The sequence below is a fragment of the Polistes fuscatus genome, unplaced genomic scaffold, assembly GCF_010416935.1.
Source record: "Polistes fuscatus isolate 324 unplaced genomic scaffold, CU_Pfus_HIC Scaffold1, whole genome shotgun sequence".
Taxonomy (NCBI): Eukaryota; Metazoa; Arthropoda; class Insecta; order Hymenoptera; family Vespidae; genus Polistes; species Polistes fuscatus.
The window spans coordinates 13,699,732-13,771,820 of record NW_025112997.1 but is presented as its reverse complement, the minus strand read 5'-3'; the positions used below and the strand labels follow the sequence as shown (position 1 = coordinate 13,771,820).

General features: G+C 32.1%; 5 protein-coding genes and 1 long non-coding RNA gene across 8 annotated transcripts; 4 read left to right on the top strand and 2 right to left on the bottom strand.

The window, feature by feature from the left end:
• Positions 1-4,456: 4,456 nt before the first annotated feature.
• LOC122516026 lies at positions 4,457-5,977 on the bottom strand. Its single transcript, XR_006303480.1, has 2 exons — positions 5,795-5,977; positions 4,457-4,779 (listed from the first exon to the last, which is right to left on the bottom strand). It is a non-coding gene; the product is annotated as an uncharacterized LOC122516026 (long non-coding RNA).
• A 16,802-nt stretch (positions 5,978-22,779) lies between these two features.
• On the top strand, positions 22,780-43,843 carry LOC122516043 (dexamethasone-induced Ras-related protein 1-like; the record flags this gene model as incomplete). Its single annotated transcript, XM_043633614.1, has 7 exons — positions 22,780-22,924; positions 31,197-31,315; positions 32,426-32,712; positions 34,215-34,372; positions 41,462-41,651; positions 42,164-42,374; positions 42,993-43,843. Coding segments are annotated over 7 exons (1,323 nt in total), but the record flags the coding sequence as incomplete, so codon positions are not given.
• Positions 43,844-44,957: 1,114 nt separating this feature from the next.
• LOC122516013 (sialin) lies at positions 44,958-47,903 on the bottom strand. Its single transcript, XM_043633491.1, has 7 exons — positions 47,622-47,903; positions 47,021-47,244; positions 46,436-46,672; positions 46,281-46,368; positions 45,988-46,208; positions 45,379-45,909; positions 44,958-45,246 (listed from the first exon to the last, which is right to left on the bottom strand). Exons 1-7 carry the CDS (start codon positions 47,686-47,688, stop codon positions 45,124-45,126), a joined length of 1,491 nt encoding a protein of 496 aa, XP_043489426.1. The 5' UTR covers positions 47,689-47,903; the 3' UTR covers positions 44,958-45,123.
• A 550-nt stretch (positions 47,904-48,453) lies between these two features.
• LOC122516020 (serine/threonine-protein kinase 16) lies at positions 48,454-50,565 on the top strand. Its single transcript, XM_043633504.1, has 6 exons — positions 48,454-48,793; positions 49,057-49,291; positions 49,381-49,585; positions 49,664-49,818; positions 49,896-50,030; positions 50,107-50,565. Exons 1-6 carry the CDS (start codon positions 48,684-48,686, stop codon positions 50,221-50,223), a joined length of 957 nt encoding a protein of 318 aa, XP_043489439.1. The 5' UTR covers positions 48,454-48,683; the 3' UTR covers positions 50,224-50,565.
• A 6,469-nt stretch (positions 50,566-57,034) lies between these two features.
• LOC122515481 (ATP-citrate synthase) lies at positions 57,035-62,980 on the top strand. The gene is given in 12 exon segments (XM_043632854.1): positions 57,035-57,059; positions 58,543-58,897; positions 58,998-59,191; positions 59,286-59,596; positions 59,723-60,041; positions 60,128-60,563; positions 60,658-60,674; positions 60,676-60,981; positions 61,052-61,571; positions 61,654-61,959; positions 62,055-62,472; positions 62,551-62,980. Coding segments are annotated over 11 exon segments (3,261 nt in total). The 5' UTR covers positions 57,035-57,059; positions 58,543-58,555; the 3' UTR covers positions 62,643-62,980.
• Positions 62,981-64,263: 1,283 nt separating this feature from the next.
• LOC122514886 (splicing factor 3B subunit 3) lies at positions 64,264-71,318 on the top strand. 3 transcript variants are annotated; one of them, XM_043631999.1, is made up of 13 exons: positions 64,266-64,432; positions 64,728-65,208; positions 65,403-65,575; positions 65,670-66,166; positions 66,248-66,413; positions 66,630-66,798; positions 67,504-67,655; positions 67,915-68,070; positions 68,369-68,663; positions 68,763-69,429; positions 69,508-69,624; positions 69,831-70,209; positions 70,294-71,318. In XM_043631999.1, exons 2-13 carry the CDS (start codon positions 64,812-64,814, stop codon positions 70,780-70,782), a joined length of 3,657 nt encoding a protein of 1,218 aa, XP_043487934.1. In that variant the 5' UTR covers positions 64,266-64,432; positions 64,728-64,811; the 3' UTR covers positions 70,783-71,318. The 3 variants fall into 3 exon arrangements, with proteins under 3 accessions (XP_043487951.1, XP_043487943.1, XP_043487934.1); XM_043632016.1 differs by lacking the exons at positions 67,504-67,655; positions 67,915-68,070; positions 68,369-68,663; ... (2 more) ...; positions 69,831-70,209; positions 70,294-71,318 and adding an exon at positions 67,277-67,324 and having other exon boundaries at positions 64,264-64,432; XM_043632008.1 differs by lacking the exons at positions 67,504-67,655; positions 67,915-68,070; positions 68,369-68,663; ... (2 more) ...; positions 69,831-70,209; positions 70,294-71,318 and adding an exon at positions 67,264-67,324 and having other exon boundaries at positions 64,264-64,432.
• The last annotated feature ends 771 nt before the right edge of the window (positions 71,319-72,089 follow it).

Below are 72,089 nucleotides of genomic sequence, written 5' to 3'. Positions count from 1 at the left end.
CTCTCTCTCTCTCTTACTCATTCTATTTACTCGAGTTATTATAAACTGTTACCCAATTAAATCGAACGTTATCGACGCAAGGTAAAAGAGTAGTAAAATGAACATTTTACTATGTTGAATGACTAAACTAGCGGGGAGTAAAAACGCTTATAATATTCGGTACTTGAGATTAAGATAAAGACGACGAAAGGAAAGCAAAACACGATGAAATATAAAAGCAATAAATGGCTTGTCTCGTTGCATTTGACGACGTTATTTCGCGAACCTCCTTTTACAAAACCTATCTCTATCACTTACTCTCTCCCTTCTGTTTAAGCACGATATTCAGAGAATTGCAGGGCGCCCACAAGTTAATGGACGCACATCGCGAGAAATTTAAATGCAAAATGCGCCGAGACTCGTAATTTGTATCTCCGGATTTCTCGATAAAGACGAAATTAACGATGTCTTGTATATAAGGAAAAAACAAAAAAACAAAAAAGAAAAAATAAACGGTCAAGATTTTCTTCTCTCTTTCTCTCTTTTATTTCAAGGTTTCGTCAGTACGTAGTCGCAGGAGAAACAGAGAGAAAGAGAGAGAGAGAAATTCTTCGAAAGGATTACACTACAAAAAGATCTAATCGAAATGAATGAAACACAAAGTTTGTTTAAAATTGTCGAAAATCGTTAGGAGTTGTTTAGTATTCTAATCCAGTTCTTGAGACGATAGAGTTGTGCGCATGAGCGTTGTTAAATGGCAACGACGAGCATCGTTAGTCTAAAAGCCGACGGTGGTCTGAGAATTCGGCTTAACTATTTCGGTTTTCGTGTCGGCGATGCGTGTTTACGCCGGTCTCGTGACCGATTTTTACGTCCTCCGATGCGTGCAATAAAGCTTCTCAACTGTATATATAATACATACCTACATACATACATACATTTATACGTGTGTACGAATTTCGCAAGCTTCACCCGATCGTACGCCAAAATCTTTCCTTATGTTATAACATTTTGCCATTCTTCTCGATAGAAATTTGAAGTTAAAATCATATCTAGCAATGAAATTAACAGCCAACGGCTTTAGTCAATAAGCGTAAAAATGAAATGAAGAGAGATAGAAAGAAAGAAAAATAATGGGAAAGAGAGAGAGAGAAAGAGAGAGAGAGAGAAATAAGCTAGTCTATATGCTTTCAGCAACGGCAATATCCACCTGCCAAGCCAATTCGTCTGCTTACATAGTGTAAATTGCAATTTCTGCCACCGAGGGAGTTAATAATCCGGACTAACGTTTGACAAAGTCAAGCAGGTGCGTCGGCTCTCAGTGATATAGGTCCCGGACACATTATGACTTCAATTTTCTAAAATACACCAGGCGCGCCTGTGTCTCGAGTCTGCGGACATTCATCTCGTTCTCGATCGAAAACTTAAATAAATAAATCCGATCGAACGACGATACTCGAATTAAAAAAATTTCTATGTTAATTCATGTATTAAACGAAGAAAATAATTAAATGAAAATACATTTTGGCATATGTTATGACTATCAACCTTTGCTAAATGTGTTTAGCAACAGCGGTCACAGGTGCAACGATATATATACGTATATATATTGGCTCGGTTGTATCCAATTAAACGAAAATAAAAGGGATAATTAACGAAACACGTGTATGCTTACTCACTTTGAAATTGAAAATAAAGAGGAGATAAAAAATATGTTGATCCTGGCACAGATAATTTGTCGAAGCTAGAAGTCTCGTAAGATGAAAAACAAAAATATTTACGATTTAACGAGCACAGGACGTTTCTTTCAAACGCCACCGAAACGATACGATAAGATACGATATGATACAATACGGTACGGTACGGTAGAGTACAGTGCACAATCGAAATTTGGATTACTGCCGAAAAAGCTTTTCGAAGTAACGGAGTGACTCGAGAAGGAGTCACCGTAACGACGAATTACGATTCACCGATAAACTTATTGTACTTCTCGTAACACGGAAGTAAAGTTGTAAACAAGACGCAGATATAATATACCAGATTTCTAAAGATTTTAGTATACATTGAGGAAGCGTTAGAAAGTATGCAAATCGGAGATTAAAATAATTCGATTAAATTAGGATTACTTCTTGTTTCTTTTTTTTTAATTTTGTCGAGGTCGTATTTAAAAGAAGGAGTGTAAAAGAAGAGTGAGAGGATTGGTAAGGCCTCAGTCGCTTTTACGTCCACGTATTTTGAATCTGGCAGTGGAGCAAAAGCTGGCATGGATTAGGGACTCGCGTTGTGTTGTGCGCGCGAACGCGACACCGACTTATGAGGAAGATGAGTGAGAAAGAGAGAGAAAGAGAGAGAAAGAGAGGAGAGAGAGAGAGAGAGAGAGAGAGATATGGTCGCGTGTTTCTTGGTATATTATCGTCCTTTTGGCAGATAGCGCGATTTTCGTGATTTAGTATTGTAGATGCCTTTAAAGCGAGCGCGACTGGCCAAATGCACGAATTCTTCGCGGGAACGACCGCACACGTTCGCCTTTTCTTATTCTTTTCTTTCTCGCTAATTCGTCTTCGAGAAAGGGAGAGGAAAAAACACGGTTGGTATTTTGGTGACGCAAAGGCATCCATCTCTTAAACGTACATAGAAACTAACACGTTCTCTCCGATTCGAATATGTTCAGATATCTATCGATGTTTGGATACGTTTGCTTTTGAAGTCGAGTCGACCTTCTTGCAATATGAATCATCGTAAAATTAACAGATCATTCGACACGATCAAAGATTTGAAATATGTACAAGGAAAATGCAAGAAAATGAAATAACTAAAACACGTTGAGTTAAACGCGTTCGTTAAAATGAAAAAAGAAAAGAAAAAAAAAGGAAATACTTATTCTAATAGCCGAATTCTCGAGATTTTCCAAAACGTTTTTCTTTTTTCTTGTTTTTTTTCATTCTAATCTCTGGTCGATCTCCAAGAACGATCTACCTAATCAGAAGAAACGGCGTTCTACGAAGTTTAAGGCAAAGTTAAAAAGTGCTAGAGTAACATAAGTCAACGAGGGCTATAAAGATGCCGGATATGGTCTTTTACCGTACCGGTTGTTCAATCGGAAAAAGTCTTGCGTAAATCTTAACTGTCGATGTGTTCTTAAGAGTTTGCGATCGTCTCGTTGCTTTTTCTCTCGGCAAAACCCTCCTCCTCCTTTTCCTCCTCCTATTTTGCTGATACCTCCACGTACGTGAAGTATTGCAAAATGGCAACGGCGAATAAATAATCGATATCAGCTTGCCAAGATAAACTGTAAACTTTAACAATTAGTCGTGATTGCTGCCCTAAGTCACAGTTACCGTCGTTACCGAACTTAATTTAAAATGAAAAGACGAACTAGAAGCAACAAGCCGCGAAGCGACAGGTGTTCGCGGTTAGAAGACCGGCGCCTACTACTTTTGCCAATAAATGCGTCTTTATACACCTCAATGAATATTCTAAGAAGAACGAAATCTCATGTAAATATATGTATCTCAAAATTCGTCATCGAATTCTATAGAAAAAATATAAAAAGAAGAAAAAATATAGGTTGAGCTTATTGTAAAGGAAAAAGATATGATGCATTAAAAATAAAAAGAAGTAATGCTTGACACGATCCTCCGTAGAGATTAGAAAGAGGAATTAGCGGTTTCCGGTTAACGTAAGAGCGTGTGCCGCACCACGTGCCATACTGCTGCTGCTAATCGTGAAATTGAACAAACACCACGGGGCGTAGATTTTATCGTTGACAGAAGGACTCGCTTGTGCAGGTGTGAATGGGATCGCGTGGGCGGGACTATGAATAAATGAATTCGATACGCGTACCGATCGACGTATGTTGTACATGCGCACCTACATAAGCTTCTTCACTCTTTCCCTCTCTGTTTCTCTCTTTCTCTCTCTCTCTCTCTCTCTCTCTCTCCCTCTGTGTGTATGTCTCTCTCTTTCTCTCTACCGACGACGATCTCCCGCAGACTTATCTCATCCAAGAAAGAGAGACGCTTAAAGCGAGAAACATCGTTGGTTGTCACGTAAACATCCCGCGAACGAGATAATAGCGAGCACATATTCATCCTCATTCACCTATTCTCGAAGGTAATTAAAAGTCGCTGAAAGAAAATAAAAAGAAAAAGAAAATAAGATAAAAAGAGAGAAAGATGTGACGAGTTCAGCGAGAGAGGAAGAGTTTCGAGTATTTCGAATTACTTCGTGTATGCAGCCACGTGTGTGGTCCCGTAGGAGCACGTGTCTTCGAATCGAGTAGCTTTTTATCCGAACGCAGACGCGCCGCCCGCTTTTTGGCAACGAATTCCGAAATTCCACTCTCGGGATGCGACGTGGCGCGGAAGGAATCCCTCCGGGATTGGCGAAAATCCTTCGACGAGCCCAACAAGAAGCGCAATTGCGACAACCGCAAGAATCCCTTCGAACTCTTTCCTTTCCTCTCCTCTTCTTCTTCTTATTCTTCTTCTACCCCATCCTCTTCGTTATCCTCTTCGTATTCCTCATCTTTGATTCCCGAAGATCATTCGAATCATCCCGTTCTTCTTCTTTAGAATTATGCTAATTTTCGAACCGATCACAATAACGTAATTAACGAACCGATTCGTTTCATTGTCTTCTAGAATTATTCTCTGATTCATGCTCGAACAGCTCAAGTTATAATTAAGGAATACGAAATGAGATTTATTTATCGTGATTCTCTTTTAGCCAACATGCCGTGAAATTTCTACCTTCGTGTATTCAGAAGGATAAATAAGTATCATTTGTCATCAAAATAATCTGAAACAAATATTTCTCTTACACCCTCGTTATACGCGAAAGACGTCGTTAGTGTCTTTTGTATTGTCTACGTCCAGCCAATAAAGTACAATATGATTTGGCGAGAAACATTGCTATTAATAAGTGTTTTCATAAATGATGAATAATAATTTTCAAGCGCGGGCGTACGGACCGAGATTTACATTTTCAAAAACGAATTTGGCTCTGATCAAAGTTTTTTTTTATTTGGGGAACAAACAAGACGATAATGCCGATCGTGTTACCAACAGGTTTAAAATATTTATCGTTGACTTTTTATAATATAACATTTTCAATTTATCTCGAGTTATTTTATTATTTCTAATAAGTATTTATACTTGAACAATTTTCTGCCAAAATATCAAAATAAGTGTTACGTAAAATAATGTTATCACATCGAAGAAGCATTACTAACAATAAAGCAAACCCTTAAGGAAAAACGAGTGGCGCCACCAAGACGATCGGCGGAGAAACGAAGATACGTAAATGTAATTCCTTCTTTATCGACAATAACAAGTATGATTGGAGACGATGTGGGAGGCCCGAAGTGGAACTTAACCCCCAAAGATAATGTAAACACCTATTACAAAAGAGTAATGAGACGATCGTATGAAACTTTATCACGTTTCTTCTTCGAAATGACAAATCATTAAAAAATAATAAACGATAACGTCGATCAAGAAATCATTCTAAAAGACATAATTCACATTAACGCGTGTTCCGGTTATGTTATAGGTATCTGTCAACATGTTAAATCGCATTAACATGTATCCTAAAAGTCATAGAAGTTGTCAAGAATGACCGTAAAATATTATGAGATACGAAAACTCGCGTATTTTGGCTGCGAAATTCTCCCACGAAGGAATGCAAAAAGAACTACGTGAAAAGAATGAAGGGCTGCTGGTAAGCCGAGAGATGAGCTAGATCAAATCAAGAGACAGGGCGTCGATCGTTTCGCTCGATGACTGATTTGATTCGTTAGAATTCGTGTACTCACCTTAAGCTCGAGGCCCAACGGGGCCTACTCCGTTCGATCCAACCAACGACGATCGCCTTCTTTTACACTAAAATGATAAAAAACACGATGTTCGTTCAGTTTGTCACTAATTAAAGATCTCGCGACGTCGGCCATATTGCCGTTTGATCGCACGTCTCCTTAAAGAGACGCGAGATGGTGCTGACTACGTCTACATCGCTCTATCTTCCCGCCTTTACACCTTTTCAAACTTTCCTTTCTACCTAGAAAAGATAGATCAATATAATTATTTTTATTCTTGTAGAATCTAGATAAAGTATAATCTAACGAATCAATTCTTAAGAAACTCGAAATTACTTTTATCAACTGCGTCGTACTTGAGATAAAGGTTATCTCGAATGTTTAATAAGAAAAAGAAAACTTAAAAAATTAATATCAGCATTGCAGACGATCTTACCTTTACTTGCTTCAATTAATTTTTTCTCGTTGCAAGTAGCATCATTGTTATTGATTTTTATTATTTTTATTTTTAATATCGAAATAAAACAACACGAAAGCAAATGAATGTAAATATATTGATTTTACTAAAAATTGGTCTGTAACGCGGTACCACCGACAACCTTATCGTCCAAAGTCAAAGCTATACTAAACTTATTATTCAGATGGCGTTTGTTGCTACTAATGGCGCTGCGATCGCTTGAAGAAAAATGTATCCAGTGTGTTAGCTATCTAGTCAATAGCAATTGAAGCGTTTTGACGGGAAAGGTGAATAATAGATTAAGGAAAATGCGTTTTTTTAAAATCAATCGAGTTCGAGAGCTATTAGTACCTTATTATGGAAAAAGCTATGGTACGTTATTCGATATAAATTAAATTATATTTATATTAAATAATATGTTATAATAATTTTTTCATTACATTTTAGCTGAAAAGATAAAGTTCCTTTGGAAGTTAGGATGGAAAGAAAACCCTGTTATGACTACATGTGTAATCACCCTCCCAGCAGTAGTTTTGTATACATTATATTTCATGGCATTCGAAGACAGAGGGGATTTAGTCAGAAAGTATAATAAACATATTACAAGTCAGTATTCAAATTATTTATTGACATTTTGGAGGTTATATTTGCTACATCTGCATTATCTTTTCCTTGATTATCTAATCACTTATTATTTCGTGTATGTCAAATTGTACTTTTTGAAAAAAACGTAATGTATCTACAAAAGACTCGTTAATCGTAAATAAGCTTTCTAAATACGTATTACACATAAGTAATTTTGAAATAATTTTTTTGAGCGAAAAATTCCATTAACTCGGTATTATATAAGAAGTGTACTAATTTTTCAGTCAAAAGAGTGTCCAAATCTCTGTCAGCATAATAATTACCATTCGTAATCATAAAAAATAATTTGTATCGTTTGTGCAATTAAAAAAAGTTATGATAGAAATTTTTATAAAGTCAAGTACTTTTTCTATTATATCTTGATCATTTAATTAAATTGAAATTAATTTCTATTAGACATTGGTGAATTAATTATTGTTTGTGTAAATAGTTTACAGGTCTGACGATCCAAGAGTTAAAAAAATTCGACACGACTCTATACTAGATCATTAAAGATTTGGAATAATGAAATAAACGAAATATTGTTAATGATAGTAATATTAAAATAGCAAATGTTAATAAAATTATTTAACTAATTTTGGATTTATTATTCTAAAATATATAATGATATAAGGACGGAAAGTAAATAGCAATTAAAAGGCTATTCGTTATTTAACAGTTTTTTAACACTAAAACATTATCAGGTTTAAACGATTATGTTCATGCGAATCAAATAAGATCTGTCAAAAAAATAATAATACAAACTCTTTACGTCTATGTTATTTTATATGACTATAGAAAAAACTTGGGATTAAAGAGTACTATTCTTATGTCAAAACTATTTCCAAACGAAAAAGAATAAAATAAATGGATACTCTAATTAAGTTCTTTGTTCTACAACGTCACGCAATTAGATCAAATCGATGTTAATGAACAACTACCTTCATTTTTTTTTAATGAAAAGAATAGCTCTCTCTCTTCAATTTTGATTTATAGTCCTTATATTTTTCTTTATAACATCATGCTGAGCTACATTTACGACGGTATAACAATAGTTAAACATACTTTGCGACATTTGGTCGGCAGGGGTTGCGCCAAGCGTCAGAGTAAAAACATTTGAGGGTTGAAAGGGAAATGGGTGCACGATGAAAGAACATTAATGTCTTTAGTTTGTAAGTCTTCAAGGGGGTTCTACTTATAGGTATCCATACGTCATACTATCTGAATACAAAGTCAACTAAAAACTTCACTTCGGTAGCACCCACGCTATACATCATTTTGCCCTCTTAATTTATTAAAGTTTGCTTTTAATAAATTAGTCTAACTTTCTTCAAATTAATTTTTCCAACAACTTTATCTGTTAAAGAAAAATGTTAATGAAACGTCTGTTATTTTGATTGTTTGAAATCCAAGATTGTAAATTCGAATTCGTTGAAATGTTAGTAATTCGTGAATATAACAAGAAAAAGTAGTTCGATCGAAATCAGGGTACTTTGCACGATCAACGGGCCGTAATTAGAGATTGGTAATCATAAGGGAACGGGAGAACCCGGTATCGGCTGATAACCAAGCAAATACATATCATCGAGGGATTATGAAAGCATTTGGCTCTCTTTGATCCGGCAATAGCACGATTTTATTTTTTGTTACTTCGAGCAAACAGGCAAAGCATGTTGGCAAACACCGACGTCGAGTAGAACGCGATGGTCGTTGCTGAAGTAGGAACAAGCGCGGTTCCTAACAAACGAGTTTAAGGTCTTTCAACCATTGAAGCCCTCGTGTAATTCCACCGAGGGTAGAATTCAAGAGAGTAAAAGTAAACGAAAAAAAAATCTTTCAACGAGAATTCCTTATTCCGTATTTTACCTTGTGTTTATTTAAATTCATCAATGTTTTGCTATTAACAAACGAAAAACCTTAACCGTGAATAATTTATAAGAATCAAATATATTTTGTTCAAATCCGGAAAAATATTATTAAGGACGATGATAATCTATCTCCCTCGGACGAGGAACATTTATTTTCTTTCCTCTTACGACAGCCCTACTGCGAAACTTTCCTGCTAGTCACGCATCGTAAACGAATCCCCAATATCCACATTAAATTATAACGCGGTCATCGCTCATTTTTTCTTCCATTTTTTATTATTGTCAGTCGTAAAAGCACGACTTATCGTCCAAATTTCATTTCGCCAAATGATTCGAAAATTATCGCACAAAAAAAGATCGAATAAGATTCATTTCTGTAACATTAGACGAACGTGGCACTGTGCATCATTAGTTTCATTCGAGCTTTATCCACAAACGAATCGGAACTCGATACTTTGTGACGATACTTTGCTAACTTTGATATTGCATAACTTGTATCGCGTATCGAGATTTCTCGTAAATTGTGCACGGAAACGAACGGATGAGGCTGAACCTTTAATACAAATAAATACAAGTTTAATTACGAAAAATATAATCTGAAATAATGGAGGAAAGAGACGGCTAACGAGCAATCTCGTTGTTACTCGCGATTTTGGCTTACTTGCATATATATGCAATATATGTGTATGAATATAATTATTTGTGTATGCAGGAAGATTCAAAACTTTTATCTCACATCCCAATTAAAACGTTAGAGAACTAGACGATGGAATAAACGATAACAAACTTATACTAAAAGTTCTCTCATATCTTTAACTAATCTCTCTTTCGATCGAACTTTAGAAACATTGATTTTCTTCTAAATCCCTTCTGGGTTGAATATTAAATTTCAGTAATAACAAAGAACATTTTTCTTTCGTAATTTTATTTACGATAAATAAATTATATTAATTTTTCGATTAGAAAATTTAATAAAAACAGAATATTTGTCATCGAAAATGTTTCCCTAGTGAAAATATCATTCCTACAAGATTTTGAACCAAATATCGACATATGTGTTAGATGTTACTTCCTAAGAGGATAATTTGACTTATTCAAAATGAGAAAAATAAGGGAATGAAAATGATCGGAAAATTATGAGAAATCGAGCACGTAGGAAGGTAGAAGGTTGTAAGGTAAACTTGTGTAGGAGGAGTAGATTGTATAGCGCGAGGGTGGGCTTTAAGCCGTGCTCGTTCTCTCGTTCGCTGGTCGACCGCGCGCAGGATCGTAGGATCGTTGCCGGTACCTCTACCTCTGCCTCTACCTCCTTTCGTGCCTCGGCGTGTGTACGCAAAGCTTCGAGGGTGGGAGAGCAAGAAGGGTTGAGAGGAAGAGGGTAAAGTAGGGGGGAGCTGGGATCACCCCTCGCGTTCACTTCTCCTTGGCCAGTGGTTCAGTCAGCGTTTCGCACCGGCGTCGCTTCGTCGTTTCTTACGACCGCTGGGCAAAATATAGTTAACACGTTCTTGCGTACTACTGTTACTATTACTATTACTACTACTACTATTACTACTACACCTACTACTACTACTACTACTACTACTACTATTACTACTACTATCACTACCACTAGCACAACTACTGTTCACTACTTACTACCGTTACTACTAAAATAGTAACACTTAAACCTCGTGTCCCTTGATGAGTCGCGTGTCATTAAAATCTACGCAGCCCCTCGAACTTCCGATTAATGAAGAAAAGTAGTTTCGTACAAGAGGAAAATAGACGAGTCCAGGAAAAGGACGAGCGGTGGTCGATGCTCTTTTGAAGGGAAAGCGCATTTTACTGCGCGTTGCGTCTGGGCTGTACGTGTGCGCAACTTCTAGTGTACGTGTGTGCGTTTGTGTGCGTGCAAGGACGAAAAAGAAAAGAAGAGAAAGAGAGAGAGAGAGAGCGAAAGAAGAGAGAGAGAGAGAGAGAGAAAGCACTGGCGGAGGACCTTCTACGGGTCCTTGAACGTCAGGCGTGCATGTCTCGGGTCGCGCTCAAACGCTTTTCGTCCTGCTACGCTCTGACAACGTTCCTGAGGTAAGTAACTATTTTCATCTAGTTTATATATATATATATACACACACAAGATTCTTAAGGTGAAAATTGAAACTGGAAATACCACGATCGTTTGAAATACGTCAGATGACGTTTATCCCTACGTAATTTCATTAATCAAATGATGTTTTATCAATGTTTAACGAAAATAATATTTTCAATAGTTTGACCAAACGTTTCACTCGTGAAACATCATTTTGTAAAATAAACTCGATTTCCATACTGTCGACTTGTTGACGTATTAATTACACACCGTTTCTACGAAAATTATTTCGCGAGCTTGTACATTCGTATTTGTATCAACACGCGTGTAGAACACGCGTTTCATTAAAAATTTAATGAAAAGTTATAGAGACAATTCTTTTCGCTTATCTTTATCGAAGAACGTATGTGGACGTTTTACGAAGAAACTTTTAAGTTGAAAAATTATCGAGCTGCGGAATGGAGTTTTTAGGTGATGATGATCATCATTTTGAGACGATGAAAGATCGTTCTCATCTTAACAGCCGTGAGATAACTCTTTCCGTCTACAGTTGTTAACGAGTTTTAGGAGCGAAGCTTCGTTTCGTGATAGAACTTTCCCCCTCCCCCGCCTTCATTCTTCCCCTTCTAAAGGTGCTTCATTTAAAGCTTGCTACTAAGGAAAAGAAAAAGAGGGAGAGAGAGAGGGAAAGAGATACTTTCGAAAAACAAAAAGTATATTACGTTATTCGGCAAACAACGTTTTGTACCGCTAATGCATTGCCGATGGAACGATATCGAAAAGAGAGAGAGAGACAGAAAGAGAGAAGGAAGAAAAAAAAAGAAAAAGAAAAAAGCTTTCGCAGCGGGCGAACCATCCGACGATTAAGAACTCTAATTCGACGGATCCTCTTTTATTACTAACGTGAGCTGCTTTCTCGAAGCATTCTATCGAATTTTATGTAGACGTGCTTCCTACGATTTACAGGAAAACGATTTTCTTTTTGCAAAAAAAAGAAAATACAAAAGAAAGGAGGAAAAAATCACGTTTCTCGTCATAATTGTACCAACGATTGTATTCTAATTTCGACTTTAACTAAGGTATTTTAGTTTTATTCTAACTGTAATATTTTCTGAACGAGTCGAAGTAATATAAACGTTTCCTCAACGAACGATAGGAATCTCGGTGAAAGCCTTTTTTATTAGAGATTCAAATGAGATATGATTTACGGTCAATATTGACAGGAATGAGTAAAAAGAAAAAGAGATGAAACAAATATTAAAATTCATGGTAGTTCATAGGTTGGTGTTTTGCGATTGATTAAAACGATTTGATCAAACTTAATGCGTTTGGATCTAACAAACGATAATCTAGATATTCTGCTATCGTTCCTCGATTAATCCTACCTGCCATGATCTATAGGATGGGAGAAAAGAAGAAGAAAAACGAACTAACAACGAGAACAAGTTTAATCTCGATGAAAGAGCACTGAAGGAAATTACAAACGCTGTTGTATATGTTTGAAATTAAATCAGAAACTTATAAAGGAATAGAATGTTTTATAGGATGGCATATAATAGAAGACAAGAATTCCTTAGTCTTATCTCCAATAAATGTAGGATAAAAAGAAAAAGAGAGAGAGAGAGACCGAGTACGTACAGTGGAGCTTCTTTTAAGCTCAGCTAGAAACGAGACATCCGATCAGACTTGAAATATCCGTTCGACGGTATCCTCACGGATGTCCTGCAAGATGGAAGGGATCGTCGTCCTGTAATTCGATCTTCTACTTACTCAGCAGTTGCTACTAGTATTATGGACAGAATAAAGCAGTAGCAGGAGTAGTAGCAGTAGAATATTCCGTACCAAAGCGATAAGTTTGCAATCCGATAGTTTCTCCGTTCGTATGCTTAAGTAAAACGCGTTCGTCACCCCTTGATCGCGTTATTGCCGTTTCCGAGAAAAGAGAAATACTGTCCAGAGACGTTTTATACCTACCCTTTTCTATTATTCCACAGGTCGGTCGCTGTGACACACATATATACCCAGAGGAAAGAGATCATTTGAATTTTTTTTTCCTACCAAAATTTACCATACGTATATCACCAGCCAAAAGTTTGAAAAATCACTACGTATATTCAGAGAAACAAGATGTTAAGAAGATAAATGGAATGCCTTTAAAGGAGCCGTGGTAGATTTATTTGTCAACTAAAACTTATGAGCAATATGTTTTATATTTTATATTATTTTTTGTTTTCTTTTATCAACGAACGAATATTTTTCTTCAAATTGCTCTTTCGCTGACATATTCTGAACATCCTGGTATAATTAATTTTTCAATTTTAATTAAATATATTTTTATGCTTCTTGTAAATAGAAGTGGCCAGAGATGTCCCAGTGGAAATGTCCATTTCGAACATTGCCTTAAACAAGGTGTTTAAACTATATAAGAACATTATGGACATAAAAAAACATTGAAATCTCTTAAAACTTAATTCAACTTATTAACATTTGATATAACAACAAATCATCGAGTGATTTTAAAATTTCTTATTAGTAGTATATACCGAGTGTTTTAATATATATAGATATAACTTTAGAGATGGTTTCATATAATCATATACCAGATATATTTCCGTATTATACGTATTGTTACATAATTTTCATAGAAACTTGTCAAAGCGGTTATTTACGACTTCGATGCGTCATAGATTTTATCACTCGTTCAAAAATACTTACTGTTGTTAAAATTAGTCAACAACTGACTTTAATAGGGTGACATAGTTCCTCAAAATTATTTACTGACGTATTTTAAATTAAAGACTTTAAATGTCCACACAAATAAGATTCCAACTAATTTATATCTGGTGATTGTACTGGCCGATTAATTGGCCCTCTACAACGAATCCATTTATTTGGGAATCAAAAGTCATGAGTCATGAGATGAGAAGCTTACTTATAGTCAATAAATTTATATGAATTGATGAAAGACAAAGACAATTAATTCGAACAAACAATTCGTTTCTAGATCACAACTGCAACCACCCCTAGATATTATAAGTCATATATTTTGAAAAACCTTGTATATACTTAAGTAAAAAAAGTCAACGTAAAAATCTTTTTCTCGACAAAATCTAGTAGATACATTTTCACGTGAAATTAAACAAATCCCCTATATAATATATGTAGTCGACTACAAGTCGACTTACAAGGGTAAGTTCATCGAAAGAAAGAGAGAGAAAGTTTTGGAAAGGAGTGTTGGACTTGTGCCAAATAGGAATGCCATATCAGCGCGTTACCTACCTATAAGCCAACGTGCTCCGTCGGAACAGCTGTTAATCCGACTTGTTGCACAAGCAGAACAAACGTAGTCACGTCGAGTTTTCGTGTCTATTTAGAATGCAGTTAAGTGTTTATCACTCCTCGAAGAAAGGAGAAGCTCGTCAGAGTCACGCGATCAATGAAAGAATATATATCACAGGGTTAAATTAAAGACAATTTTCTTTTCCAATCCCAAGCCCAACCAAACCCCTCCCCCGTCCACTACCTAAAAATCATTTTCTTCCACGCCTTTTTCATTTCAGATATTTATTTATACAAATAAAAGAAAAAAAGACAAGGGATCAATTATTGTAGCAAATATTTTTCCAATTTCCCAAAGGGAGATCTTTTTTTTACGATTCAACGAACCCAAACATTTTTTTAAGCCACGCATGAAAAGTCGTACAGTTTAAAACGTATATATAATAATTTAGTTTGTGATTGTTTTCAACGTATGTGTATATGCATAGGTATCGCGTTATCTTAAATCTCGGAGAGTAGTGATGAATAGAGAGACCGTATGCAGACACCATGACTGACCGATATCGGATCTCTCAGTGGACGGACGTCACGAACGCGAGAACTGGTCATTTTGGTTGGGTCTATTATTTACCCCGATAAACTTTCACATTTTCATCTATCCCGAACGAAACGAAATAATAAATTCTAAGAAAAGAGGACGTTTAAATGAAGCTTTCGTTCAGTCCAAGAGATTTCTTGGAAAGACGAGTGTTGCGATTTATTATATTATAAATAACTAGTAACGTTAAAGAGGTTACGTTGAAAGGTGATAATAGGATAATAGAGCGTAGTTCTAAAAAGATATACAAGCTATTCTCATATAACCGAAGTGCTTTGATCTCTGCTAGGCTGGAAATTCTTTGCGTGCCTTCCGGCCTGACTAGCGGATTTGAAGGATATGCGAGTATGCGCGCGTACCACACACATACGCGCGTATACACACAACCTATATGTATTATATCATATCTACGTATATGTACATCGAGTATATATATATGATGGATTGAACCATGTATCTACTTATATGTATATCGGTAAACGATATAAGCAGATTGACTCTCTCGTTCACCACAGATGGTATGAAGGGCGGAACGCATCCGATACGTACGATCTCTCATTTTCACGAACGTATACTCTCCTAATTACTTAAAGCTTAACGCTTATATGCTAGTTATCGATGAACCTTTCGATCGATTAATAATTTCCCATATTTTACTGGTAAGTTAATAGATGAAAATAAAAATAAATCAAGCTTAATAACAGTTACAACGTTGTGTAACACCCAGGTATCGAAAGGAACAATTTTTTTACTACATCTTCGCTTTTTTCTGAATTATGTACTCCAGCTATTTACCGTGAACAATTTATATACATACCACTATGGTATATATATAAAGTGATTAATTCTTTGACATACCATATACTTCAGATGATATCGATTATCTTATTGCAAACAGTGATATGAAAAAATTCCACGAACGAGTATACAAGTTTCCTCGTTAATCGGTTTTTCTAGAAAATTCTCTCTCTTCGTTTTTTCCACCTTTAGTTAAAGTATTTCAATTTGTCATTGTTTTTCTATTATTCTTATTTTTTCTCGTTTCTGGGAAAACTTGGAAAAATAGGCTTTGCGTGAAAGAATACGACTATCGAATTAAATCGTAACCAATTTTACATTGAAAATCCTTCTTATTTCTCCTATTTTATTTTATTCCAGTTTTACACGCTACGAATTTGTAAAATCGTTAAAAAATATCGAGATGGATTATAAAGATATTCACGTGGGAATAATGTCGAATAAGGTAGAAAAAAAAGAAAAAGAGAGGAAGACATATAGTTACATATATATATATATAAAACATACGCCATTTGCATATTTTCAATCTATACGATTCAAGTTTCGTATCCGAATACGTCAAAGAACGTCAAAAACGTAGAACGTTCTTCGAAAGAAGAAATTTTCAAACGCTACGAGATTCCATAGTACTTTCTGATTGCAAACTAGATTGCGGTAGCTGTGATCGAAGATATTGAGTTAAAAGTTAATGATAGTTGTGTAAAAAAGGATAGTAAACGTGATCAAACCTAAATTACATGCGTAAGTTATTCGAAAGGGTTAAGTGTTCGCGAAATATGATTAAATTGATTTTCCTGAGAAAAAAAAACAAAGAAAAGAAACGAAAGGGAAGAAAAAAGACAAAGAAAAACCGTGACACTGTCGTAATATGATCGAAGAATTTGATTGTCATCGGAATAACGTGCCTCCAAAACCAGGGTGTTTAAGAAGCGTACATATTTCCATATCAGTAATCCATAGAAGTCAAATTTCTTTCGCTACATCGAGCAACAGCTTTTTCTATGAGAAGATGCTTTGTGCATAGTAGACTCCCGACAGTCATGCTGCACGGGTTGGACGAGTTTTCGGTTCGAGTGACAATAATTTAATGGAGTGTAACGCTCTCTCGGTCTTACCCTCTTCTCCTCTACCTATCTATCTATTCATCTATTTTCCTCCTTCCCTCCTAAATACTTCTCGCATAGTACTTGAGTTCGAACCGAAAACTCAACTCTCTCTCTCTCCCCCTCTCTTCGACTTACTTCTCTTGTCGATATCCAGAGAAACGAGTTAGAAACGATCAAGAGTTATGCGATAAATCTTATTCTTCGCTACCTTTCTACAAACTCGAATTTACGAGATAACATTTCCACGGCCGTCTCGAAAACCTTTAGAATCAACTCGTCAAACTTCACCACGAGTTCAATTTTTTGTTCCAAAAATTCGAGTAGCAAAGTTAAAAAAAGGAAAAATTATTTGGATATTCGAGATTTGGATCATGCTTGATCTCCTTCCTCGTGTTAGTGGGAAAAGTTCGATCCTTGATCAGATTGAAAAAACCAAGGACAAACTTTAACGAGATTTTTTCACTCACTCACTCACTCACTCACTAACTAACTCACTCGCTAACTCACTCACTCGCTCTTTCCCTTTCTCTCCTAATTTCTTTTTCTTTCTTTTCCGTTCTCATAATCCAGCGTGATCTTATTACCTCAGCATGCGAGATCGAAGATCCCTTTTCGCGGCATCTGGGAAAAGGGAAAACGCGCGTCCCCATGCTCTGCTTGATCCCATTCGCAATTTCCAATCAACGAAGGAGACCGAACAATTCGCTTAATTAACGAGACGCACCTTTCTTCGCCTTTCTATGTCTCTTTCTCTCTCTCTCTCTCTCTCTCTCTCTCTCTTTTAACTAAAGAATTCAATAAGTATCTGCCCTTGCTGGGTTTTCTAATCTTTTGAATTTTTTTTCTTTATATTTCAAAACCTCGAAATTTTCGTGCTAATAATAAATTAATTTATACCTGCTAATATCCGTAACCTCTTCGAATAGCCGATGCTTTTACAAAATTTATATATTTTACAATTGTATATATCTAATAATTATTTGTATATATCTATAATTCATTTGATATTAGCTTAAATAATAAATAAAACAATTTGTATACTATAATAATAATTGTCTTTAAGCCAAATGAAAAATGCAATAACATTTAACGTAGACATTTCATTCGAAATACATTTTTTCAATGAAAAACCTTTTCATTTCAACAATATAGAATTGTATATAGATTTTCCTTTTTTAATTATATTTATGATAAATAAAATAAATGAGATATACTAATTATCTAATAAAAATCGATAATTATTGTCCGATTAGAAAATTGATTAAAAATTGTTCGGACATGTTATAGAAGTCTTGAAAAAATGAACATTTGAAAGAAAACGTAAGATTGTTTATTGTTAATCGAATTCATGGATTGAAGTATGCAAGAACACGGAAAAGTTCAATCTGTAATATTTTGCTTCGTGAAGACAGAAATAGATTATTATGTTGATACGCGCATACATGGACGAGAGAAGGATGAATATCGGAACATACGGAGAAGCATAAGTCCCGAGATGAGTAAATAAAGATTGCGAAAGATCTGTTCAATCAACCGAGCGATCTGTAGAAGCCTGGAATACCTCGGATTGTAGTGGAATACTCGACGTATAACGCTACGCGTTTCTCCGCATTCGTAAATTTGCTACTCGCGGAATAACATCGCGCATTTTTTCTTTTGGACTTTCGTCGAAATACTAAATATAAATATAGAAAGAATATTTTTTCAAAAAAATGTTCTTCCTTTCCAATGAACAAGACCATTCTCCGGAATACTTACTGTTGAGAAATTAACTAATGCATTCTTTTCATGTTCTTGCTCTCGCAGGAAAAAAGAAACTTTTTCTTATTCCTTTTATACCATTTCATTTTTACGACAGGATACAAACTGATATTGTTTAATGATTCCTACAAGCGCGAAGTAATATAAAACGTACTATACGAATTTCTCACTTTACTCGAAATACGAATGAAAATTAATGAACCGAAATAACGATTTAACGAGAATAATGAAACATTTGCATAATTTATAACTATCGTTCAACGTCATACATTCCATCGAGTATCGTTTCTCAATCGATAACATATTTCTCGAGAATGAAGCCGAATGCTCGACAAGGTATTAAGCCGATTAAAGGGTCGTCGTGTATGTGCGCAAATGTGTATGTGTGTACGTGTGCGACCATTGTTAGGTGAAGTTTATGCGATGGTTAGAGGACATCGATTAATGTCCATCTTATAGATAGAGTTTGGTCTTTAGCGAGCATAGAAAAGTCGATGCACTTTATCGTACTTTGAAAGGTATAAAGTTTTCCACTTTGTTACTTCATTTACGTCACTTAATGTTTTCAGATAAATCTCTTTTCGAGATAGCATTATCCAATGAATTTATCGAGTCCGGATAGAATTCCCTAATAATCGCATTCAGCTAATAAATTCATAAATCGAACGGTCGCTTATTAGACTGCCGATGAGCTCAACAATTGCAACTAACGTTAATCGAGCTGGTCTGAGCAAACTTCCAAGCGAAATAACGTCGGCCAGAGGACAATCAGATTATGACGCCAGCAAGCAAAAGCACTCGTGCTCGAGAATACGACCGAGTATTTCATCTCTTGCTAAGCTAAACATTCGAATACTGTGCCAAGGGAGAGAGAGAGAAAAAGAAAGAGAGAGAGAGAGAGAGAAAAATAGCTCATTACAACCAATGTTGATAACAGGTTGATCCAATTTCAAAATGGAACGATCTTTTCAGCCAAATTCCTCGTTAGAAGAAACTACCTAGTCGAAAATAGACTTTTTCATCTATTCAACGATATCTAGAAAAGATTCCATTTATATTTTTGATATTTATAAAACAAAATATTTCGGCGTTATGTTTAAATCACAAGAGTTCATTAATTTCGTGTAATATTAGTAATGGAAAAATATAATATGATTGATCGTACGTTATTTGTTAAAGGGAATGTGAATGTGTTCTTAACTCGAACGAGAATGTCTTATTGAAGCAACTGTAAGGATTACGTCTGAAAGTTGACTCAGCAGAGTAAAAACATCGACCAGAGGCACCTTATGCGGTTCCAGTAATTACCAAAGCGGTTAAAAAGCAGGAAACACGTTGCCAAGTGCTCTGAGCCAAAATAAATACGTAACATGTCTTTAGTTGAACACAACCTACACAAGCTTTTCCCTTTGACACAGGAAATTGCGTTAACGAAATAAAAAGTCTTCTTCTATCAGCCGCGTTCACGGAACGTATGAAAATACAAGATACAAATAATAACTCTTTTGCGATCTTTCGAAGAATTTATCTTTGAACTTAAACGATACACGCGAACTCCAATTTTTCCTTAAAAATTTTCAAAGAATCGTCCGACAAGATACTTTCTTATTTGTCGTATGTAAATTTCTTGCCGTTGAATATCCATGAAATAATACAAATTACATTCACGTATATATAGCAGTTCTTTATTTTATTTCTTTTTTCTTACGTACGTATTTAAGTATGCATTTTTAGGTACTTCTTATGATCGATGGCAAACCCCGTAAAGATAAAGTAAATTTTTCAACGCGTATCACGTGCGAAAGAAAAATAGGCCTAATCGCGATCTATCTTTCTCGTCTTTCAAGCTGTCAGACAAAAACGATCATTACTTCTTGCGTTTTCATAGCTCCACTAGGATTATACCCAAAAATACAACGACATCGATACAACGTCTTTTTTTTTTGACTCTATAGAAAGTATCCCTAACTTTTTGTCACAAGACCCTTAGAATTTGAGCGATAAGGGTACCTGAAAATTATCCTACCGCGAAAACTCACTTGATATTAGGAAAGTCACCCATGAAAATTAATGGTACGTAATAAATCGCTAATCAAATTTTGTCTATACAATTTTAATTTCATTTTTATTCATCACTTAACTATATATAATATAAAAATTACACATATAAATATATATATAAATATATCGATGTGAATTTCTATATAGTTCATTTTTACATTTGAGGTATAAGATCAGCGATGGCGAATCCCCCAGATAGCATAAATGTAAAATTTAATTCAATATAATAAAAATCAGCAAGGAAAAAGTTAATCTTACATAATAAAACGTTAATACAAATTTTTTTTAATACAATTTTAATTTCATTTTATTGATCATTTATCTATATAATAGTACATATGTTCAGGAATGAGAACACTGGCAGGATTTTGTATATGCGGCAATGAGCTTTCGAGTTCCCAACACCGCTAAATAATAATAATAATAATAGCACATATGTAAACATAAGTATATCGATGAATTTCTATATAGTTCATAGATACATTGAGGATATACGATCAACGATGGCGATACCCATGGGGTCCAAGAGAAATGGCAGCATCCACGACGATCGATCGATTGTCGAAGGCCACATCGAAAACCCAACTTAATCGGCTTCGTGTATCTATATCAAATGTATATATATATACATATAGATATACATATACATAGGATTCAAGCAAACGTATGGGATGTAAATTTTCTGGAATTTAACGTCGAGTTTACCGAATTTCATTCTAGAAAACAGACAGAAAGGCAATGAGGAGAAATAAAGAGATCTAGAGAGAAAGAGAGAGAGAAAAGAGAAAGAAAAAATGCATTTAGCCTGGAGAGATTTTTTCTTTATCCTACGAATACCGACGTCTATTTCACGTACTAAGTCTTTCCAACGATATTGACATGAATAGCCCACGGCAAAAAGGGTTACGAGTTGGTACAGTCTAGAATTAAATAGGGTGGAACGATCGCTGGGTGTCTCGTAATTATATACATTCGCCGGCTTTTTCCTTGTTAGACACCATGCTGCTTATATGAATAAACGCTAACATAATATAACTCGTGATAATTCTTTCTCGACTTTATAACTTGTACGTTAATACTATATAATAATTTGATAAATGATCGAAAAAAAAGAAAATAAAAAAAAAGAAGAATCCAAAATTGACTTGTTGAGATCAAACCAATTTTGATATATGAAATGCAAGCTTGCGTTATAAAAACTTCGATAAACTTTTGGACGTTGAAAGCAAAAACGCGTTTTACAACTATCCGACATGTACCTGTCGATTAAACTTCGAGTAAGCGAAATTTCGAGAAAAAGGTATAAAAGAAATCCAAAACAATGAACGAACTAACGTAAATAATTCAATTCTACGTTTTCCTTTGAAAGCTTTTACGATAGGGGTGAGGGAGGGTGAGGAGATATGAGAGGAGAATGGAGGCACGTGTCTTTTTGAGATTGGAATCGTTCGTTAATTTGATACAAAGAAATGATAATAGCAGTCAGTTTCAGACTAATAAAAAAAAGGTTCACCTTTCGCCTACTTCATATTATTTTATTCGTAGATAGATAAAGATATGGGTGTATTATACGAGCAGGGACATAATTACGTAAGCATACAGGGAAAGGGAGAGGTTGTGTCATTTCATCGTTATGCACGTATTTAGGAATAATTGACAGGTACATCCGCTTAGCGTGATTAAACTTCACATTATCGATTGCCAAGCTGTGATATAACGACGAAAGACCAGCCCTGTCATTTCTACGTATGCTCCTGCCATTCATAATATAAACATATATATATATATATTGTATAGCAATATAAATCCTATAGGTATACCTATATATTATGTAGAAACGTATGACCACCAAACGAATAATTGTTTAAGCCGAATAATCCGCTTTCCCTGGCCACCCTTTGTTTTCTCTTAATTTTAATGCAGTTATGCTATACGCTGCCACGTGTCAATGACCTGGCTTTTTTCTTTGAGCGTGTTCATCGTAAAATCGATAAACTTGCCCCTTTCGTTTTCTCTCTCTCTCTCTCTTTCTTTCTTTTTACTCATCTTGTTTCTTTTATCCTTTTTTCTTTTCTATACCTCATTATAATTTGGAAAAACGGTCGCAACATCTTCGATTTGTTTACAGCACGTTAAAATGTAGCAAGTACAGGTCACAGAATAGTCAGAGACATCTTCTAACCTTATTAAGGTTATGTTAATGAAGACAAAAAACGTTGGATAGAAATGACGGACTATGTTGAGCAAGATTACGGATCCCTTTTGTTCGTCGTTGACTTTACAACGATAGTTATGAAGGAAGTTTTGTATGTATATACATACTTGTTACACAATCCATGTTCGCGAGACAGAATGAATCGATCGATGCCTTTGCAAGAATAACAATAACAATAATAATAACAACAACAACAACAACAACAATAACAACAGTAACAGTAACAGTAGCAGTAGATGCAACAGTAGCAACAACAACGATGTGCCATCGAGATTCATCTGTGACACGAATGGTGATCGATAACCGCGAATGAACGTGATGCCTAGGAATTTCCGTGGCTTGTTCGGAGCAACAGGTAAGAAGAATTCGAATGGGATTAATTTTTGACCAGAAAAGAGAACAAAAAAAATAGGAAATAAATTTAGAAATATTGTATGTAGTGAGTTTAAAGGTTACACCTATGTGCCAAAATGAATGAAAATGAAGTGGATGAAATATGATAGAAAGAAGAAAAAAGGACGATCTTTTTCCAATTTGATCATATAAGAATCACGGAATACATTATAATCGAATGAGGAATCACGAAACGCTCGTTAGCGTCCATTCAAATAGCCTACCGTAGATGCAAATCCTCTTGACGGCTCTCTTCGGCAGACAATTCGCTGCTCGTTCATTCGCCAGGGGGACAAGGAAAGATAAGAGATAAGCGTGCCTTCCTCGGCAGTTTGCACAAGGCCTTCTCGTTTGCTTACTCGCTGCTATTCTCTGGTACAATTTGCATATCGTTCCCGAGGCTGTGTACAACGTATCTACTACTCTTTTGCACATACGTCCTGTGTTAACCTTCCCACTTGCTTTTTATGAAAATTTTCTTGACCTCGGCGTTTAATTTTCTCTTATTTTTTTTATTCTGTATATGTGTATGTATAAAAAGGGTCGCCGATTTTAGCAAAAGTTGTTTTCAAACAAACTCTTTTGAAAAATTATTTTCAAACGTTATTCGTTATTTGAATAAAATTACAAGTAGTTCCTAAACAATGAACATTATACTTTTTTTCTCTTTTTCTTTCTTTTTTCTTCTCCGCCGAGTTATTATACTTGAAGGAAGAAAACGCTTGAAGTCGTGACGGATCTATTTAATCCTTCTCGAGGATAACATTTAACCAGCCCTTGCTAAATCCTCTTCCAACTGGAGCGAGACACGCGATAGCGAGGAATTATAAATTTCAAAGACAGAGAATTACATTCTGTACTTCATACCTTGAAGAATTTCAAGACTCGTGTACCTTGATAGAATGGACAACATTGTCCTTGAGCTTAAAATGGAAACAAAAAAAGCTAAATCAGTTCACGGAGCTTTACAAGTTCGAGAGGTTTTTAAGGAAAGTCGATGTTCCAGATCAAAATGGTCACTGATCAATACGAGAAGGTTCGAGGTCTCCATCGACACATTTAATTCTTCGATGCTACTATGCTCGAACCAATTCAGTGCTAGAATCTCATGAAATATCGATCATGGTTCCTCAAATAGATGCACAATTATTATTTTATCCGATAGGACCAAAGAATTTTATACGATATATATTTGAAATATTTATTAATAACAAAATATTCGATGAATATATTAATGTATTGAAATGTATAAGATGAGTTTTTGTTTAAATTAGGAAAATTAAATACTTTGAAAATAACGCATTTATAAATTAATTTTTTTCTTTTTTTTTTTTTTTCATAAAAGAATACCTGTTCACTCTATATTTTTACATGCCATAAATTTTTTCATCTGAATAATATTTAATATCGTAGAAGGTGGAAACTGTATAAAAACATGCATGAAACAGAAGTCGTTTATATTTTTGCCGTAAAAGAAAGGCATCGGTATAAAAGTCATAAATTTAATTTAAAAAAAAATAAATTAACTTTTTTTTTTAAAATAACTTTACAAACGCCCATCGAATCCAAAATAAGTACTGTTTTTATATTTGGCCTCCTAAAGCAAATAACTTTTTGTTTAAAACCATCTTTTCAAAAATGTTTATGTTCCCGGAATATTGCAGCTTTTCAATATTACAAACACAGCCCTTATATAATGGTAAAAAATATGCGAGGCAAGTAAGTCAATGTTCACTTTATCGGTACCACTCAACAGAGAAGCAGAGAGAGAGAGAGAGAGAGAGAGAAAGAATATTTTTCTCGTAGCTTTTATGTAGCATACATTCGTGCTAGCCTAAGAGGCCATTTTTTCGCGGTTCTGAACGACGTTGATCATCCAGAAATGACTCTGGGGAGAAAAACAGCAGGAAGGGCGTAAAAAAAATGATCTCGAAAAAAGAGAAAACGAATTTTCCTAGCTGATCACGTTTCTGGGTCGACGATTTTCCGATCAATCGTTCGCGAATCTCAACTAACTACGTTACTACGTGCGATACGCTACACACGCTTGCAAAGAATTTTAGCACACGGTTGAAACTTGGCATGATTCGATCGTGAACAATGCGAAATAGCAGAAACGAGTGGGTGTTCGAATCGTATCGTCGAAACGCGAACTTTCCCTTCACTAATTTTTCAACTTTCCATTTTTCGACGAGGTCCACTTTCCGAATAGAGTCATAAAAATCAAATGAATTTGCAATCACGTAACAAGCATCCAAATAGGATACCACGATAATCGCCCTTTATTCTCTTCATTTTGTAATATTTTAATAACTATTCGACAAACGGATAACACGTTCGTTATTTTTTCTTTGAATTCTACCACACATGGGATTATTAATTATGCGCTACCCCGGAAATTCGACGTTTCCTCGTGGTTACGTGCGAGCTATCCATTTTAATTACTGCGACCTGTCACCGACACGTTTTTCGATGCACATCATGTTGCTTTTCATTTAGGAACGGCCACGGCTAGTAGAAGAGTTAACAAAATTTAATCACCGACTCAATTTATGAGGACACCCGCCAAGTCATAATTGAGTCACGTTTAACTGAGTGTGCAACGTAGCGCAAGATTCTAGAAAAAATAACGCAGACCTTTTTTTCTTTCATTCTTTTTTTTCCTTTTTTTTTGATTACGCACAATATCCAAATAAAATGATGACGATAATTCTCCTTTGTATTTTATTTTACATATCGTGATTTCATCTAAATTAGGATCACACCTTTAACTAGCAATGTTATTTTCTCCCTCTATTTTTTTCATCTAAATGAAAGGACGATAAATTCTATCACGTTTTATCTTTCCAGCGTTCTTCTTTTCATCACGTAATGTCACCAGAAACTTCTCGTCAGCTTATACGACGAACGACATGGACCGTCTGCCTTTCGAACAATAAAATTCAATAAAACTCTGGCTAGGACAACCTAAACATACCGTGCAAAATTCTTCTTCTTTCTTTTCTTCTTCTTCTTCTCCTTCTTCTTCTTCTTCTTCTTCTTCTTCTTCTAATATCAAATTTCTGAAGCGTCCTCTTCCGAACAGAACGGAACGAAAGGAAACGAAGCAACATTCCACCCACGCGATTAGGTCTCCTCGCACGAACAAATTTTCGAACTTTAAGCTCCCTATCTAGGGTGTTTATGTCTCATATTTCAGATCACCAAGATACACCTCTATCTATGTAGGTGGTACATATCTACTTTTTCCTCTTCCTCAACTTTGCCTATCTCGTTTCAAGATCGTTTTTTTTACGAGAAAGAGCTTGACGACCTTTACGAAGGGGAAGATAATAGAATAACGTGTTTCATTAGAACCTTTTAAAAAATTTAAAAAAAATCGAATATACCAGGTGAATCAGTATACAGAGAGAAAGATAATTTAAATATTAAATTATAGTTACAAAAATAATAAAAGTATTCGAATATAAAAGAAAATAAAGTGTCGTAACAAGTGGAACTGTCGTACTTAGAAAGGGTACCCTGTAACAGGCCCGAGGCACTCAAGTAGCCGAGATAAAATTTGTTTAGGAACACTTTTCTACGGACGTTTGTCGTGTTTAAGCAAACGCATGCCCACGACTTATTCTATCTCACATCTACTTTTAAGCTGACTCTCCTTCGGACTTCCTTTACGTTTTCTTTTTCTGATTTTTTGTTTGTTTGCCTTTTCGTTCGTTCGTTTGTTTGTTTGTTTGTTTGTTTTTTCTGAATCCAAGGAAAATGAAGAAAGAAATTTTTCCTCTCTCGTAAGGATCGATCGTTGAATTTGTCGGGAAGACCCTATTGCGATTCCTCGCTTCGTTTGCCAAGATGAAATGGAAGGTAACGATTAGCACTCTCGACACGATCCCTCAACAAAAGTAATTGAGATTATTCGATGGAAATATTTCTTTTTTTTTTTTTCTTCTTTTCTTTTCTTTCCTTTCCTTTTCTTTTCTTTTTTTTACTTTCTTTTTTCTACTTATCAATTTTTCAACCATTAATTTCAATATTTTGTTCATTGCGATTGAAATTGAAGAAAAAAGAGATTCGCGTGTTCCAAAAATTTCACCAAATCGATAAATAGAAGAGAGAGAGAGAGAAAGAGATTGATTGGTTATCACTGTTTTGATAAATATTTGATAAAACAAATAGCAAAAGTCAATGATCGATTTCCTTTTTATCCCTATATTCTATCAAAAATCATTTAATCTTGAGTTCAAACATGAGTTGCCTTTTAGCATGGATATAAATGAATGAGTACAATGGCATTATGAATAATCCCGAAGCGAACGATAATGCCACGAACAAAAGAAATTCAAATCCTAGCTTTACACCTCATCGAGATGGTTGAAAGTCTTGATCGAAGAAAATGAGAAAGATTATTTTTAGCGAGATGTTGAACGAGATGAGGATTGGTTAGGAATATAGAAAAGAGGGGACTGATGAGGGGAAATAAAAAGAAAAAGAAAAAGAACAAAAAAAAAGGAAAGAAAAATGATCGTAAAGAAATGATATCGTATTAAACTTAAATTTTGGTCTTTCATGATGGCTTCTAAGATGATCCTTGGCTTATATTCTCCTCGTTGAATAATAGAATTATATTCGCGAAGGAAATGGAGCTAATGGCAACGGAATTGGATAATCTTGGAAAGCACGAGTATCCCTTCTGTCTTTTAAATAATCTTCTAAGATATTTTTCTAGCCTTTTACAGAGGATATAATTTTGACTAGGGTAGGTACGGTAGCGCGTACCATAATTAGCGGCTAACTACAAAGCGATCTTTTCATGCCGCGAAATATATTATCTACCACTATCCTCTTCTAACGTATCCACGAAATGCAGCACAATTTTCCTTCTACAACAAAGTTCTTAATTAGCAGGTTCCACGCGAGAGCAACGTGTATCTACTATCTACTAACGTTCATCGAGTACATCTACCAACTACATACTAAACGCATACCTATATAAATACGTATACGTACATGTAGGTACAAACGACACGCAAAACGATACCTTCATACACCTTTATCAAATTATTTCGCTAGCAGAGAGAATCGATTCGTGCATCGTTATAACCTTCATAAACGACCACGACTTTGACTTGTCGTTGACGCGAAACGCAATTCCTGATCATTTTCATAATGTTCCTTTTTTTTTTCTTTTTTTTTTACTTTACTTTGTACTATTGAACACGTAGGTGTACATTTTTATCAATCGGACACGGATCTCGTTGATTCAACGAGAATTTGAATTATTTTAATAATGCTATAACCGCGACCCAATTTATATCCCGCTATTCCGTCCAGATTATTACCAATAAATATGAGATTGTTTTTATCATTCACAATATCATTACAAGAAAAACGAATATCGAATTTTATGCGATGGTCTATCGTTAAATATTTTCTACAAGGGAAGAGAGCAAATAAGAAATATAATCAATATTTCAATCGTGTATGTTTATAATAAAGTATGATACTATTTATCAGTAGTAATAATTTTTATTGTTAATAAAAAATACGATAAATGACAGTCATTGTAATTAAGAAAAATAATAATAAATAAAAGACAAAAAACAATTTTCGAATATAATCAAAATCGTTTCACTCCGGTTTACGTCTTATAAAAAAAATTGTCGTCCGATAATTATTCATTTATTAAATGCAGCAATTTTTTTTAACAAAATTAATATACTTCTTTATAAAGTAATCATATATCTGTAATTCTTCGAAATAGTCTCGATCATTTTCAATGACTTTGGTCAATCTTTCGAACGACTATCTAATTCCTTGACAAAAAAAAAAGATGGTGATTTTGATGAAACGAATTGCTCGAAAGAAAATAAACGAACGTATTACAAAGATAAATTTGTCATAAGACATATCAATCGTAAAATAAAAATGTTAAAAAAAGCGAGAGAAAGAGAGAGAGAAAAAAAAGGGATAAGTAATAACTACCCACCAAATAGAAACTTTATTTTCCTTCTTTACATTCGTAAAAGCGGATTGTTACTTGACTTGCACAAATAGGATGGAAGATGAATGCAAATGTTTTATACGAACGTTCGTTCTGTAAGGAACGTGTACCTCGAGAGTGGAATACAAGAGAGTTCCGATGTAGCTTTATCGAATAAGAAAAGTAAAAAAAAGGAATAAAGAAGAAAAACGATCGATAGTTCATGAAACTATTGTACAATAGAAGAGAAACGTAACTCTCGTCAAACGGACCGATATAAAGAGGATTATCATTCTAACAAGTTCTATTATTAGACGTGCTCTTACATTGTAATATATGATACACGAGGAGTTAAAGCTATGAACATAGAAAGAGGATAAGTTTTGAAAGACAACAGGTAAAGAAACGATAACGTCGACGATCGGTACCGATCACAATTGTTGCAAACGTATCGTTTGCTTCGTCGTCGTCGTCGAGAGAAACTGAAAATGAAATATACAGTCTGTTGGAGAAGCTTTTAATGGATTCCATTATTTCTCGGTTTATAGGGACTAGGTCGCATCTGTGAATTTCTTGTTCTAAAATGAACTACCTACGATCTATCTTTGAAGAATGCCTGAGACTCGTCCAGAAGCGACAACTTCGTATCCTCGAATTCACAAGTAACAACCTTTCAACGAACGCTACAAGAGCCTAACGTTCGACGACATTCCTTTTACAAATCGATAATATCTCTTCCTTCAAGTTGCTCATTCATTTCATTACAATCGTATTATTATTTTATTCCATTGGTTTTAATTCAGGAAATATCATTTTTCTAATTAATTATTATACGTTCCCTGGTAATATCGTTCATACCAATGTATTAAAATTTCATTAACAAAGAAACGCATAATCTTGAAAGGTTCCTTAAAATCACTATATCGTAACTTGATTAACACGAATGACCAGAGTCTCCCATTTGCTAATCCGTTGAAGCAGAACCCACATTGAGAGAGAGAGAGAGAGAGAGAGAGAAAGAGAGAGAGCAGGATAACGAAGCTCTCGACGAAACATTGCAGATGGCTTTGCTCGTCTCCGTGGAATTGTTAATTAACGCGAACCACGCCCGTAATCGAGCGCGTTAAAGTGTTATTACGGAACAATAACGGGCCTCTTATATTTTTACCGACATTCCCATATAATTTCCTAATCCATGGAAGATGTATCAAAGGGCACGTTTCTTATCAATTATCAACTCATCTTAATTAACTAACTTGCATATAGATTGAGAAAATGATCTTACCGATCTTTAACGCAAAAAACTTAAATATAATATTTTATTACCATTTTGCGTATCTTTCTATTAAAAAAAAAATAAAATAAAATAAAATAAAATGTAAGCAACAAAAATTAAACGCTCGTATTTTTTCTGAGTAAAATAAAGAAATAAAAAAGAGAGGAAACTAGAAACAACGAGAGTAAAAGAAATAGAAAAAAAAAAGAAGAGAAAAGTAAAGGGAAACCACGCGAGAGAAAGAAAGAGAAAAAGAGAAAACGGTTTACGATATTAAATTCTAGAAATACCGTCGCGACCGAAATCCTTCAGCAGCTAATTAAAAATAATTTAGCGATCCAATCGTGAAATTATTAGAGCGAGGCGTTTTACAAAATGAAAAGAGCAATCGAAACCATTCGTTCTTTATGGAAAGATACGACCTTCTTTAGATGTTTAGCATATTCCGTGATGCATTAGGACACTTACTAGAGTTACTCCCATCGAAAGAGGGGAGGATCCTTCAATTCTCTCAATTCGCTTATCTCAGAAAAAGATTCTCTCTCTTTCTCTTTCTTTTTTGCAATACCTGAAAAATATTTCAAAAGGAGATCCACTTACACGTAGAAATATGTACATATATATTCCGAATCGTAGCTCTTCTCAAGCTTTCCAGAAAGTTAAAGAATTTTCAAGGTTACAGCAAAATGTGAAATATCTTCTCGTATTCTATTTTTTTCTTTTTTATTTTTTTTTTTTTTAAATATAATTTCGTTACTTACGATTAGAGAGAAAAGAATAGAAATATATGTGTGCAGATAGTACACACGTTTAAAATATAAAAAAAACTCTTCTAATTTCAGTTTCTCTTTGTGCTAATATATACTATATATATTTATTTTTTTATATTTTTTATATTAACTATTTTTATTACAGTTTTATTAACACACTCAACTAATGCTAGAATCTTCCATACTTCGTTCAACTGTCAATTGACTGATCTCACAGATACACACAATTACCTAACTCTGGAACCTTTAATATTCTTCACTCATGTCAGATACAAAACACACACAGACACACACACACAAAATAATAAGGTCCTGAACTTTCTACATATATCCTCTCCTACACTCGCATTTATATATATATATATATTTCTTTACTTATTTTACTTACTCATTGATCATTGCTAATTGCTAGAAAAACATATTCTGTTCCATAAAATAACTATTATAGTTAAAGTGTATAATAAATTTCTTTTATAGTGTAACTTCGTTGCTTACAAGACAGTAACATTTACGAGAAGCTCAGATCTTTTTTAAACTTTGCACACTTGTAGTAGTCCATGAGAATATATATTATACTTTTTAAAAAATCCAGATCTCCAACCGAACGCTCTGCAGAAAAAGTTTAGAGCCTATCATGCCAAGGGGTAAAAATTGTTGTCGTGATATTTGACAGGTTTCGTAAAGCTTTTTTCATACTTACATGGAACAAATAGAAGTAATACTTATATATATAATAGAAGTATACTGTGTCTAATATCTAGAAAAGGGTTAACAAGTTCTGAGTGCGTCTTGCATGTGAAGGCATTGTACGAAATAGAATGACCGGTCATTTCGTACATTGACCGAGAACCCCCGCCGGGAATTCAAGGACACGAGACCGCACCGCTACCCATTACGGTATCGAAGAAAAGATATAAGTGAATAAATACGAAATTTTACGAAATTTCTACCCTCGTTTTTTCGCAAACGGTTGGAGATCTGGATTTTTTAAAAAGTACAATGGATATTCTCATGGACTACTGTGTGCAAAGTTTGAAAAAAAATTTGAACCTCTTGTAAATGGTCCTACCCTTGTTAGTTACAGCAGGACGCATTGATATAAATGCAAGGAACATTTTCTTCTTCGAAAACACAAACGAAAAATCGTAACAATTTCGACACCGATTAAGCAGACTGTGCATATTTAATCGCAGAGTATTGTACCATACTTGTTACTAATGTTAATAAAAATAATTTAAAAAAAATATAAAAAAAATAAATATAATCTATTAGCATAAAAAGAAACTAAAACTAGAAAAGTCAGGTACGTGTGCATTAACTGCACATAGACCGTTTGGTTTATAATTTTTGTTATAATTCTTTGTCTTTTCACAGCTGGAGGCGTGTCGCCGACTTCTTTGTTGCGTGGAGAGGGCGTGCGGAAGCGGAAATACGATCGACGAGAACGAACATAAGATCAATCTTGGTCGACGTGGTGCACAAGCGGGCCCCGAACTGGAGGGGCCCTCTGGTGCCGAAGATGGCATCCTTCCCATCACCGTTAGCCCCAGTCCCGCTTCTACATCCTCGCAGGAGGATGCTTGCAAACCACCACCACGCAATTGCTATCGTCTCGTCATGCTCGGCAGCGCTAGGGTCGGCAAGACCGCCATTGTAGCACGGTATACATACATATTCTCTTCAAAGAATTTTAGATTTTCCATCTAACTATGTATTTCCATTACTAACTTTTGTTATTTTTGTTTCCCCTTTTTTTTTCTTTTACATCAAAAAATACATAAGGGAGTAACATTTTTATTCGAAACTCTGACGCGTTAACATTAATATATAATACTTATATATACATATATATAAAAAGAAAAAAAAAAAGGCTCATTACACTCGAGAAGAATTGCATCTCCTACGGCATCGTTTGCGGTAGTGAATGGTAGAAAGGATAAAAAAAAGAAAAAAAAACCCTTGGGCTTTACAACGAGCGTAATTAAAGCATTATGTTCTTCTCGTCGTTTCTCGGGTAAGGTAACGAGAGACACGACCGTCGCGATCTAACGACTTTTACTGAACTTCCTAACATCGCCAAGTGATGTAGAAGTTTGAATCTCTGCCATTCGAGTTTCGTTTTGTTACCCCGTGTGAGTTAATGTTAAGAAGAGCATTACTTATCGGTTAACTGCTCTTTTTTCTTCCCTATCTTTGAAATTTAAACGCGAGCATAGCGACTTCGTTAGCTTATTTAAGATATCGAGAATTAAAATCATTTCGTATTTGTTCCTCCATTTGTAATATTTTTATTAATTACTAAGTTTAATCACGTACACCATATTACCTCCTGATTCTTTGGAATCAGTTATTTGAAATGAAATACGTAAAGCATTCAGTGAATATTAATAATACGAGGATGATATTATTTTATTAATCCATCGCATTTATCGATGCAAATTATATCCGTTATATACGTTATGTCGCATATTCCTTATTGCCATATTATCGCGTTAATGCAACAACCAATTCATACGTTTTGCGCATACAAATCATGTCCGGTATTATTATCGTTGCCGAAAGCCGTTAATATAAACGTGTCTTATCGACAAACAGAGGAGAGATAAATAGAAATAGATAATTAGAATTTGACTATTTGCAGCAAATGTAATTTTTGTATTTTTTTATTGGATAAATAGATGAAATCAAACGGATTGTGATTATAAATGTATATACGTACATATATACGAACAGTAGATAGGATAAAGGGATATATATAAAATATTTCAAACGAGTTTAGCCAATTTCGTATTTGGCAAGGTTGTTCATTTCCGCCTTTGCGACTATTCGTTACGTCAAATTGACAAACCGCGACCCTGTCAAGCCCTGCGAATTTCCCTAATTTCAAGGTAATTACGCGACTCATTTCGGCGAGAATCCCGATCGAGGAGAACGCGATGTTTCCAATCGTGGAAAATGGGAACGCGAGTTTATCATTTTTTTTTTTTTTAATTCTTTTTTTTACTAACGAGTGAGAAATGAAGATTGATGTATAACAATCTACTGTTGTATAATGAAATTTATGACAAAATCCTTTGTAATTACGCAATTTTATTAATGATTATTATTAATGAAACCAATTTATCAAAATAAGAATTAAAAAGGGAAATATTTCATTTCGCAGTTTTTTATCCAACAAGTTCGAGGAAAGTTATACACCCACGATCGAGGATTTTCACAGGAAGCTTTATAGAATCAGAGGCGAAGTGCATCAACTTGATCTCCTGGACACCAGCGGAAACCATCCCTTTCCTGCCATGCGACGATTATCCTTCCTAACCGGTAAGTCCGAGTCGTAAAAGGAAATGCATCCTACGTTAAAACGTCACCTTTTGTTCTTCAGTTACGAATTCATTCATTCATTCCTATAATTTTTTTTCTTCTTTTTTTTTAGATTTTTTTTTCTTTTTCTCGTTACATGTACCTTGTACGAAACGAAACTTAGTTATATTTCGTTAGAGTTAAATTCAGGAACGTATTACCGCGTGACAATAGCTGACTAGACTTTGGGAGGTTATCTCAATGATCCGTTAGTGTAGCACAGTTATCCAAGGACAGAGAATTTCAAATTTTCATAGGAGGATTAGCCGAGATTACCGATGAAAACAAAAATCACAAGTCATCGCGACTTGCTATACCCACTACGTTTTCCATATTAATATGACCATTTTCGAATAAACGAAACGAAACGATCTAACATTTCCTTTCACAAACAAAACAAAACAAAATTTATATTTTTTTCCATTTAATTGCATCCGTGAATTATTAAAAACTATCTGTTATACGTAAATATTATATTACTAGGTACAGTGAGTCTCAATAAATTTGAAATAATTGATATTTGCTTGTAATATAAAGCTTTAAAATTCTTATATATAGAAACATATTTCATTCAAATTTATATATATTTAAAAATTGAATAATTCTGAAATATGTTTCTAAATAAAAGAATTTAAAAATATTATATTACAAGAATATATTGATTATTTTAAATGGACAGTAGGGGTACGAATGATCGGAATGATACAGTCATTAAAGTAATTAAATTCGTTTTCCTATGCTCTAAAAGAATATCGCAAATATATATATATATATATAAATATCGATAAATTTGAAATTTCGTAGAAAAAGAATGGCCTTAAGAAAAAGATCTTTCGATAATTAAATAAATGGGACAACTTTTTCCTTTGAAATTTTTTCATACAATAATAAACAATAAGAGATATTCAGTTATACCGTTTTTCGTGACTCTTCCTGTATAACGAGAATAGAAATTCCAAGGAAGCGTTAACTATTACTATAACTAGTTTCACCACCATTCTTCATTTCTCGTTGACGTTTACATTCGCGGCTCGTCGCACATCTTCTCTAGCGAACTTGTTACAGGAAGCTTTGGTATCATATACGATCCAACTTATTAGCTTGTGAGCTTACTCGTTTAAACTGTGTTACGGAGTATTAATATTACCTTGCCGATATGTACACAGGTACATACATACATACATACATACATACGTATACGTATTCTCTTAGATAGAATCTAACAGGAAGAACGATAATACTGAGTGGTTCGTCTAACAGGAAACATCAATGTATTTTGTAGCACGCCTCAATGTAAGCTTCTCGATGGATGTGAGAGATTTCATATTAAAGGATTATTATTTCCTCGCATGAATAATGAATATTTGATATCATTAAAAAAAAAAAAATTGTTAAAATATAAATATAGAAATATAACAAAGAAGTAAAATTAATTATATTTTCTTCATTCGCTTAATCACGTTCGCATGTTATCCACGCTGACGTGTAACTATTTGCGAGTTTTTATTCAAATGCGATGAAAAAAAAAAAAACGAATGGGGAGTAAAAAGAAATAGAAATAGAAAGAGAAGTTCCAGAACGTATTCAGTCGTCCTAAATTTGATGGCGGGTGCCGTGCAGTCGCAATATTCTCGCGTGTACGTCAATTCTCGAAATATCTAGGAAGATTCTACAAAACTGTTCCAGAAACGGGTACCGTTATTCGAATGTTCTCTCGTAGTCCGTGTGTCGGATATGAGATCTGAACAGCAAGCACGTTGCGGTATGGTGGTTGAGATAGTAAAAGTATAGCTGATATTCTTCGTGTCTCTTATGTGATTCTGTATGTACGTACACACGAACTGTATAAGAGAACGAACGAAGGAGTAGTACGGAATCCAGATCTTGAAAATCCATAGAATCTATCGGAGGAAAATGAATGAAACTCGATAAAGGATTTGCGAATCGGCATCGGAAAAGAATAAGGTAGAAATAGAATAGAAGAGAAGAGAAAGAAGAAGAAGAAGAAGAAGATGAAGAAGAAGAAGAAGAAGAAGAAGAAGATTTCGATTTCTTGAAACGTCGAAAATAGTTGAAAAGATGCTGGTACTAAACTGAAATGGACGAACGAACAGAGCAAATATAAGCGCCGAAAGAAAAGTGTCCTTATCCGTTTTCCTATCTTCTTCCCCATCTTCTCAACATCTCCTTCACTATTTTTATCTATGATAGATCCTTAAGAATATACCACGTTAAGTGCCAACTTTCTTTCCCGTATTTCAAATCGTTCACCTTTTATCACTTATCGGTTTACCCCCAATATAAGATCTTTTCTTGAACGGGAGAGCAAACACAACAATACAGAAAAAACAAATTTCTATGTTAAATCGATCCTTTTACTCCCTCTGACGCTCTTACAATATCGCGATACTCGTTCGACAAATCGATTGTCCTATCTTTGTACTCCGTTTTTAGCAATAGTATATCCCGATTCTAACGTCAGAACGTTTTGTTTAGAATATTGCAAATGTGTAATGTTATTTCTAGATTTATAAAAATGAAAATCTACGAGTTCATCGAAAACGCGTGAGTAACAATAACGTATTTAACGCATGGTATACATAATTCGATATAAAATGTATGATTATAATTTATAAACATTCAATGTTACGCTTAGAGCAGTTAATTCTCCAAACATATCTAGCTTATATCGTATTTCAATAAAATTATTTGAAAATAAGATAAATATTTCATAAATATAGTTATATACGATATACACATACATACATACATATATAAATATGTATACTTATATATATAACCGAAATAAATCGTTTATTATAAATGATCGTCGTAAAATCGAGATACGGCAATCCTCGGTACGATTGCTCGATTAAAAAATATATTTCATTGCGTGTGTGTACGTACGTGCAGTTACGACAGCACCCTTCCTTCATTTTCCTCCCTTCTTTTCTGTCTCTCTCTCTCTCTCTCCTTGTATCGTTAAATTGCATCGTATCATGCTCGATCCGCGTGGTCGAACGTGTAATGCCGAGTGCACGACCGCGTGCATGCGTATTGATCATTCCAACTCGAGCGGTGATAAATGGTAGGTGTAGCAGAAACGATCACGCGTATGGTAGACCGTCTATGACAACCACGTGATATTCCACATGTCATTCCAATGAATTATCAAATTTGCATGCGTGATCGACCTAAAAGTCAAGGAAAACGTCGGACCCCCTCGACCCCCTCGATCCACACTTCTTCATTACGTTACGCGAATTTCATATCGTTGCCAACATGCGACTGGCTCTCATTTTTTCCCAACCTGAAATTAATCGGTTTACAAGAGCTCGAGGTCACCCGAGCTCAATCCTTCTAATGAAAAAACCGAAACGAATAGGAATGCAGGATTGGTTGCATCAAGATCGATCCTATTCTCGATCTTGTGTATTGTGTTTTTCATTTTTCCTTTTTCTTTTTTTGGTTTTCGTTCTTTATTATTTTCTTATTTGTTATTTTTACTTTACAAAGGTTGTTATTCATTGTAACACTAAGCTAAGGGAGAGAGTCATTCTTAGGCGTTAGTAAAAGAACATCGATATTCCATGAGAGTAAACCGATACCCTAGAACGCGATAATGCAGAAAGCTGCTAGCTAGTAGTAGTATTAGTGGTTATGCTTGAAAACCGATTCGACTGTGAAACTTGGTGATCGTAAAAGTCGAAGGGTGAGCTTTACGAAAGCGTGAACGACATTTCATGAGACGAGTTGGACCGAATACTAAAACACGGACTACTGCCGTAAATAAATACCGTAAATAAGTAATACATATATATGTATATATGTATATATATAAATAAATAAATTAAAATATATATATATAAGTGAAAAGAAAAAGAATATAAAACGCACATATATCTGTGTGATTCGTAACATAAATAAAAATGCAGGACATTTATGCGGTATACGATTATGCAAGCACATATAAATCGCGAAAAACTTGCGAGACGTTGACAAGCTCGAAGAACGATCTGTGAACTTTCTGATATTCTCTCAGAAACGACGAAGAAACTCGATCGTACACAACAGAACAAACTCGCGATCCTTTTTCTCGAGAATACAATGAATATACATACATATATACGTACGTACATATGCATACATATGTATACCTCCTGGTATATAAATACAGGCGACAGCCGTCAGATGTGTCCGGGGCACGAAATGCGTTTGCACGCAAACTCTAGAACGGTGACCCCAATTCAAAGACAATGGACACTGTGCGAGTGAAGGGAATTCCTTTTTCGAATCAGAAGGCGCACTTCTCTCTCTCGTCGCGATATAATACCCGACGGATACATCATCGCTCGGAACAATGAAGGAGAGAAGCCAGGAAAAGGAAAAAGGAAGACTACTAGGCTACGAGCTTTCTCAGAAATAAAACATTCCAACGAGAGCGACGTTGTAACGGAGGGAACGGAAGTTCGATTCTAGAAACAAAAAAAAGAAGAAAAATAAAAAAGAAAGAAAGCAAAGGTAGAGAAACAAAACCACAAAAAAAAGGGAAAAAAAGAATCGACGAGAAAGACGGAAACTAGACCGCTAGAGAATTTATTATTAAGTTAAAAGGCGAGGAGAATAAGGAACGTCTTAGAAGCCTCCTTTGGTTTGACGTTAATCGAATCTCATATAAAAATATATTCTCGTAGTTGCATTAAATTCGAACGCGCATTTCTTATCGATGTTTTATTAAGATATGCGAACGTATGTAAATTTATGTTACTATGCCGAGCCATTTGCAGCAAATTTTCGATGATAATCGTATCTTCCACGAAGCAAACTCGTTAACCGAGCGAGATTTACGTGTATATGTTAACCGCGAGTACTCGAGTACATACACCGAAGCAAGGGTCTGACCATATTCCGATCATATTCTAACTACGTTGGTTCAGTAGAAACAGACGGTTTTAGTCAGACTTTTCTACGCTAGCCAACACGATATCGTTTCGTATTACAATGTTGAATCTTTATGGACTTCTCACAATCTAAAAGCTCGTCAAAGAACTTCTTCTGGTTTATAAATTATTTCAATTGACCAAAGAAACGTTTAAAAACAAAAAAGAAACATTCTACGAAAGACAATTTTAATATAAATTCGAAATAGGAAAGGAACGACGATTAACTTCATTAATCGGAAGACCACCTTGAAAAGGTATTATATCGTATCTGCAAATTTCACCGTAAGGCTAATTCATTCTCGTTTTTCGATCGATCGATAATAAAAACGATGAAAAATATTCTCACCAAGCTGAACATTTTATTATGACCCCGATTTCTATTTACGTCATGCCAGTTCGCTCGAGTTAATTACACTTTTGGTTTGGGACGCAACAGTTTTACAAACGAGAAGTTACCATTTTTTCCTACTACCAACGTTAATTTCATTCACCATAGAAAAGTCTCGCATACGAGTTTTATATTGAAGTAAGATCATTAATCTCGTAAGCTTTCCGGACTAATCCACATTCGCGTTATTTTTAATCGAGGTGACGTAACTGGTAAAATCAACGTAAGTTACATTGAATTACATCAGACAATAGTTGGACTTTCTAAAAATACCTTTGAGAAAAGTGTAAAAAAAAGTATAAACTCAAACCCTCATTATTTATCGATGCGTTTCTTTACTCTTTTATTATTTTTTTTCTTTTGATTGTTGTATTTTTTTCTGTTTCTTTGTCTTTTTTATCGCTTTTAAGTCGAGTAGAAAGAGCACGTGAATAATTAGTCAAGCTACGCTATCTATGTAAATTGTAACTCGTCTTAAAACCAGTAAAGGCCAAGAACTAGGCGTTGCTGTTGTTGATAATGTTAACGGTTGCCCTATACACGATTTCTTATCCCTCTTAGCTATCGAACTTCTTTTACAGTTTATATGAGAGAGCATCGGGCAAGGGACATTTGCATAACAAATTTTAATCGTTGAGTCCTCGCGTACCAACTCAAGGTGTAAGACGACTAACCAAAGTTGCTTAACGTAACATGTTAATTTTCGATAGAAGAAAAAGAAAAGAGGAAAGAAAAAAACTCACTCCATTTGTTAGTGGATTAGAAAGTATCTTATTTTTATTTTTTTTTTTTATTCTTCGATGATTTGAAATCTTTCGTTGCTTTTGAGTTCTTTCGAATATCACTGGAGCGTATCTTCCCCCCCCCCATCCCTATCGAATGAATTTGAATATTAATCAGCCGAAGGAAGGAAAAATCAGGCCAATCGCGATACTTCAATCCCGGACCAGAACTTATACGAACTCGCGTTTATTCTTGGAGAAGGTAATTCTTCAAAAGGGCTTTGAAAATTCATCACTCCGACTTGGGTGGCTTATTCTCGAACGAATAACGTTTTCCAATCCTGATCGAGAATTTCGTAATTATCTAATTTCCTATCACGTCCTCGTTTCTAACTGAAACTTTTTGTTTTCTCAAAATTCGAATTGAGTTTATCGATTGAGGGTAAATCGAACGACACGACAAATACAGTGAATATTAATAATCAAGGAAAGTATTTTAAATATCCAATTTATTTACGTATTCGATAAATTTCCATTTACATTTTGATGACATTTTCTAAAAATTCTTTTTTCGTTAAAACCGTCAAGTTGCAACAAAAACACGCGTGTTCTAAAAAAAGAAAAACACACATGTATTCATATATATATATGCATACATAGATTGTTTGAATGCGAACCATAGTACCCGTATAGAACCTTTCAACAGTTGACATTTCGAACGCACGAAAAAATCGCGAACACGACCTTTCGCGTTCACGGAATAATCGATCGGCTCTTCCTTCCTTCGTTTATTGTTATTGCGTTCTTGGCCTCGACCTATTGCAATACTTACCAATCGTTTTTTCAAAGAGGCCAACTAAGTTAATCCTGATTCGTGTATCATGCACGCGAATGCTCACTTACATATGTACATACACGTGCATGCAATGCATGCATTCTTGACCAATATAACATTCTCGAGAGTTAAACTGTTTATATTTCAATTATCATTTTGCAGGAGATTTGTTTGTGGTGGTGTTTAGTATGGACTGCCGAGAATCTTTCGAAGAAGCAATCAGATTGCGAGAAGCGATCATCGAAACGAAGATGAGTGCTGCTCAAGGAGCAACCAAAAGTAGAAACAAGAGTCATTACAGCTTAAAGGTTCCTATGGTCATTGTTGGAAATAAATGCGATAAGGATACAAAGTACGTTATCTGTATTTAAAAAATTTAACCCTCTATAATCCAACTTTGTCCGCAATTTAATGCAATGCTTTTATTTAAAAATTTATTTTTTTCTCTAATATAAATAAAAAAAAAACAACAATAGATGCAATAATACTTTTCCCTCGATTTAAAAGAATTCTATATATTTTTAAATGTAATATTCTGAAGATATATAATTATAACGCTATATTTTGAATACCTGGTATATATTACAACGTAATATTATCACAGTACGTTAAGTATAAATTAGAAAAAAATCATTTTAAACAAACTTCGTATGCATATGAAACAACAAATAATTGTATATTATAATTACAAGAATATGCATGCATATAATCAAATGCACGATGATTTTCGAATTACATAATATTATAAAGGAATATTATTATATATATATATATTATAGGAATATTATATAATATTATAAGGATACGAGTAAGGAAAAAATCATATAAAATTCTAAATATTCTTTTGCACCATACCTGTTTTAGAAGCGTCACAATCGAGGAAGCTGAGGAGTATTGTGCGAGCCAGGACGACTGTTGCGTTTTCGTCGAAGTTTCCGCTAAACGAAATTACCACGTGGACGAACTTTTCTATCAGCTTTTCGTCGTAGCCGGCTTGCCGTTAGAAATGGCACCGAATCATCATAGAAAAGTTCCTCTTACTTTTGGCTCACCCACCATGCTACCCCCATCGCAGGTATTTTATAAAGATATATTTACTAATTCAAAAATCATTCTTTCTCTCAACATTTTGAAAATTTTGAAATTTTTGAGAATATTTCATTCATGAAATAATATATTCATAAAAATGTTTAAATGAAAATATTTTTCAAATAAAAGTTACTAATTTTATTACATACATTACGTAGACATTTTAATATATTCAAAAGTTCTTATTAAAGAGCACAGAGTTGACTTCCAAGCAAAACCATGCAATATATAAAATAATAATATGTGTGTGAGTCATAATATTTCTATTGTGAAATCAGATAAATCTTGTCTGAACAATTTTTCTTAATAATGTCATGTTCTCAAGATGTAAATCTGTAACGTTATACTTTAAACATACGATATATATATTATAATATTGTATCATATCTACCGTATTAAAAATAAATTACTATTTCACACTTAAACAAAAACATATATATATTAATATTATAAATATTTTAAATAATTATTTATAATTAAGTAATTATTAATCGTATTGAATTGCGTAATTTTGAAATAAATATGGCATTATGGAGATGTAACGATGTAGAAAGAAATGAGAAATGAGAGGTAATAAAGGAAGTAAAAAATATTTTGTTCGCAGCCAAAGCACAAGGCAACTTTGAGCATAAAGCGTCGATTAAGCGACGCCTGCGGCGTCGTGGCGCCTAACGTGCGACGACCCAGCATAAGAACGGACCTGATGATCATGCGAACGAAGACGTGCTCGCTCGCGGCAGGAAACGAAAACAACACACCGGGATCGAGAATCATTTTAAGATCTTCCGAAGTCGGCAGAACCTGTTCAATCCAGTGATATTTGCGCTAAATTAAATTCCCAAATAACGAATCGATATTCGTCGAAACGAAATAATAATGGATGAAAGAGAGTGAGAGAGAGAGAGAGAGAGATTAAGCTTTTAAATAATGAACAATTCCGCCTAACGAAAGGATATTTGCAAACTATAAATAATAAAAGAAAAAAGAAATCAATAAAAATATAAAAAGAGGAAAAACCGACCACGCTGCTCGCCTTAATTAATTAATTAAAGCACTAGTGTATTTAACGTAGTGTGTCGAAGGTAATATGCCTGATTAAAATAATAATGAGCACGAGATAAAAAAAAAATACTAAAAAATAAAAAACACATAAAAGATTAAAGAAAGATAGAAACGAACAAAAATAATATAAAAAGGGAAAAAAAGAAAGATAGGAATAAACGGAATATTCCATCGTCTCCTTTGACGCGAAAAAAGGTAGATAATCTGAAGGAAAGCGTTTGAGAAAGTAAGTAAGTTAGTAAGTACATTTTCTCTTGCGAGAGAAAGAACAAGAAAAAGAGTCGCTTTGTAATTCGAAGATATTTAAGAGCACACTTTGTATTATTTTAATTAAATCACGATCTTCGAATAAAACGGATAGGAGGAAGAGTGAGAAAAAAACACACACAAAAATTCGAAAAGTCCAGAGAGATTCTTGTAATTTTTTTTTTTCTTTTTTTTTTCTTTTTAATTTCATTTCGAACAAATAAGACAGGAAAGGCAAATGAAATTCGAAGAGGATAGGAGATTCTTTTTACTATAGAACGTCAAACCGACGTGAACCAATTACCGTATACGTGTAAATAGATAACGATAATGGATATAACGATACTTAATATTTACATGGTGGATTAACATTCGCGATAGAACCAAGAAAGGGGGAATGAATTTTTGGAAAGAAACAAAAATCGTCAACTTTCTCAATTGTACTACGATTGCCGAACCACTCTGTATATTAAAAAAAAAAAAGAACAAAAAAATCATACACGAAAATTACACATTACTTACTTACTTACATACTTACATATGTACACCTCGCGCACTGCGTCAAATATTTCGAATACACGTACAAAACACGACTTATAAACAATTTTTCCTAGATAACCCAATCAAACAACGCGCAAATTAAATTGTACAATATTTTAATCGACGTAAGAGAACAAAATTTGCACCATTTTTTTTCGTTCGTCGTTGATCGCAACAACAATAAAATAAATCAATAATAATAATAATTAATAATAATAATTTACTTAATACATATTTACATCGATTACCATAATTTCATTTATCTTCAATTCCAACTGTATAATTTAATTATAAATATTATAAATATATTCTTTATTTTTGTTAATTTACGATATGATAATTATGTATAAAAAATACTGCATATCATATACAGGCTTCTTAAAAGTAAAAAGCTTTAATACTTGACTAAGTTTGATTAACCCTCGCCCTACGGTCAATCGCCATTAATGTAAGACGGTGGCTGTCGAAATTATTAATCATATTTACAAACCCCCCCCTCCCCCTACAATTATAATGTTCATTACTCGAAACTTTAAAATCTGGACATCTCCCTTGCTCAATACGTAAAAATGAGTGACACTTTGTTACAACACCATATGCAAATAATCAATCACCAAAATAAACAAGTCTTCCGAAACCCCATTATAGAAGGGCGAGTGTTAATAAATATGTTTTTTCTTTTATTAAATACAAAGCCTGACATAAAGTAATAGCAATGGAATGAAGAGAACAAAAGTTTTTATTTATCTACTTAAAATTGATAACTCTTCCATATTCATTTCCTGCATTTGTCACGATAAATTAAAATATATTAACGTAAGAGAAACTTGATCAAACGATATGTAATTTCCTATATTAAATATTGAATGTATAAGAAAATTTTATCATCATCTATTACCATTGCTCCATGATTGTTCACTAGCAGATGCAAAAATTAAATAAAAACAATTATTTATCATATTTATTCCAGCTGCCATCCAGAAAACTGTATGCCAACGTGCTAAAGTTTCCTATGAAATCAAAGATAAAAAATAAAATAATGTTGAGACTAAAGACGTACGCTTTTCATACACAATATTAATTCAAAGATACTAAATGTATTTCTACAAATAATACTTATATTTATATAAAAATATACTCACATGTCCTTGAACTAATCTACCAATGACATATGGTGCCAAAAATCCACAAACATTAGCCGCTGCATTGGTAAGTCCATAAAGAGTGCCAGCATATCGTGGTGCTAATGCGATGTGATTCATTTGATTTCCAGCATACACTGCACCTTGTAATGAACCTAATCCGACAAGCATTACCATAACAGTCATGCTATCACATCCAGCCCAAATAGCACCTAAAAAGCTAAGACTGGGGCCAACAGAAGCCACTGTATTCCATAATTTGAATGAAGTCAAAGGAGATAAGATTTGTCGAGCGAGAAGAGCATCTGCAAAACTCGATACTAGTAGTCCAACCAACCAAGCACTTAGATATGGTAATGCAGAAAGATATGCATCTTGTTGTACATCAAAATGCAAAATTTTATCCATATATGAAGGAAGCTCTGTTAGCAGTGTGTAAAATGCCCAGGATTGACCGCACTGTGTTATAGTTATAGCCCACATAGGCAGAGATGTAAAAATTGATAACCAGGGTACATCGGGATCATCAGTCTATTTTCATAAAAATATAAGTGAGATGAGCTCAATTAATAACTTCATACAAATACATACAATTAACATTTAACTGACCTCATCTTTTTCTTCAACACTGGCTTCAATGTACGCTCTTTCCTGTGGATCAATTCTTACATGCTGGGCAGGTGTATCATAAATAAAAATCAACCAAAATGCATACCAGATAACACCTAAACCTCCAAACAAATAAAATGCGAGTGGCCAGCCACCCCATAGTTCCAATGAGCACAGCCATCCACTTAGAGGTAGTGATATAACTGTTCCAAAATTTGAACCTAAGAAATAAATTAATCGACAAATAAAAAAATATTTGTTTATTAATTAATATCAATGGTTTATAGCATTACCTGCATACACAATTGCTGCAAATTTACTTCTTTCTAATGGTGGAACCCAATGTGCAAGCATAGAATGCATTGCAGGAAAAGTAACACCCTATATTAAAGAAATATGAAAATAAATAATAATGGAAAATGATAAAGCTTTTATTAGGATTACTTACCTCAGTAAATCCTTCTGCAATTCTCACTACAAGAAATGGTATCAAACCCCAATATGCTGCAAAAGGACTAATTACAGTCAATACAGCAGTCAAAAAAACTCCTAATCCATATATTAACTTCCCACCAACTTTTTCAGCCATTCTACCTCCTGGTACATTTGTTGTTACATAGCCAAGAAAAAATGCTCCTAATATAACGCCTTGAGTTTTTTCATCCCAATTGAATTCTCCTGCACTCTGTCAAAATAATATTAAAAATGAGTTTAATACAACGCAAAATATATGAAGCATTTTTCTACAAAACTTTGATATAAAGAGAAGCAACTAATGGAAGTGACTAACATATTAGTGATATGAGTTAAAAGTGATAACAAGAAGAAGAATAAAATTGATAATGTTATCCACAGGACATGTAACTCGATCATCTTGACTAACCATTCACTTGTGATTTCTTGTTAATTTAATTGAATTAAAGAATAAATATTTGATATACGAAGTATTAAAATAATCAAACAAAAACAAGTAATTAATATATTCAAAAGATAATAAAATCTCAATAGTATTAGATAAAAAGATTGAACATACTGGTATAAACGTTCCATTTATAGGATTCACTTTAGGACAAATATCAGTATCATTATCATCATCTGTATTAGGTATAGCTGTCTGATTGACCATTGAAACAATAGCGACAGATAAATTCACTCTCATTGCATATACAAGAGCAAAGCCTAAAAAACCTAGGAAACCTAGGGTATAGCGTGCTTTTATGCATGATTTAGTATCAGATGGGCTCTGTTCTATGTCATCTGAAACAAATATTATTGTGAAATAAATTATGAATCACTTATATTAGTAAGTTATCATAAAACCAATAAATGTATTTTAAAATATAAATACAAACAAATATTTCTGACATTTTACATTAATTCATCATAAGAATGCAATCTTACATGAATGTTTAGATGCAATTATTTGAAATTAATTTAAATATCATCTTATTTCTATAGTTTTAAAGTTTCTGCGATTAGACAATAGATTATGAGACCTTGTTGAACATAAATACACACTTCCGTTAGGTCCAAGTAGTAAAATATACAGTAGTTATATGACATTAGGTAGTTCTAGATGCAGAACAAAGGTAATATACATATAAACAAAAGATCGTATGATATTGTAAACAAACCTTTCTCCAAATAATTGACGCAAAGTGGTAGTTCATCTCCCGAAACAGTTGGATCAAGAACTTCCATAATACAATTAAAAACAAATATTACAATATTGTCAAACTTTAACGATGACTCACTGCCACTACAATGATCACATTAACGTAATCGTTTGCTTTGTCTTCTTAATCGTAACTTGCTACGTAGAACTGTCACTTCTCGCATGAGTAAACTTGAATCTACCGAGTTTACCACACATTCAAAACTATACTGCTTACTGTGTTATCGTTAAGCTGTTACTACTGTACAAAAGTTATGAGTCGGTTAATACAATTCCCCGTTTCAACAGTTGATAAAACAGATCACTCTAATAAATTTATTATTATTTGGAAATAACTGTTTACTTTTATAATAATAATCTTTAAAGTCTTGTTTCTAACAAACATCTCTTTTATGATCAAATATTTCATTTGATAGTTCGATATGATCATATTTTATCAATTTGAAAATTTAATTTATCGAAGAAGCAACGTGTTCTATTTACCGACACTTTAGATTATTATTGACTGCCGTTAGCTCTGATGTTAATTTACAGAAAAAAGTAAGATTTTCAAGACCGCGTTATCTTATTCTATTTTAGTCTTTTCTTTATAATAAAATAAGATAAAGAAAAATATTTATCAATAATTAAATAAGCAGTAGATAAGAACCTACAGAATTGAAAAGTTACATAGTAGATAAATATTTGTATATAAATATAATTAGTAAGAAAGTAATTGTATTATAATATTAATAAAATATATAATAACGTACTCGCATAAATATGTAATAATATATTTATTTTTATTGTCATATTTATTATTTGCTTCTAGATTTCGTCATTAACAAAAGTTTATTATAATTCTCAATTTAAAGTTTTTAAATTATAAAGATTCCCTTTAAATGTTCTAACCTTACCTAACTTCGTATGTTGCAAGTAGTGCAAATATCTGTGATGTGTGTCATAATATTTACATGTTAATGAAAAAGGAATATGTGCCGAATGAATAATTTGTTTCCTGGATTTTTGTATATCATTAACAATGAACAACTTTGACCTGAGTTTTATTTGGAAAATGGGATGTCTTTGCGCCAAGGAAACTATTACTGTAAATACGAAAAACTATACGGTTCGCGAACATCTGGGAGAAGGGTAAGTTAGACTACTTTGATCTTTAATTATTGATTAAATTTAAGTCTTTTTTTGTATGTGATTTGTATAATAACTTCATAAATATTACTTATAATTTTTAATAATGTTTTCTTTTGTTTATATATATATATATATATATATATATATATATATATATATATATGAAAATTATGTATAACCTCAAAATAAGAGAATAATTTTTTTTTCTACATTAAAACAAAAATAAAAATGTTATTATAATAAAATGTGTATTTCAATTACAGTGGATTTAGTACAGTACTTTTAGTAGAAGATAATATAACACATAGAAAATATGCGATTAAAAAGATTGTTTGTCATGGATCAGAAGACCAACGTTTAGCAATGAAAGAAATAGAATATCATCATCTCGTAAAGCATCCAAATGTTATAGAATGTATTGATTCTACACACAGGGGAACAGCAGATCCTGTTGTCAATTCAACTAGTGAAGTACTACTTGTATTACCTTATTATTATGTAAGTTTATATTATTTATTAAAAAAATATTATTTTATACATATTTACCACACACACATTAATCATTATTTCTTTAACTCCATTTACAGAGAGGTACATTAGCACATGAATTAGAAAGACGAGCTAAAAATAATGATTATATGAATCCCATAGATATTTTAATTACCTTTTTACAAATATGTGAGGGTGTACAAGCTTTCCATGAGGCGAAGCCAGATCCTCTTGCGCATAGAGATCTGAAGACTGCAAATATAGTTTTAAATGATCAAAATATGCCTATTATAATGGATTTAGGTACTAAAAAATAAAATATATAACAAAAATTAAGAACGAAACTATCATATAATGTTACATAATGAAATAATATTTTAGGATCTGTAGCACCAGCGAGGGTTAAAGTTTGTGGTAATCAAGAAGCTCAAACATTGCAAGATATAGCAGCTGAAAGATGTTCGATGCCATATAGAGCACCAGAGCTATTCAATGTTGAAAGCTACTGTATGATTGATGAACGAACAGATATTTGGGTAATGTTTATATAGCTAGTTAGATAATTAACTTACTTATAAAAAAGTAAGTAAACTTTCATCATTATTTCTTTTAGTCCCTAGGATGTATTCTATATGCCTTATGCTATTTCAAATCTCCATTTGACAATGTTTATGAAAGAGGAGATAGCGTGGCACTCGCTGTTATAAGTGCAAATATTACATTTCCGGAAGAAGCACCCTATAATGAAGTATGTGTGTGAACATTTTTATCTATCATATAATAATTTAACAGATTTCATAATAATGTTAAATTTTACTTTTTAGGATATGCAAAATTTAATTCTCTCTATTTTAAAAGTTAATCCAATGCAGCGGCCTTATATATATACTGTAATAGAAAATGTACACGATACTATAACAAAATTCGAAGATAGAGTGTAATTTTATAATGATTGACAGATTAGATATAATTCTGCTTTAGATAAATGCAGAAACATACATGTTTTTGTTATAAAATTCAAAAAACTTATAATGATGAACAATGTGAATAGAACAGTGATAGATTTTTATATGCTAAACGAAATATAATATAATTTTTCGTAAATAATTAATCAATATACTCATGGATAGATTATGCTAAAATTATTTTCAATGAGAAGAATTTTAAAAATTAAAACGTCCAGAATATATAAATATGCATTTATAATGCTTTTATAAAACTGTTAAATAACGAACAAATAACTTTCATATTACATTTTTACAAGTGATCAGAGACTATAATTATATAGAAACTATTTAAGAAATTATCTCTATCTGTTATCACTATATGATTAAATATTATTATAAAGGTGGTATTATTTTAAAAGAAATAGTAATTAGGAAAAAATAAATCATATATTATTTCTTTAGTTTATTATTATAACAAAAAAATAGATATTTATAAATGTATACATTATTATTCAATGTAATTTCGCAATAAATATATATATATTCTGTTTTTAATATATATGTAATTACAAAAAATGAACTTTTTTTAAGTGCAAGTGCTTTAATATATGACACATTAAAAATTACTACGTAATTATCTCGTATTTTCTGTATATATTACCTTCTTTTATCAAGATTTAAAAAATTTAATTTATAAGTAAGCATAATTTGTATAAATGCCGTTAACAATTTTTTACGATCCACTTTTTCGATTCGATACGTTTGATATCGATTCCGGTTATTCGATCAATAAGAAGGATCGTACGATATGACGTTGTCATGACATACATAGTTGCATCATAATGATTTAAGTGTTACCAATCGAATCAGAAAAGTATAAAAAAAAATCTTATTCATATATATTTTCTATGATTAATAATATTTAATAAAAATATGTATAGTAATATTCATTCATCTTATAACATTGTTGCTAAAATGATTCGAAGAATTTTAAGTCAAACAAGATTTTCGAGGTCACGCATACACGAAATGGCGTGAAGTTTACTCGAATGTCGGCGTTGTGGCAGCGTTGTCGTAGATAGAAAAAGAGGGATAGAGAAAGAAAGAAAGAAAAGAAAGAAACAGTTTAAAATAATTTTTTTTGAAGTAAGCACTTCTTGAAGAAAGAACGTATTTTCTCGCTGTCTCTCGCGTTGAAGAGTTCTATTTAATATCTACTGCATGTTTATACTCATCGATATTAATTGTAACCTGTAAGTAATATCATTTAATTCTTTTTCTATTATCCATCAAAACGTTTCCTAACCCTATTTATAAAATCAATGAGTCGGTTTGGATTATATTATTAATCAAAATGATAAACCAACATTATTCATTTTTTCGTGTCCTTTATGCAATTCATGTATATTCTGATTATTATACTAATTATTTGACTATTTTACGAGATTTTATTTATAAAATACGATCATTCAAGTACAATTAACCTCTATTTGAAGTGCGATATGTTAGCTAAAAATTCAATATTTAATTATTTTAATTTAAACCTTTCAATATATATATATCATAGTTAATGAACACAGAAAAATTAGGAAAGTAATTAAAAATAAGGTTTTGTTCGAACAAGGTTTGAATGTATTAACGAGATATTGACAGTTGACATGTCATATTATTTGGTCAAGACATTTGTATATTATTTTGCGTAAATTTAAATAAATAAATAAGAAATATTAATTGTGCTCGCGCGTAGATAATTCCTGTATGTACAATTGAGTATACTATAATCTTGTAACTAAAATATGGAGTATAATTATATATTGTTTACTATTAAAGTCATAGTTACACTATTTGTTCTATTACTATTCTAACAATAAAAGTTATCAGATATTGTGAAACTTGTAGTTTACTAATGAAAATAAGAACAATATTTCTTATCAGATAATTGGTATAATTTTTTTAGTTTCATATGCCATATTTACTTCCTTATTACTATATATACTTCTAAATTGATTTAAATTTATTGTTAAAAAACAAATTGGAAAGATTAAATTCAATAAAAGTTAACAGTAGACATAATTAGATAGTATAGTAATTATGAGAGTGAATCAAATAAAATACACACAAATTGGAAAAATTATAATAAATAAATATTATAATATAAAATAAATCGTAAAATAAAATTTTTCAATTTTTTTACTTAGTCCAATATCATAATTATTACTCGCATAATTAATTAAGATACAATATTTTTATATGAAGTATTCTTTCTTAGAAACAAGTTGTAATCATAGTTTTAAATATAAGAATAAATTAATTAAATTATATATATCAGAATGTCCTTCCTTTTATGTTTTCTTTCGTTTTTCTTCAAAACGGATATATGAATTAAATATATATAATTCAGCATCCTGTTAACGTGTGTATCTATTTATGATCTCAAAATTATATACGTATATTAGTACCTAATCGAATTGTGGTTAAATGTTTGAGAAAATTAATCAATATTACTACTGATCATGACATTGCAAATGCTAATACTTTGTATAATTCTTTTTTTCTTTTACACTTTCGAATTCTTGAATTATAAATAAGATGTTGTAAATAAGTACATACAGTTTTTTCTTACGTTATTTACTTATATCAGAAACAATGATATGTACTAATCGTATTAAAGTATTAAAATAGAAATATTTCGAAAAAAAATGTTTCTAAGAACCTTCGAAATATTATAAATGGAATATTATTTTATCATCATTGAATTAATTTATCATCGATAAATTATGTTTTACATAATTTATATTCTTCTTTGTTTTAAAATTTTTTTTTGGAAATTCAAATTTAATCTTCCGATGTTATTAACAAATTTTATAAATCGTTGATGTAATTATACAGTATCAATTGTTTTAAATGAAATAAAAGTTAAGTCTATTTACTTTTTTGGCACTTCTCCATGGAAAACTTAAATCATTGCGTTATTTTTGATTTAGAATTTCGCACAATGTTTAAAATCAATTGAATTTACTCTTGATTACGAAACCAAAGGTACGTGGAACAAATTTGAAACAAATATCCTAAGGAAAAAAAAAGAAATTGTGTAGGACTAATTTTGATCATTATAAATGATCCTATTCTGCAGGAGTATGATACTTTTTGTCAGAAATAATTTTATTTATGAGTAAATAATATTGTTTTGCATCGACAAGTTAAAATATGATAGTACTCTGTCCCAAATATCTTGTCTTTATTCTTTCTACTACAATCTACTTGACATTTTTTTCACTGACATCTTCACATTTATTATTTTAGGGAGGTCAAGACCTTGCTCAAATATATCGTTGAACTAGACAATAAAACTGATGCTTCAGTTATCAAGATATATTTTTCAAACGTGTCGATAATTATGACAGTGAACTAACATAAGTCAGAAAATAAGAAAAATTAATTTTATGATTTATTTTCTATTACAATTAGTTATATTATCAAATAAGTTATATAGTGAATCTTTTCTATTTTTTGACTTATATTAGCACACAATTATCGATATGTATAATATGTGTACGCTACTGGAAAATTATTTTACGATCTTATTAATATTTATATAGGGAGTCAATGCTTGTTCAACAAAATTCATAGTTATGTTCAATCTGAATTTGTTATCCATCAATAAAATTTTATTTTTGCAAAAAGTATTTTCAATATATGTATTGATTATATATTTTTTTGACCGCGTTTATAATTCAATATTATTAATTTCTTAAACCAAATTACTTTCACAAGATTGCAGAAGTTGTTACTTAAGATGCCAAGAGAGTACATAAAGCCAGTACTAAAAGCAAAGATAGCTATTTCGATAAGGCTAATTAAAATAAAATTTTAATATTTTATAATCACGTTGTAAATTTTTTCCCTATTCTGTAGTAAGATTTCTAATGAAATCGATTTATTTTGACAACGAAAATAAAAGTCTGGCCATATTTTTCTTTATTTATTCTGAATATTTTTAAATTTTTGTACATGATAAAATAATTTTAACCTATAGTCCATATCTTAAGTCTTACGATTAGAACGTTAAACTAAACATTATTTTCAAATAAGTTATAGTAGTGTGGAAAAGTTTCACACCTTATAAATAATATAACAGTGAAAAATTTCCCATGACTGTTAATCCTTTCGCTACGGACGGATTCTTCGCCGTGCTACTCTCACTGAACGAGCCGCCGTGTCAAGTGTATACACTTGTGGTTTTCTAAATTTTTTTCGGATATTTTCGGATTTTTTCGGATTTTTTTCGGACTTTTTTCGCAGAGCGAGTGTAGTCGCTCGTAGGAAAGAAATGCTTAAAAAATGAGCACAAATAAAAAATTCATCAATAAAATATTTATTTAATAATATGAAAAACCGTTGGGTGACTATAGTCACCGCTCGTACATGGCGGTAGTCAAACGTTGGATGACTATAGTCACCGCTCGTAGCGAAAGGGTTAAATATGTTATGTAATTATCAAGCAATTGCCATTGAAAATTATATTTTCTAGTTTTCGATATGAATACATAATTCAAACACTTTTTGTACCTGCATTTGAATATTCGCATAAAAAATGAGAAAATGAAAAAACGTTCAAACACTACAAATAATGGTTTTTATTGTAAAATTACAAACTGTAATACTAAATTCAAAAATCGAATTATTTTCTTAGAGAAATCGGATTTTTTTGTTTTATTTTGTTTTTATAGTACAATAATTTCGATATCCATTACGATAATATTATTACATAAAAACTATTTATTCTTCATTTTAAAAAAAACATTTATTCTTCGTATCTGTATTTCTTCATTTCATTTCATATATAACTTTAATATAAAAAAATGTAAAAATTTAACTTTTTCTTTTTAAACAAGAATATTAATCAAACTTAAAAATACTTCATTAATTACGTGAAGTTAACATGCGTTTGTGATTCAAAATATCACATAAAAGTCATGAATTAGTCACACGTTTTTTAATGACAATGAACAACTGTGACCTTATGCTATTTCTTGTATTCATTTCTCTCTCTTTCTCTCTCTCTCCTTCCTTCCTATTCTTCTTCTTTTTATTTTTTTCTCGTAAATATTGTATAGCGTGAAAAATCAAATTATTTTTACATTTCTTGAACTTTTTTTTTGTTCATCAAAACATGGATAAGCTTAAGAATATCTATCGATCGGAAGTATATATCAGCTAAAAAGGAAGGTCTCGAAAAGTCATGTACGTCATACTACGAACATATACAAATTTTCACAGCTACTGGTCGATGACCAATTAATCAAATCACATTAACCTTTTATAAATTTGAAACTATACATTTATACCAATATATAAATATATATTGGTATAATATAAATATATATATATATATATATATATATATATATATATATATATATTTTAAGTATTTGTTCTTTTCATTAAAAAATTATTTCTTAGAAGACTATTTCTTTAATATTCGAAATATTTAATATTTCTTATAAATATAACTTACATTATTTATAGTATAATTATACTCATAAAAATGATGTTATAAGCTTAACGTTATATAACTTTAGATAAGGGAAAAAAAAGAAGAAAGCTATTTACTAATTTTATTATTCATCTAAATTTTATTATTTCATCGACATATAAAATATAAGTTATAGAAATTCTCTGTATATAGAAATGAAAGCGAAATAAGTATATGGTATTCGAATAAATGACAAAAAATTGACCGGTAATTAAAATAAACGCAAGAACCATTTCGTATTATATGTTAAATTGCATGCTCATTAATTAAACTCTGCTTACGTTGTCGTAAAATTACGTAATCAGTTAATGTAATACACAAAGCATATTTTAAATAAAAAAAAATCTGAATATAAACAATTTTTAGAGGTGATTTTAAAGAATGAGAGAAGTACAAATCAAACAGTACGAGAAAATACACAGGTTGAACCATGTGATCATGAGGTCGAGGTTTTTGCCAATCTATTGGTTGTCGTTTTTAAATAAAGATAAGAGATTACAGCAAACACATCATACGATGTCTTACGATATTTCTTATATCATAATAACTTGCGCACATGCTTTTTTCGTGGCCGGCATTTTCAAAAATGAATCTATCGCATGTTAAATCTAAATGGTAACATTTTAACGGGGGCACCAAAAACCATAAGAAAAATACAAATAATTTCTAATAAATTATTCGTCTTTTTCCTTTTCGAAATATTCGAGATTAATCGTGTGTGTGTGTTTACTATTGTTTTAAAAATTTATTCATAAATCTTATACGAAAACTTCACATATAATTACAAAAGAAAATTACGAAACAAATTATTTATATGAAGTTTATTTATCTCGTTACAACAGATATTATAATTTTAATCTTTTTCATAATTATCATGACATAAAAATAACGTATATTTTAAATTAATTTATATATGTTTTACATCTTGTATATTTTGTTCATTTATTTATTTAAATTAACTTTGCGAGGAGTAAACCACGAAAGAAGAAAAATCTAGAAGAACACAAAATTAGAAAATAAAGAGAAGAATCTTTCGAAAGAAAAAAGCGTTTATCACGTGGTATCGAAAGTGCGTTAGCAAAAAGTGGCGCCACACGTAAAATGTACGACTCGCGTTCAGTCAGTCAGGAGCCTTCAAAGAAGTAGAACTCGTTTTTACATTCACTGTACACGTAGGAAACAATTTAAATAAAAAAAATAACACGGTGAAAGGAAAGAAATAACGGAGAATAAATTATTTATCGATTTACAAGGCCAAAATAGATAATATTAGATTCTTTACGTGAGTGTTTTTGTGAGTATTTTTTATATTAAAAGTTTGTTCTTTATTTTTCAAATTTTCCTTCAATAACAACCCCTTATTCTTATTTAATTTTATTATTAGTTTGTTTTTCGTATTCTTATCGTTACATGATTATTTGCTTCGATCTTTATTAAAGACAAAAGACTATTTATAAAATATCAAATATGTACTACTAATAACGAAATAACGTGAGTCGGCTTTTTTTCGATTATTCATGCTTTAGACTTTCAACCGACTGTTTAAATATTTTCTGTTTTGTTTTAAATATTGTTACTTCCTTCTTTTTTCTTCATTTTCTTTAACAACGATTTTTCATTAGCCTTTGTAAATGTGTTATTAATTCATATATTCTTATTCTGACTTATTTAAATATCAAATACTTTATTTTAAAGTATTACCAATTATGCATTCGTTAACTATTCGATATAGCAATTATATTGTTGTAAGATGTTGAACTTAGGAGTCCTTTTGAAAAAGTAAATATCAGCATATTTACGTAACGCGTGCTATTGTCTCTAGTATATTACTTACAATATGGAATTTTATGCTTGGAATCAATCTTTTCGTTTTCGGTTATTTTTAAAATGTAGCACGAAAAAGTTTATTTATGCTATGGAAATGTGATACTTTGCAAACGGTTTTTCTTCTATTTCATTGCCCACGTTGTAAAAATTCACCTATGCAAATAATATTTCTATTGAAAAACTGTGAACTTATTATAATTCGTTATAAATGTTTAATTCATTTTTAAATTATTTACAATTTGTATTGATTTAAAGTTACGTAAAAATGGTTTCTATATTTTTTTATTCCTTTAACTTATGATATTGATGATCCAATACCGTAGTAAAAAGAAAAGAAAAATAATTATAGAAAAAATAATAAGTGATATTTATAATAAGAAAGTACAAATTTTGTCGCTTAATTATATAAATGAAAGTCGAAAGTTAATTATCTGAAATTATTTGAATTCAAAACGTTTGCGGTAAGCGAAGTTTCGGACAATTAATAAATACGAAATGTACGATGAAAAAATACAGAAATTAATCTGTGTACAATGTTATTATCTATAAAAAAAAAACATAATTGTTTGTGTTATTGATACAACAACAATTGAACGTCCTTTTTCTTTACATCATTTGCGAAATTTTATATTAATTATAAGTTTTAAAAAGCAACGATGTTAAATGGTGTAACATGTTCTTGGAAATGATATTAACGATACGTATGTATATATATATATATATTTTGCAAATGTAAGTCAAACTTTTTACATCACTTGTTAATTTTGAACAAGTTAGTTTAAATTAATCAACATTATCTTTTCCCATTTTGAAAATATCAATTCATTTAAGTAATTTATTATACATGTTAAAAAAATATTAAATTATTTACATAGATTTCTAAATCAAACTGAAATTTTTTTTTTTTTTTAAATTTCATTTAAAAATTCCAAACTTTTTTTTAATAACAGAAATCGGTGAGACATGTCGGCAAAAGCAATTCGTGAGGCAACAGGGAAAGACCTCATCAATCGTAAGCTTCCTTCGGGTACGCAAGCTGTAAAATTGCGTTTTGTGACCGTCACAGAGAAAACAAATTGGGCTGATCTCGTTGCTGATCATCCATGGTTAAAAACGGAGAAGCTGGTTGTAAAACCGGATCAACTAATCAAACGCCGTGGGAAATTAGGTCTGATAAAAGTCAATGCTGACTTAAATACTGTAAAGAAATGGATCGACGAACGAATGAACAAAGAACAGCAAGTAGAAAAGGCAATAGGAAAGCTTAAGACGTTTATCATTGAGCCTTTTGTCCCTCACAAACCAGTAAGTTTTATATTATGTCATTTTAAGCATTTATTAATTTATAAAATCCGGATTTAAATTATATTCTAATATATGATATATTTGTTAATTAATATTATAGAAAGAAGAATATTATGTTTGCATATTTTCTCATCGGAAAGCCGATTCAATATTATTTCATCATGAGGGAGGTGTTGATATAGGGGACGTTGACTCTAAGGCTTTGAAACTAGATATTCCAGTGGATAGTGAATTACCAGATCGTATCACACTTATAAATAAACTGTTAGTAAATGTGATGGATGAACAGCAAGAGTAAGTGTCTTTGATCGTAAATAAATAACAAATAAATAATAGAATAGCCATTCATAAATCACAATCACAATAATATTTGAATATTTTGTTTCAGAACGATCGCAACCTTCGTAGAAGCTCTCTACAAATTTTATGTCAATTTATGTTTTACTTATTTAGAAATAAATCCATTAGTAGTAACAAATGATGAAATTTATATATTGGATCTCGCTGCTAAGTTAGACACAGCCGCCGATTTCATATGCAAACCAGATTGGGGTGAAATCGATTATCCACCTCCTTTTGGACGGGATGCATATCCTGAAGAGGCCTACATAGCAGACTTAGATGCTAAATCTGGAGCTAGTCTGAAATTGACTATTTTAAACCCAAATGGACGTATATGGACAATGGTCGCTGGTGGTGGTCAGTAGAAGTGTACACCAGTGTCATTTAATCAGGCTCATTCTAGCCAAATTGTGATTGTCAAGTCGCTGCCTTTTCCTATTTCTCACATGTTGGTGAACTATACTGAGATTTCAAATCTTTTAGGCGCTTCAGTGATATATTCTGATACGATTTGCGATTTGGGTGCGGCCAATGAATTGGCAAATTACGGTGAATATTCGGGTGCACCTACGGAGCAACAAACGTACGAATATGCCAAAACTATTTTGAGTCTAATGACAAAGGAAAAACGCGCAGAAGGAAAAGTGTTAATCATCGGTGGAGGAATAGCTAATTTTACGAATGTAGCAGCAACGTTTAAAGGAATCGTATCAGCACTTCAAGGATATCAGCCTAAACTCGTGGAACATAATATAAAAATATTCGTTAGAAGAGCAGGGCCTAATTATCAAGAAGGCCTAAGGTAGATACCTGTTTGTTATATGATCGCCTGTTCTAATTTACTTCGATTATTCGAACTTATTGAAAATATGGTCACTTATTTTGTAGAATTATACGCGAAGTAGGAAGACGTTTGGGTATTCCAGTTCATGTATTTGGTCCAGAAACACATATGACAGCTATATGTGCTATGGCTTTAGGAAAAAAACCAATTCCTGATCCAGAAGCTCAAGAATTTTCAACTGCAAATTTCTTGTTACCTTCGGGTCAAGATGTTGGACCTTCTGCTCCTTCAAAAAGTACTACATCTACTCCTGTCACGGAACAAATAAAATTACAAATAAGCGACACTGTAGACGGTTTAAAACCAAAACAATTATTTACTAATAAAACTAAAGCTATTATTTGGGGAATGCAAACCAGAGCCGTCCAAACTATGTTAGATTTTGACTTCGTTTGTCGAAGATCAGAGCCATCCGTAGCTGCTATGGTATATCCATTCACGGGAGACCACAAACAGAAGTTTTATTGGGGTCATAAAGAAGTAAGCTTTGCGAACTACTTTACTAATGCTATATTGGAATTAATGATATTTATTCTCTTTTAATCATTTAAAAATATCTTTTCTTTTCTACCAGGTTCTCATACCCGTGTACAAAAATGAAAGATGCGATGACGAAACATAACGATGCTGACGTCATGATAACATTTGCCTCATTAAGATCTGCATACGATAGTACAGTTGAGACATTACAATTTCCGCAAATTAGAACAATAGCAATTATTGCGGAAGGTATACCTGAGAATATGACTAGGAAAATTATTTTATTAGCACAACAAAAAAATGTGACAATTATTGGGCCGGCTACAGTCGGTGGTGTTAAACCAGGTTGTTTTAAAATCGGTAATACCGGCGGTATGACAGATAATATTCTTCATAGTAAATTGTACAGACCTGGAAGGTAATTTCAGATATTAATATATCGTACAATTATATGTCTATTAGAATATTATTGAAACAATTATTTTTAGTGTTGCATATGTTTCTCGCTCTGGCGGTATGTCCAATGAATTGAACAACATCATTTCCAAAGCATCCAACGGTGTATTGGAGGGTGTTGCGATTGGAGGTGATCGATATCCAGGCACCACATTCATGGATCATATCATGCGGTATCAAAGTAATCCCGATGTTAAGCTTATTGTACTTCTCGGTGAAGTAGGTGGCATCGAAGAATATGAAGTATGCGAAGCAATTAAATCTAAAAAAATCACTAAACCGTTGATCGCTTGGTGTATCGGCACTTGTGCGAGTATGTTTACTTCTGAAGTACAATTCGGACATGCCGGTTCCATTGCCAACAGTAATGTAGAAACAGCATCGGCTAAAAATGCTGCTTTGAAAGCAGTTGGTGCTTATGTTCCTGATGGCTTTGATGATCTTGGTGATCTCATTCAGACTGTTTATCAAAAACTCGTTAAGAATGGAACGATCGTTCCAGCACCAGAGGTTCCACCACCGACAGTACCTATGGATTACAATTGGGCTAGGGTAAAATTTTTAATGTTGCAATATAAAAAGTCAAATAATCAAATAATTCAATAAATTTTTATTGAATTTTCTATTAATGTAGGAACTTGGTTTAATTCGAAAACCAGCATCATTTATGACATCCATATGTGATGAACGTGGTCATGAACTTTTATATGCTGGAATGCCCGTCACAGAAGTTTTGAAACAAAATGTGGGAATCGGTGGTGTTGTTTCCCTTTTATGGTTCCAACGTTGTTTACCCATTACTTACTGTAAATTTTTGGAAATGTCGCTCATGTTAACTGCGGATCATGGACCAGCAGTCTCAGGTGCTCACAATACTATTGTATGTGCAAGAGCAGGCAAAGATTTAGTTAGTTCTCTTGTTTCTGGCCTCCTTACTATAGTAAGTAATAACAATAATTACTAATAAAATAATGTAAATATTATAAAAATATAATTATCTTTTATATAAGAAATATTTTTGATTAAATAAAACAGGGTGATCGTTTCGGTGGAGCTCTGGATGGAGCTGCTCGAATGTTTTCCGAAGCCTATGATGCTGGTCTGCATCCTCAAGAATTTGTAAATAATACTCGTAAAAAAGGCAAACTTATAATGGGTATTGGACATCGTATAAAATCTATAAATAATCCAGATATGCGAGTTAAGCTTATCAAAGAATTTGTTTTGGAGAACTTCCCAGCTAAACCATTAGTGGAATATGCATTGGAAGTTGAAAAAATAACTACGAGTAAAAAGCCTAATCTAATTCTTAATGTCGATGGTATCATAGCATGTGCATTTGTTGACATGTTAAGAAACAGTGGAAGTTTCACGAGAGAAGAAGCGGAAGAATACATCGAAATTGGAGCTATAAACAGTCTTTTTGTACTTGGCAGAAGTATAGGTTTCATAGGTAATGTTAATAATTTTCTATTATGACATAAGTAAAATTCGTAATATGAACAATAATTTAATTATATAACAATTATAGGCCATTACATGGATCAGAAGAGATTGAAACAAGGACTTTATCGCCATCCATGGGATGATATTTCTTATGTTTTACCAGAACAATATAATTAAACTATCTCATTGTGTGATCATTCATCACTAAAGAAAAATATAATGAATCACCAATGTTTGTAACAACAATTGCGCTCTTTATAATTATTTTCTTGCAATAGGAGTACCGACCCTTGATCGATATCACATTCACTTAAATGAAAATTTATTATCTAGTGACGTGAAAAATACTCTGTAACAGCAATGTGTTATGTTTTAATGAAACTAGCAACCACAAAGATCTTTTAAAGAACTAGCAACCAAGGTTTCACAAAGAGATCTTAGTGAGCCCTTACGAATCCATTTCAGGTTGTATGAGAAAAATTATAATAAGTGAAAATTTATGGTTATTTCTTGCATTTATAATGTTTAATATATTTAAAAACTCCATGAAACATTCCATAATTTGCATTTTCGATTCTAATTAAAGACATACGTGCACATTTTGTGGTATATACATACATATATATATATATATATTAATTTTTTTAGGCATGTTTATTCATTTATCTGAAACTGCACAAAATGCCTTATTTAGTTTAATAAACATATGCATAAATTTGTTCATTCTCATTATGATAAAGTCTTTTGTCAGAAAGGTACTATATATATATTATATGTATAATTATGTGCACAAGATAACAGAGGGTCTTTCGCAATTCATATATGGAAAAGATAGTAAATATGTGTATAATATTTATGTATGTCTTATTTTTAAGTTTTTAGCATCACAAATCTCTGTTAAAAATTATTTTGTTAATAATCAACACGAAAGTGATTGTTACATGATATGTTCTAATATTCTTTCAATAATTAATATTGTAAACAATTCAAAAGATTAGTAAAAAAATAAAAGAACCAAATATATATATTAAATCATCTTATGATTTGGTCTTCAATTATGTATAACAGTATCTACATTCTGAAATAGAGAAAGAAATTATTTACATTTATTTTATAAAAAAAAAATTAAGATTTGAATATTGATATTGCTAACAGTTTCTTTTATTATTCCAAACATACTTTATTATTTTAGATTAATTGCATTTGAAGATTAATTAAAATATGATCAGTTCTATATACAATGTATATATACATATTGGCGTTTTCGGAAAACAAAAATAATTTTATTATATATTGAAACTAGTAGTTTCAGAAAATAACGAGGTTATATGTAATTGAAGTATGTAATACTGCTTTCTTTCATATTTAAATACACGATGCCTGTGTTTAAACAGATCAATATAGTTATTTGAGGGTTAGCGAGTCATTTCATGAATTAACATATTTCACGCTTTAACGCTCATACACATACACACACACACACACATTATATACGCATAAGTTTCACAAAGAATATAAAAAAAAAACACTATCTACAGCGCCATCTACTATTTTTGTAATAATAGGTATGTACTAATAGATACGTTGCAACAAAATCCACCAATCACAGTACTACTACGTAAGCCTTTGTTATAAAATTCTATAAAAAAATAATAGCTTAATATATAAATATAAATATATTAATATTAGTAACTTAAGTATAAATTTAATAAATTTTGAAAAAATCATAATTACTATACTAAATAATACTCCGATTAATATTAGAAATGTTTGAAACGCGTAATCATAATTTTAATTAACTAGAGGGCACTACGGAGAAAAGCGTTTGATGCTACGTTGAGTCTAAAAGTCGTCCATATAACTCTATTTCCGTTACAGCTTGCGAAGAAGTGGTATGGTATCGAACCTATAAGATTAAAAGATCTTGCAGCATCGACAAATGCCTTCGGTATATTTTCGTATAAAAGGTAAAATTTTAATTATTTATATATTATATTACATATATACTATTTTATTTTTACTCTGTATGTTACTTTTTAGAAATTATTTGAGAAATATAGAGTATATTAGTATAAACGTAAATATTAATGAAATATAATAATATTCTAAGTTAAATATATATACAATATATTTTTATTATTTCTACAGTGAAGTTTAAAATATTAAGATTTTTTTGTTCTATTTTATAAAATATAAACTAAATGCATAAGATACAACGTTTTGTTGATTATTATTTAATTTGTATCATATATAATATTTCAGGATGGGAAGCTGATATGGTTCTTTGTAAATATAAGAAAATTTGCATCTTTTGAACACATACCTTAATAGAAACTAACCGGAACAATGTTTCTCTACAACTTAACATTACAACGTGCTACAGGCATTACACATGCCGTACATGGTAACTTTTCTGGAAGCAAAATGCAAGAAATCCTCGTTTCACGTGGAAAGTCCTTAGAACTTTTAAGACCAGATCCTAACACTGGAAAAGTTCATACATTACTAACTGTTGAAGTTTTTGGAATTATAAGATCATTAATGGCCTTTAGACTTACAGGCGGAACAAAAGATTATATAGTTATAGGTTCTGATTCAGGACGCATAGTTATTTTAGAATATATTTCTGCTAAAAATATTTTTGAAAAAGTGCATCAAGAAACATTTGGCAAAAGTGGTTGTAGACGAATTGTTCCTGGACAATATTTAGCGATAGATCCAAAAGGCAGAGCTGTTATGATAGGTATATAATATAGATATTATCAGTTTATAAACTATTACACGTATATTATATTGTACCCAAATGATTACATTTTTAATCCGTGTTTCACCTGAATAACATTGATTACAACAATTTTTAATGATGGTATTTTGCATTTAAAATTTTTAATGTAAAATTATATATTAGGAAAAACTAATTTGCAATTAATTTTGTAGGTGCCATTGAAAAACAAAAGCTTGTATATATTTTAAACAGAGATCCCGAAGCCCGTCTCACTATTTCTTCTCCTTTAGAAGCACATAAAAGTAATACATTGGTATATCATACAGTTGGTGTAGATGTTGGTTTTGAAAATCCTATGTTTGCTTGTTTAGAAATTGATTATGAGGTATGTATATGTATTATTTTAAAAATAATTAATATCAGTAAAAATAGTTAAATATTTAAATATAATTTTATACCTTATAATCTTTTATTTATAGGAAGCAGATAGTGATCCTACAGGAGATGCAGCTGTTAAAACACAACAAACATTAACTCTATATGAACTTGATCTTGGATTAAATCATGTTGTTCGTAAATATAGTGAACCATTAGAAGAACATGCTAATTTTTTAGTGTCTGTCCCAGGTGGTAATGATGGTCCCAGTGGTGTGCTTATTTGTTCTGAGAATTATTTAACTTATAAGAATTTAGGTGATCAGCATGATATTCGTTGTCCTATACCAAGAAGAAGAAATGATCTCGATGATCCAGAAAGAGGCATGATATTTGTATGTTCTGCGACACATAAAACAAAAAGTATGTTCTTCTTTTTGGCACAAACTGAACAAGGAGATATCTTCAAAATTACTTTAGAAACTGACGAAGATATGGTTACTGAAATAAAATTAAAATATTTTGATACTGTACCTGTAGCAACAAGCATGTGCGTATTAAAAACAGGATTCTTATTTGTTGCATCTGAATTTGGAAATCAGTAAGTAATAACTTGCTATGTTCGAAGATTTTGAACTAACATTTATAATGAATATTGTAATAAAAAATATATTCTTTTTAGTTATCTTTATCAAATTGCTCATCTTGGAGATGACGATGATGAACCAGAATTTAGTTCTGCAATGCCTTTAGAAGAAGGAGATACATTTTTCTTTGCACCCAGACCACTTCGTAATCTAGTATTAGTTGATGAAATGGACAGTTTATCACCTATTATGGCTTGCCAGGTTAATAAATAATTTCTTATATAATTTATACATGCACCATTAAGTAGAGAAGTGACATAATAATTGTCTCTTCTCTGTGGAATGGTGCGAAATAAAAATATTCTTAGTCGCCTTTAATTTGTATTTACAAATTGAAGTGAAACCTAAGAATGACAAACTTTTATTAATACTTTTTAAAAGAATTCTGATTAATTATATAGAATTATTATTTCTCAGGTTGCTGATTTAGCTAATGAAGACACTCCACAATTGTTCATATCATGTGGCAGAGGACCGCGATCTACTTTTCGTGTATTGCGTCATGGTTTGGAAGTATCAGAAATGGCAGTCAGTGAACTTCCTGGCAATCCAAACGCAGTGTGGACTGTTAAAAGAAGAGTTGATGGTCAGTCTATGAATAAATTGATTTACGATTTCTTTGCATGTTGCTATTTATTGCTTATCTATCAATGAGATAGGTTTTTACAATTATATTTTCACTTTTTAAATCTAGACACACTTTATTTTATTTTTTAACATTTTCAGTTATGATTTCTTCATTTATGCAAAATAATCTTTTAAATTTATAATTCTAAATTCTTTCTTTTTATTATCTGTATTCCTATGATATAAAATAAATGTATATAGATAGATATCATAACTGGAATGGTTATAGAAATATTTCTATTACTATTATTTTGCATATAGAATCATGAAAAATTAATAACTTATTTGAACAAAGATAAAGGACAGATGTATCAACGTTAGTATTGCGAATTTGATAATGTAAATAAAAGTAAATACTAAAAGAAAATTTAAGTAAACGATATTAATAAACCTGGTGTCTTGATACACTCTTATCAAACACCAGTTCTCTCTTACAGGCTGCCTGCACGCTAATGGTTGAGCCACAGAACACAGAATGACCAAAAGGTAAGGGCTTTGATCTGGCACGGATGAGAGTTGATTTGCTCCAATAGCCCATCCACTCTTTGTGTGCCATAAAGAAGAGCGTGCACAACCACGATTGAAGATATTAATCGCTTCAATATTCATTCAGTAACATAATTTTATTTCATAATCTAGATTATCTCTTTGATTTTGATTGCAGAGGAATATGATGCATACATCATAGTGTCCTTCGTGAATGCTACTCTTGTGCTTAGTATCGGAGAAACTGTTGAAGAAGTGACAGATTCTGGCTTTCTTGGCACTACTCCTACGCTCAGTTGTTCTGCTTTGGGAGAAGATGCTTTAGTACAGGTAAATATTTTTCATATTAGTGTAAATATTTTTTAACTGCACTAAGGTATCTCCGGCACCTGGTTTACCACGTGCCGGTCGTCTTTTTCTGGTGCGAGAATAAAATTAGGACTAACGGCATTGTTGGAACATTTAGAGACTACTGAATGTTCTTGGTATTAACCGTCCAACAAAAACATAAATGTTTGAAGAGAAATTATAGATTAATATATCTTATATATTCATAAATAGTATAAGAATTTCTGTGTATTTCTTGTAGGTATATCCAGATGGTATTCGTCATATTAGAGCCGACAAACGCGTCAATGAATGGAAAGCACCGGGTAAGAAAACGATCGTGAAATGTGCAGTGAATCAGCGCCAAGTGGTAATAGCTCTTACTGGTGGAGAATTGGTCTACTTTGAAATGGATCCTGTATGTATTAAATTCTTTCTTAATAATAATTATAACATGCATATATATGTATATAATAATATATATAATATATATATAAATAAAACGTTACTAATTCTAGTATAAAATATGTTCATATTAACGCACCATTGTTCTCTTTGAATGGTCTTAAATACGTCAGAGATGTACACAGTGCGGAAATTAAATCACTTTTCTAACAAGCACTATTATCGTATATTCAATGTGGATTTGTAGAAAAGTGGACATTTCTAATTTGCATAAAAGTATAAACGTTAATTATGATTTATAAATTTTTTAGACTGGACAACTTAATGAATATACAGAAAGAAAGAAGATGCCATCAGAAGTAATGTGTATGGCGCTTGGAAATGTGGCTGTTGGAGAGCAACGTTCATGGTTTTTAGCTGTTGGTCTTCAAGACAATACTGTAAGAATTATTTCATTGGATCCATCAGATTGCTTAGCACCTAGAAGTATGCAAGCTCTACCTGCAGCAGCTGAAAGTTTATGTATCGTAGAAATGGGTGTTAAAGAAACTGATAATTCTGAAGATGCAGCACCGCAACAACAATTCAGCCTTTATTTAAATATAGGTATAAAAAAGAGAAGTATTTTTATAAGAAAAACATGATCATATATATATTTAAGCAATTTAAGTAATAAAAAATTATAATATTAATGTCTTTCTTTAGGTTTGCAAAATGGTGTTTTATTAAGGACCGTATTAGATCCTATTTCTGGAGATCTTGCGGATACGCGTACTCGATATTTAGGATCACGACCTGTGAAACTATTTAGAATTAAAATGCAGGGTAATCAAGCCGTGTTAGCTATGAGTAGCAGATCATGGCTTAGTTATTATTATCAAAATCGTTTTCATTTGACGCCTTTATCTTACGAAAGCTTAGAATTTGCCTCTGGCTTCAGTTCTGAACAATGTCCAGAGGGTATCGTTGCTATATCAACAAATACACTTCGAATTTTGGCTCTAGAAAAATTAGGAGCAGTATTCAATCAAGTCAGTTTTCCATTAGAATATACTCCAAGGAAATTTGCTATTCACGTCAATTCTGCGCATATAGCTATCATAGAGACTGAACATAATGCATATACAGAAGAAACTAAACAGCAAAGAAGGTTACAAATGGCAGAAGAAATGCAAGAAGCAGCGGGTGCCGAGGAAGCTGCAGTTGCCAGAGAATTGGCAGAAGCCTTTTTATCGGAAGAACCTAATGAAACTGTTTTTGGTGCACCAAGAGCTGGACCTGGTCTTTGGGCATCGCTTGTAAGAATTATAGCACCTACATCTGGACATACCTTCGAAGTGCATAGATTAGAACAAAATCTGGCTGCATTATGGTAATTTATTATATTTAAATTTATTATTAAATATATAAAAGAAAAGAGTTTAATATGTATTACTATTTTTTGTTACAGCTTAGGTTTGGTTAAATTTAGTAATCAAGGTGATCAGTTGTTCCTCATAGTCGGTGTTGCAAAAGAATTTCAACTTAATCCAAGAGTCAGCAATGGAGGCTTTCTTTATACTTACAAGTTAGTGTAACCTCTTCATTATTCTATTTTTGGTTATATATATATATAATGTATATGTAATATACATATATATACATATGATGATAAATACAATATCTGTATTTTTTGATGATATTCCTGCAGTTCTGATATACAATTATACATTTTTTGGTACTATCCTCCTATATCGTAATATGTTCTTAAAAACTGTATTTTTTTTTCTTCAGAGTTAATGCGGATTGTAAAAGCGTGGAGTTACTACATAAGACTGTCTTGGATGAAGTTCCATTAGCAATTTGTCCATATCAAGGGCGAGTGTTGGTTGGTGTCGGCAGAATGCTACGCCTTTATGACATGGGTAAAAAGAAATTATTACGCAAATGTGAAAACAAGCACATTCCAAATGCTGTTGTTTCCATCAATGCTGTCGGGCAACGCATATATGTTAGTGACGTACAAGAATCAGTTTATGCTGTTAGATATAAGCGACAAGAAAATCAATTAATCGTTTTTGCTGATGATACACACCCAAGGTGGATCACAGCAACTTGTGTACTAGATTATGATACTGTGGCTACTGCTGATAAGTTTGGAAACATTGCAGTGGTAAATTAACGCTTTATAAAGTTAATATAAACATTTGTTATTAAAATACAAATATTATAATAAGCATGATATTTCTTTTTATAGATACGACTTGCTAGTGGCATTAACGATGATGTTGATGAGGATCCTACTGGTAATAAAGCACTATGGGACAGAGGTTTATTAAATGGTGCCAGTCAAAAAGCTGATACTGTCGCGTGTTTCCATGTTGGTGAAACTGTTATGTCTTTGCAAAAAGCTACTCTTATTCCTGGTGGATCTGAAAGTTTAGTTTACACAACATTAAATGGCACAGTAGGAGTACTTGTGCCTTTTACCAGTCATGAAGATCATGATTTCTTTCAACATCTCGAGATGCACATGCGTTCGGAACATCCACCGCTTTGTGGAAGAGATCATCTTTCTTTCAGATCGTATTATTATCCTGTGAAAAATGTTATAGACGGTGATCTTTGTGAACAATTCAACTCGATTGAACCTTCAAAACAGAAAAGTATTGCGGGTGATCTTGAAAGAACACCGTCCGAGGTGTCAAAAAAATTAGAGGATATACGTACACGTTACGCTTTCTAGAATAGATATTTTATAATATTCGTACATATATATATATATATATATTCATCTCTATTTTGATTGTTCACAAATAATCATTGGAATAATTATTGGATGTAAGTTGATAGATTTTTATTTTCAAACAAATTATTTCTTGACATCTATATAGCTCGAATAATAATTTTAATTTATATCCACATTGCAATCAAATAACTACAAAAATGTATTAAATTTATGAATGCATTAAGGCATTAAATTTTTGGCGAGTGACGTTATAATATTATAATTTATAATTTACTATTAAGTTATATCCAGCGTGTTTTGAAATTGTACAAATAGTATACGATTTAAAAAAAGATCAAAAGTTAAATATTTTCGTTCGTTTTTTATAACAAAAATAGATTTGTTTTTTGATTTACTAAAAAAGAAAATATTTAATAATAAGTCGAAGAAATTTCGATGTATTTGGCTCTTGAAACAAATACAAATCCTGGACATTAAAATATTGCCTTTACAGACTTAATTATAAAAGTCAATAAATTTTATTAAATACTCTACTTTGAATATTTCATAAAATTTAATTAACGTGAATCTATATCAAATATATAATTATTTATTTTTATTGTATTTTTTAAATGACTAGCAATTTCATATTTCTTTTTTTTAAGTTATAGAGACCTATCTAAATTTATATTATGTAATGCTATATGCGTATTATTTCAAGTTTAATATTTTGTATACATGAGGCTAAAGTTAATAATTACCACTTTTTTGTCAACTTAAGATAATAAATAATCTTTAATGTTAATTATATACCTAGTGATTTGTTTCATTATAAGAGTTTTGCTAATATACGTAAAACAAATGTGTCTATAATATTGTAATTTTTAATACGGTTACATTCAAACAAATATTACAACTACTTTACATATTGATATCGTAAAACAATTTGAAAGTAATATGTATATCACTTGTGCAATAAAAATTGTGACAAATTTACCATTAATAATCGATGATATACAAGTTTTCAACACTAGTAATTACTGATTACGATTATTAATTTAGTGAACTTTTAGTAGCTAATTATACACAATATTAAAATTTTATACAATAAACTCATTAAAGATAAATAGGTAACCATATCTGAAAATTTCATCCACTAGCATATTATAATACCTTGTAACATCTTAAAGTCCTTATAAATAATTATCAGTTAACTATAATCATCATAATTTTTATACACACAATTTCATATACAATATTAATAAATACGTAGTATCATATAAATTACATGTTTCATTGTTGCAATTTCAATTTTTTGTTGGTGA

Bases quoted from the DNA above. Each gene is read 5' to 3' on its own strand.
- LOC122516013 (XM_043633491.1), bottom strand. From the start codon at position 47,688: ATGGAAGTTCTTGATCCAACTGTTTCGGGAGATGAACTACCACTTTGC. The intron at 45,910-45,987 runs GTCAGTTAAATG...TTATGAAAATAG, and splicing joins GTGTTGAAGAAAAAGATGAG to ACTGATGATCCCGATGTACC. The intron at 45,247-45,378 runs GTGAGTATATTT...TTGATTTCATAG, and splicing joins GTAGATTAGTTCAAGGACAT to GAAACTTTAGCACGTTGGCA.
- LOC122516020 (XM_043633504.1), top strand. From the start codon at position 48,684: ATGAACAACTTTGACCTGAGTTTTATTTGGAAAATGGGATGTCTTTGC. The intron at 48,794-49,056 runs GTAAGTTAGACT...TTTCAATTACAG, and splicing joins CGCGAACATCTGGGAGAAGG to TGGATTTAGTACAGTACTTT. The intron at 49,292-49,380 runs GTAAGTTTATAT...CTCCATTTACAG, and splicing joins TTGTATTACCTTATTATTAT to AGAGGTACATTAGCACATGA.
- LOC122514886 (XM_043631999.1), top strand. From the start codon at position 64,812: ATGTTTCTCTACAACTTAACATTACAACGTGCTACAGGCATTACACAT. The intron at 67,656-67,914 runs GTAAATATTTTT...TATTTCTTGTAG, and splicing joins GAGAAGATGCTTTAGTACAG to GTATATCCAGATGGTATTCG. The intron at 70,210-70,293 runs GTAAATTAACGC...TTCTTTTTATAG, and splicing joins AGTTTGGAAACATTGCAGTG to ATACGACTTGCTAGTGGCAT.